The 71,641-nt window shown below is 46.7% G+C and overlaps 2 protein-coding genes across 3 annotated transcripts in view; both read right to left on the bottom strand.

Moving 5' to 3' along the window:
* Window positions 1-45,080: 45,080 nt before the first annotated feature.
* Window positions 45,081-53,148, bottom strand: AREG (amphiregulin). Its single transcript, XM_049815402.1, has 6 exons — window positions 52,898-53,148; window positions 52,593-52,775; window positions 49,766-49,949; window positions 49,158-49,316; window positions 47,296-47,398; window positions 45,081-46,345 (listed from the first exon to the last, which is right to left on the bottom strand). Exons 1-5 carry the CDS (start codon window positions 53,052-53,054, stop codon window positions 47,311-47,313), a joined length of 771 nt encoding a protein of 256 aa, XP_049671359.1. The 5' UTR covers window positions 53,055-53,148; the 3' UTR covers window positions 45,081-46,345; window positions 47,296-47,310.
* Window positions 53,149-70,663: 17,515 nt separating this feature from the next.
* EREG (epiregulin) overlaps window positions 70,664-71,641 on the bottom strand; it is an 11,161-nt gene continuing 10,183 nt past the window's right edge. For both annotated transcript variants that reach the window (XM_049814881.1, XM_049814880.1), the window contains exon 5: window positions 70,664-70,879. In XM_049814881.1, the coding sequence (XP_049670838.1) occupies window positions 70,819-70,879 (61 nt within the window). In that variant the 3' untranslated portion in view covers window positions 70,664-70,818. The remainder of the gene's footprint in view (window positions 70,880-71,641) is intronic.

Here is a 71,641-nt window from a genome sequence, read left to right as displayed (position 1 = left end):
GAGCGAAGGGAGATCTAGGTCCAATGATGTGACTAGCTATTCAGAGGGAGTCTCCAAAGCCACACAAGCAGTGACACCGAAGTTAGGCAGCTGCGCAGCCACTCGCTTACGTTAGCCCTGGCAACGAGCGTAAGCAGAACTACGCTAGCAAAATGGAAATCTCAACCTTTACAAAAATTGCTAAAGCCTGGTGTGTTGCACACAAGTGCAGAATGAATTTCTTTCATATTCCGCAGATTTGGTCAGTTCTCATGACAGCGCAGCTGTCTCGTCCTGCTGGCTTGCTAAGAGAACATTAACTATGCCCTCTTCAAGGCCCTGTTTCTCTTCTTTTGACATAGCCTCATTCAAATGCCCCTTAATTGTCTTTCGATAAACAAGCTTTGGACCATATTTAAAATATAAGGCCAGCTGTACCCTAGGGCCATCAGATAACATCCAATGGAGCTCTGTATGTACGAGCTAGACTGAGCTCTTAGTTTCTATGTTGCACTGAAGAGCAAACAGATCTCTACTGCCAGCTCCCTGCCAGGAAAAGTGTGCAGGGTAATTCCCTCAGGAGACGTTTCTCCATGTCCTGACCCTTCAGCTGCCAGCACTCAAACTGACCCTTGCAATTCAGCGACAGGCACCCAAAGAGTTTTCAGCTTTGCTTTCCTTTAAGTCCCACTTTATGCTCTGTCAGATCCCTTGGCTTCCGCTAAAGTACCAGGAAAAAAAGCGTAAAAAGGGAAGCCATCAAGCGAAGAAAAAGGGCAGAATTCTTCATTATGTTTTTCTGAGCTATGTCCATGTGCCTTCTGGCAGCTGTTCTCACTCTGGGCTTTGCTGCTCCAACAGCCAAGGACTGCCACACTGCCAGTAAGGGTGGAGCTTCTGTGTGACCAGCTCTCACTCTGGGGAGTGAGTTTTCCTCCCTGGAGAGTGAGCTGATTTGCTCCAGGTGAAAGCCAAAGTGCCAGCCAGCTTGTAAACAGTACAGATGATGAAGAAGTGAGATGTAGCCTTCAGACACCGATGCGGTGCAGACAAAGCCAGAGCAACTCCACGTGATGCAGCAACAACACAGACAACGGACTTGGCTGTTCAAGGCTGCTCCTAACCTTCTCCCTGTTTGGGCCAGTTTGGGGGGCTTCTGATGCTGCTGTAGTGCCCGGGAGAGATGTGCAGCTCATTCTGCCCTCTGTCTCCGGCCCTGCGGCAGTCCTTGACAGGGGATTCCCCCACACGTGTACCCAGAGAGGTCAGGGCTCAGCAGGAAGGCAGCTCCCTGGCTCGCCAATCTTTCCTGTGTGCTCTGCCCACTTGCTCACCATGATGCAGTCTTTTGCTCTAGACGCCAGAGTTTTGCCCAGAGCCACAGAAAGTAGTGTTTAACTGTGTTGAAAGTTACTCCCTCCCAACACCTGTGCCTGCTGCAGTGTCGCTTCCATTTGGGAACGCGTCCTGCTTGTAGCTGAGTGAAATGAATGATGGGGCTCAATTACAAAGACACGGGGCTGTGGGAGGATGAAGAGTGCTGCTGCAACTTTGAAACAATGGAAAATATTAAATAAATCCTAATTCCCTGCTGGCACATATATGAACTATAAATAAACATTATAACCACGTAAATAGCACCCAGGTCCTAGGAGCTGGATCACCTTCTGAAATAGCAGGCAGAGGAGTCTGCTACTGTACAATACAGGGATCATGTATGGCTAAATTATACAATTCATTTAAATGCATGCTGTACAGTGACATAATTTTTGGAAACCATATTGTTTGGCCCTCCTGAGTGATTCCCAGAAGTAATTCCTGCGAGGAGCACACACCCAACCAAGCCAGTCAGAATTTCTGGAATGACATTCCAGTTGCTCAACACCTGGTTATGCAGATAGAAGAGAAAACAGCGACGCCTTAGCCAGTATAATAGATAAGGGTGTGAGAATTCAACTCGCTGGCTAGCACATGAAAGTGTGAATGACCTCGCCCCACGTCCAAGATTGCTCAAGCCATAGGAGATGTCGGTATCAATACACACATCTTCGTTTATAGTCACAGGACAGCTCTCTTCTCAGTGTTTGCTTCTGCCCTCAGATCCTAACCCCAGAACGTAGAGAAAGCACGACGCTTGTTGAACAACACACTTACAAAGTTGTCTGCTTCTGCAAACTGACTGCAGAAAAGGATTAATTAAATTCTCTCTTCTATTATTCCATGTAGTGGAAGACCTTCCACCTCTTCAGATAAACTCACACGCAATTAGAGGGAGGTCAAAGTAACGGGTTCCCTGTTTTCTTCTGAGACAAGTGGCTCCACTATATTGTCTCCTATATAATGGCTGGGTGACCATCCCTGCATTAAATAGAAAGAGGCTCCTCTGGGTCATAAAATCACTGAGTGTATTCAACTTCCTTTTTATAAAGCAACAAACAGCTTGACGCAAATGCCATTTTGCATCTGCGTCCTCAGTATCTATCAGGAATGTGCCAAGAATTCTTACCGTGCATCCATAACCAGAAGAAAAGATGTGTATCAACAGTAGTCATCTAATTCACTGACTAACAGATTTTGGCAGTTGCAGCCCAAACTCATGGGTTAAGTAGGAGGGGTAAGGGAGTGAGGGGAGTTGCTTGATGTGAATTCCTCCTTGTCCCAGCTGAGGTGCAGAGACCATTTTGCAAGAGCGAGATGCAAGAAAATAGATATTGGGTAGAAGTTCAGGATAAGTGCTAGGTGAAGGGGCCACTTAAATCCTCATGCCAGTGACACCTGGGGAAGTTCTGGAAGAAGTATGAAACCGAACGGTCTGGTACTAATACAACAGCCCCAGCACAAGTCCTGCAAAACCCTGAGTGTAAGGACCACAGTTAAATGGTTGCAGGGTGCGTGTTCACATTTCAAGTAAATCTTTTCCCCTGAGAGGGAGACCTTCAGCAGCAGTCTTCTGTTACAACTAGGTTCCTAACCCAGCTACAACATTGATTGAAGTGATTAATCTAACCCTGTAAAGACAGCTTTGGTAAACAAAGACCTGTGAGTATGAGTAGGCAGGATTAGATGAGAGAAAAACGTGGCAAGCGGTGCCTCTCCCATAGGAAGGGAAGATGCTTGCAACAGATGCTAGTCCCTGTCCCAAAAGCACTAAGGAGTCCCTCAATTGGTAAGCTGGCTTGCAACTCCTGGCTTTCTTTATTAGCAATGAATCAAACCCTCCATTCCCAACCCAGGAAATTCCTAAGGCACATGTTTTTCTACTGACTTCTCTGTGCTCCAAGGAAGAGACAGTAAAGGTGAGGAATTACAAAAGGAGTCTTCTACTCCTCCTTCCGTTTTTTATTTTGGTTTTTTTTTTTAGCCTTTCTAACAGCTCCACAATAACTGACACACAAAAAGTACATGGGAGCCTCCTGTGACTTGAGACATAAGGTTATATTAGAACATGTCTGGGTATCTCCAAATTGTGGGAGAAGGGCCAGATCCTCTGTGGTGGGTTGACCCTGGCTGGGTGCCAGGTGCCCACCAAAGCCACTCTATCACTCCCCCTCCTCAGCTGGTGATAAGACCCTTAATTCTTGGTGGAAGAACAGGATCTTCAAGTATCTGGACCTGGCTGTCTAATGTCCTCATCCTAAATATATCTGTAACTTGTCACCCAGTAAGTGATACATGCCAAGTCTCTTGGTTTCTCACTAAATTCAGCAGGGTTCAGATTCACCCAGTATAGACTAGCAAATGGTTCTCTGGAAACGCTTGCCTCAAGCCCCAGTGAGACGACACATGCGCAGTTCCCTCTCCCACCTTGCTCTGCAGTATTATGGAGGTTGTCAAGCCAAGCACTCAGAATTCATTATGAACCTTCATTCTGCCTGCTCACATATGTGCTCCACATAAGGCCTTGAAGTATGGGCTAAGTGAGACCAGGTCCAGAATACTTCTCTCATGAATTTGCTCCGATTGAAGCCAATGACCCAAGCTGTTTCTCTGAAGGAAGCCCTGTCTGTTCAGCAGGTAAACATCGATGAAGTCCACAAAGCTGTTCAGCGAGAGGGCATTTGAGTATGCAAGAAGGTCTGTATTGGTGCGTACAACTATTACTGGATAAAAAAGGGAAAAGGAGATGGGAAAAAACACTTCTGGTTCCTTTAAAATACCATCTATCAATTAGCCATGCTCATGAGTGAGTAAAGCAATGATCTAAGACATTATGACTATGATGGCTAAATAATGACAGCGTGGAGGAAGGTGTTAATTGTAAGTATGGCCGTAGTATGGGCAGGGAGTCCCAACATACTCAATTAGAGAGATCCTTAAGCATAGCGGATCCAGCAAACAAACTCTCCACCTACTCCGGGGACAGTGTCATCATTAATCACTGTACACAGAAATAGTGCAAAGACGGGATTTGGCCTTCACCTGAAATTATCCGTCTTCTCTTTGAAGAAATAAGCCAGACTTAAAACAGAATTTAGCTGCTGAAAGATGCCAGACCTCTGGCCAGAGGCATTCACAGGTGCACAGAGATGGATTTCCACCAGTTAATGATGTAGTCCACAGAATATTGGGCTGAGAACAGACTCACACCAGCTCATCTGCTGTGAAACTCTGACCTTCCTTTTTACATTGCAACCACACCTGTCATACATATGTAATATGGCTACGGCTCTGGCTTGTGCCAGAGTGACACCTGCCTTGCCTATCTCACACAGACTGAATCCCTTTTATCAGCACTTCTAACTAAGATAATTTCATACCTGCTAGCAAAGGGGGTTCACAGAGTTTCTCACACCTTCCACAACACACATGACTGCAATGCAGTTGACATCTAGTTACGGCTGACAGCTTATCTCTGGAGTATCCACTTCCAACCAACCCCCTTCTTTTGAAGTCCCACCATAGCCAGCAAGCTGTACTGGGACAATCCCTTACTTATAGAAGTGTCACAGAGGCTACTAGAGCGTAGGTCTGGGTAACAATGACTCAGAGGTTTGTTTCAAGACAAACACTACTCTTATTTCAGACAGATGCAGATGGGTGCCTGCTCATTTGGGCTGAGCGCTCAGGGACAGTTGGAGATAGCCACCTCACACTCATGTGTGCTCCTGGCCCAATGTGGTAAGACCATCCAGGCATGAAGTTGTTCAGGTCTCTCTCTTAGGAAGAGGCTATGGGCCACTGGAAACCCACGCTTTTCTGCTTATTGTTATCCATGGGAATTAAACTTGTTCCACCTCAGTTTAGCCATGTTAGAAGAAACAATCTTCATTGGTCTGGGCACCAACCCCAACCTGTGGGCTGCCTTCCTGCCCGACCTCAGACCTGCCTGATCACTATGGACTTGTCCAGTGATCCGGACTCTGGGCTGACCCTGGCTGTACCACAACAGAAAGATGTGAGAACTCAACAGCTAAGGAAACCCCCTTGGCCAGGACTAAAAAGCCCACCTGTAGCTTTTTAATGCTTGTTAGCCAGCTCTCCACCCAGAAGGCAGAGCATGGGACAAGCAACCAAGGGTATCCACTTTATCAGACAAACCTATTTCACTGAGAACAGAAATTTAAAAAATTCCTTCCATTTAAAATTTAATAAAAGATATGAAGTCAGTAAAAAGGTTTGGGTTTATCTCAAAACATTGCTCTACTTATTAGCTGAATGACCGTGCAAGGGAAGCTTCACTTCAGTATCGCTTTGGTTATATATGCTTTCTGGGAACGGCAACAGTTTCTAGGCCATTAAATATTTGTCTGCATGACCGATATGTTCTCCCTCCTGCTCACCTGCACTGCTGACGTACTTTCCCCAGGAGATGGAATGTTTGCCGTACCAAAATAGCAACTCAATAAATGAAAGTTCAAGCAGAGCTATAAATAGAAAGGGCACCAGGTTTTCACAGTGCGTATATAAGCTACTTCATACCCACTTCCTTTTGTCTGTCATTAACTCTGAGATCTTAAGTGAAATAAACTTTCTGCACTTTGGAAGAACAAACAGCAAAACAATAAAGAGACCAAACTGTTATGAGGAAGCCACTGAAGTGCTGTGTAGAAAAGATAGATAGACTATTTTATATATATATATGTATTGCTGTGTCCCACAGCTGCAGTTGCCAAGCAGTAATACCGAGTTTGAATTTTAGCAATACTCACATGGGAATTGGAGGATGGCTGAATAAAAACGCCTTGGGAGGAATTTCACTCTGCCCATTCTTCTTTCACAGTCCCTCTAACGCGTGATGTGGAGCAGAGCCAGCCGCTCAGTCTATGGGTGATGCGCAGTGGCACCTCCTGGTGGAAATGAGCTTCCAGGGCTGTGGGCTGCAAAACAGGGAGAAAAACTATGATGAGAAGTAAAGTAAGAAAGAAGAGCTAAAAAAAAAAAAAAAGAAACAACTGTTTTTTGAAGGACGAAACCCTCCTGCTTTTCATACCAAAGACCAAGCACAGTGGCACTATCCCAATGTTGCTTTTCCATGCAAACAAATGCCTTTTCATGTTGCCACAAGGTGTGTTTAGGACAACTATGGGTGGAAGGAAGGGGGTTACAAAGGCAAATGGGGTGGGAAGGTGCTCTAGGAGGCAATCTCCGCTGCAAGACTCATTCCCCATTAACAAAGCTCACAAACCCACACGCTACACTGTAGTTTCCCATGTTTCCCCCGGACTGGCACTGTCTAGAAGTTCTCTTGTGGAAGGCTGTTAATGTTCAATAATTGACACTGAGATAAAAAAAAAATTAACCTGGAAGAAAGTAGATGAGTCAGACTAGACTAGGTTACATGGTAATTCACTATTTTTAGTTTTAGCTGTTGGAAATGGATACCAAACAAAATCTCACTAAAAAGAAACTTCTGCCCAAAATGTAGGCTCATAAAAATGTAATGAGTTCACAGGTTGGGTTTATTGTTGTTTCAGTGTGTGCGTATGAGATCGGCATGAATAAAGGGATGCCCTGTTCTCTGTTTATGGAGGTTCTCTGGAGGTTGGCATGTGTAACACTTGGCCTGTTGGGAGTTTCATGCTGTTTCTAGGTGCAAATGCGATAATGAGTAATAGAAGAAAGTATCACAACATGTTTCAATGTGTCTCGTCTTCTGATGAGAACTCCAGACCTTTTCTGCACAGCTGTCTGAACAGAGCTCCTATCTGATCCTTATCGTTTCACTCCTAGCAATGGAGGTGGCTCTATTTTTATTTTCTTTTAACTTTAAAAATGTTGAGGAAACTAGATGGAAATGCTGACAAAACAATTTACTGCCTTTTCTTCTGAGCAACTGGACAGGCTAGGTATTTGCTCTGCCATCTCATTTACCTCAGTGTGTATTGTGCTGGGGGCTGGGTGGAAAGGTGACCGCAGCTCACAACGCAGTGAATGGGTCGTTCCTGCAATCCCCTGCTGAATCGCTACTTGTTAATCCTGAGACTAGATTTACTGAGTCAGATGGTCACTGCCACTGTTTTCTTTCTCATCCATCCCAAAACACCCCCAAAGGGAAGCAACCTGGATGAGAAAGGAACTCTAGTTGTGTTTTATAAAAGTGCTACAGTGCAAAGCTGCTTATCCCAGGACTTGCACGACTGTACACAGTGTGAGCAAGGAAATAATCTGTCTGGGAAGATGCTGCCGTACATGAAAGCATCTGCCTGCAGCTAGATTCCATCAAAGAGCAGATCTGCGGATTGATTTTCCCAGTATGACATCTTCCATCTGCAGAGCATTAAAAGGTTCTTTTATTAGCCCCGCTGTTGTTCGTGATTCAAGCAAGATGATGAAACAGCTCATGAAAAGGCACTCGGCTCCACAAACACTGTGCCATAAGCAATACAGAAAGTCCCAAGATGGGGTGGTGGCAGAAGCAGAGCCGCGGTAACAGGGCTAAGGGAGGAGCACAGACAATGTGAGCGGTGATGTCGAGCGCTGGCAACGGCATTTCTCAATCTGTCTTTTAATGGAAGCCCACCTCATTTTCTGGGGACAAAGCCCAAGAACCAGCTTGTGCCAGCGCAGCTCACATGAGCAAACAGTACCAGGAACGTTGCGACTGCTGTCAGTGAAAACTTGCCCATTCATTTACTATTTCCGTCTCTCCACTTTGGTTCTGTGCATGCGTGGGCATGTTTTTATGCATTTTTATTTTATTTGCAATGATGTCACAGGCAACCTTTTGATGACTTATGACCCACAACAGGCTGAGTACCACTGGCTTATGAAACAATGAAGAGAGAAGAAAGTCAGGAAGAAAGCCGGAATAACATTAATTAAATAAACTCAGCAACCAAACGGACAGAAATGGCACATAATTTCCACAGTGACCTGCCACAGATATTTCGGGAGGAGTCAGTGAGTAAGGGAGGCTTTCAGAGTACCTAAGAGATTTGGACACAGCAGAATATGTTCCCTAGGGCTGAGCACCTGAAGCCTGAATAGCCACATCAAACATTTTTGGGGCATAGCACATAGCATGTCAATTTGCTGGGGACTGGGCTCTGCCACAGGATATGCTAATACTATACAAGAGGTCTGAAAGCATCCTTGGAGCAACCACACAAATTTGCATATCCTTCTTCAGAAATGGATTTTATTAGATGGCCTGAACAATTTATTAGCACAAGCGTGCTTTTATGTCCTCAACCTATTAGAAAGCTCTACTAGACCATTATGCTGTTGAAATATAGTCTCTTACATGTTGGAGGGAAGCTACTCCTGAACCATTCCCTGCACTTTTAATTGATGGGAGAGGAATATGTTGTTCCCCAAGAGCATTTCCTACTGATTCACCTCTCTTTATCATCCAATTTACAGGTCTGATCTTGACGGTTTACCACACCCAGATCTCCCATTGACTTCAAGGAACAGGGCTCTGTGGGGGCAGTGTGAAAGTCACCCAATAAAGGTTTTCAAAAGGAAGCTGCTGAATTCATCAACACCAGAATTTACATAGATCTAAAAGGTGCTAACAGGTTTGCTATGGCAACTATGATGAGCCCTGTCAACTGAAGTGGCATGATGTAATGAAGAAGGACGGTGCAGAACAGCCCACATATTTGCAGTGACAATCCTTTCCACCCCTTGGCAGAGTGTGGCATGCCCACTGCGTGCACTGCCCGAATTAGGGCAGACCCCCGCTCTTCCACTCCCAGGATGTGAAGGAGCTCTAATATACATTATTTGTGGCTTATGAGGGACTGCAATGTGTACAGATTCACTATAATTTCCTACCACCCACTCCAAAAAGATACCAGAAGCCGTCGTCTCTAAGAGAAGCTGGAACACATTGTGATTAATTTGCTTCCTCCATGAAGAAGTTGCCACAGACACTTAGGTAATCTCCAGCTCAAATTAGAGACTTCTTGTGTTAGATGCTCCATAATCACATACAGCACAAGCTACCTTCAGAGCTGGACAAAAACTAGGACAGTTATAAAGGGCTACGATGCAGTACAGAAAACCACATGCAATGTTGCAGCAAGGGAAAGCCTGATCCAGCCCCCCTCTCCAGGTCATCTCTGAAGTGGTCTTGGAGAGACACTGGGACACAGCGAGGCTTTGCCAGCTGCATCCTTAGTACATGGTACGTCCGCAGCAGAGTGATCTTGTGTCTGTATAAACCTCATACTGCAGTGATTAATTATAAACACTACTTCTGTAAGATTTGGAGGGGAAGAAATCTTTTCCTTCTGCTGAGGAAAAAGGGAAATGATACCCTTGAACAACATCATTTGTATAAACAATTGTGCTTTTTACCCACGGCTCATCTGCCAAGTTCTCTTGTTTGGGAGGAGCCTGTGTGCGTTTTGATGTGTAAAGCAGGATAATGGATTATCATTATTAAAGGGCTTACAAATTGGGCAGGCAAGCCCCAGGTGAGAGGTCACTCTGACTGTACAAAAAAGGGTTGAGCTGAGTGAGGAAGCTTGGGTCTGACTGAGAGGACAGGGAAAAAGGTTTTGTTCTGCAAGACTGCAGGTCTGTCCGTCTGTCTGAACAGAGACTTGTTCACAGGCTTTTTTTTTTGTTCCAAGTTTCTCAATCTGCCCATTTGTAGAGTGTGTTGAGCAGGTGTGATAACAACAGAATTCATTCCACCCCATGCTTTTAATAAATCCGGCTGCTGCAGAGAAGAACTGAAAACAGGCTCTTCATATTGTGGGGCTGGGGAGGTGTAAGAAGTAGGAGGAAAGCTGTCTGAATGACGAGGAAAGTTTCAGCTGTGCTTCCCAGAGGGTGAAGTCTGGGATGGAGATGGAGCCACAGTTTCATTTATTCCAGAGAAGGAGCCCTAAACAGTCTGATGGTTGCCCTGGGTATTTGGCTGAAGGGTCATATCATAATGACAGCGATGATACTTGTTTAAAGTATGTCCAGTGTTGCAGCTTAAAGGGATGCCGGGTCCTCGGGAAAAAAATACATCATTGCTGACAGAGAAGATAGTCAGAGCTAATGAATACAGACTGAAGCACTGTATAATGGGATGTTAGCTTACCAGCTTGGAGCCTACTGCTGCTCCCCCTGATCTCAGGTTGACATTGTCATCAGTTTCAGGGGTGGCAAAGAGAGGCTTCAACCACAAAAGAGAAGTCTTGTGAAACAAAACTGGAAAGAGGAATCAACAAGTTGGGTTTCCCAGAAGGCTGAAGAGAGGCCTCATCCAGCACTTACCAGAAAATAATCTGTAGTATCACCAGCTATGGTGACAGCACTCTTAATCTCAGAGCAATCTTTCCCTTTTACAGCTGCAACTGCTGCAATTGCATGAGACTCCCACCTTTGATTTTAAAAGAAAGGAAGGAAAAGGAACTACCTTTCTAGCCCACAGCGTTACAGGTATTAAAATGCTTGACCCCTGAATCCTCAAAGATGAATGCCATTCAAAATACATAGGCTAAAACACCGTGTCTCATCAAGTTTACACCAACCTTAAGAGTTTTTTGTGGGCTCTACTTGTAATTTCTGAGTATGAGGGTTTCTCCGTGCTGTATAACAGCAGCCAAGAGTGCCGTGTTTGTTGTCCTAGCAATTCCCTATCAAACATACTTCATTTACAAGCAAAGAAATGTAACTTGCGATTTGAGATTCCTGACTGCATCTGTCCCCTTTGTGCACTCTGTAATGCAGACTAATCAGAAACTGCCTTCACTTATCTGCATGTAATAGCACGGACTTTAATTACTGACTTTCAGGAGGCATTTGCACAAGGGCAGTTTAATAGAAACTTGGTGGGGGAAGGAAAAGAAGCTCTTAACAGGAAGGGAGCCGCACCTTTTTCTCTTAGCTCTCCAAGATATAGGCCAAAAGAAATTCAGCACATTCAAAGTAATGGCAGTCCTTATTGTGAAAGCAGCACAGCAGCAGCTACTCTTCTCAGGCTGCCCATTTCAGAAGACAGCACTGCTCTGAAAAGAGCATCTCAAAGACACTCCAGGCTTGGACAGAAAAGGTGGTCATGACAATTTACTTAAGCTTACCTAATCCTCTAGCAATGGAAATATCCGGCTTCACATATTTTAAGCGCTTGGAAAAAATGTTTGCACTGACCTCCCTGCAAAGAGCTGCATCAAGTGGCATGAGAAGGATCGTCTTCTCCGTGTTTCTAAAGCTGCAGGAAAGGAGACAGCATGTACGTGTCAGGTCCCTCCAGGACATGCCACAGTGCGGATCCAACAACTAGAGATATGCTGGCAGTCCCAGATCCCACAGTGCTCTTTGGCCCAAGCCATGCTCTGGCAGCAGTAATCTAGACAGGACAATTTGGGACAGCAGCTTTACGTAAGGACGAGCCTGAGGTACACTCAATCTTTTGATTCATATTCAGTCTCATTGTGTTCATCCTCACCTTAGCCCAAACCAAAGAGCTTTGTTTAGTTTCTAACTCCTTCCCTTCGTGAACCTCCCTCAGATGTCTTCCTGGAGCAGAATTCTCTCCACCTCTAGACATCGCTGCTCTCCAAGCCACCAAAAGCTCTGCCTATTCTTTTTTTTGTCTAAGCAGCAGCAAAGCTCAAAGACCTTCCTAAAATTGTCCAGGCTGAATGCAGCATGAGTCTTCCTCCTCCTACACAGTGCCCTGCACAGGCCAAAAAAGCCCAGAGGATATTAGAAGGTGTTAAGAAAATACAGTTGTGCCACAGTCTACTTCAACAATGTGGTAACATCTTGAATCCACTCGTAGTCTTAGCCATTCCATTGCTATGACCTCTTTTTTCTTCAGAACTAAGAAAGTCTAAGGTGACACTGTTGATGAGGGACTTAAAATGGTTGCAGCAGCAGAAGAGAAAAAACAGATAAGGCTTCTCTCACTTCAAAGGAGAAGACTGAAAGGGAACATGTCAGAGCTCTGGAGTGAAGCAGAGAATGCGAACAGGGAATGGTTTTTCACTTCTTCCTCTAACACAAGAAATAGGCAAAAATAACTGTAATTATTAGACTGCAGTTGTGAAATAGAAGAGCTTTTCCACACAGTGATTTGCTCCAGTGCTGCTGCCTGAATGGACTCACTGGGGCCATCACGCTTATTCACTTTTTTTGTGCATTGTTTACCTGTGGAACTCACTGCCACAGCCTGAAGTGAAAGTCAAAAGTATAAACAGGTTCAAAAATTAACCTAAAAGATTTTGAAGAGGGATTATCAAAGTCTACTGAACATAATGGTGTGAAGGTTATGTTATTGTTTATATTTTCTATTTCTTCCCCTCATTCTTTTCCTGCCTTTACCTTTCTTCAACGTGTAACCCATTTGCTGTGACACGTAAGTTTTCAGTGTTACTTATGGGCTTGAAGAGATGGTTTCTTTTGTTTGCCTTTCAGCCATAGGGCACAATTATGTTTCACAATAGTTCAGATCCAACAATGAGGTGTTAGAATGTGATGAGATGTTCTTCTCCAGAAAGTAGATTTCAAGTTACCAGAAAGTTTGGCAGAACCATGCATTGTCAGCAAGTAGAGGGAATACATTGTCCTGAAAAGATAGGCTCAGCTCCAGAAGTCTTTTCTGGGTGTTGCAAGTTTTCGCTCATTAGATCCTTCTTTATTTTTCAACTTAGTGCGTCACAGTAACTTGGATTTCAAGTACTGCTGATCACTAGGAAGGCATGTGACCACGTCACCGTAACATGTTTGGTCCTGGACTCATAAACTAATAAACATTTGACCACTGCCTCTGCACTGACGTGGTGATTACCAAAAATGGTCCAGGATACAAAACACCAGTGTCCAGCCCAGGGGAGAGCTGCTGTCTATTGTGTGGTGACATGGCTTCCAGTGGGGAAGAGGACTCTCATATACCTACCAAAACCAACAATGATGGTCTGTGAAGTTACTCAGATTCATTTATCTCTATTTCCAGCACCCACAGAGAGGTTTATAGTTTGTTAAGTACTAAACAAACACTCAAATACGCTGTGGTTTTACATCAGTGACATTAACTCTTCTCTGTCCCTTGCTCCCCATCACTGTCCCATGGGTTTGCAGAGAGAGGAGTAGCTTTAGTGACAAGAGAGTGAGGAGAGGGCACAGGGAGATTGCTTGCCCCAGGGCAAAAGTCTAAATCCTCCAGACAGGAAAAGGAAGTAGCATACCAGAAAACAAGAAAACTTTTTAAGACCCTCAGGTGTTTTGTCTGAGGCAGTGTTGGAAACTAATGTTGCTCTTTCCCACAGCAGAATGAGAAATCGGGGTGGGGGGAAGAGCTCTCCACCACAAATCAGATGCACGTGATTTGCGAAGGAGCAGTCACAGTGCCTTAATAATATACTTGCCTGTTCTGCCTGAATAGCTCGATGTAGCGGACAAGCCTCATCAGTGAGATGAATGCACTCGATGCAGTTTCACTTAGATGCTGAAGGACAAGTCTACATTCTGCGCATTTGCAAGAGGTTTCTGCTGGGGCCGTAAGGGTGACTGAGGGTGACTGCAGCCCTGCAGCATTAAGGACAGTTTTCTTCTGTGGCAAGGCGGTCCTACCATATGAAGAGAAAACATTAAGATGTGTTTTTACCCAGGAAGCAGGTGCTTCGTGGCAGGCCAGAAGGATGAAAAGCAGGGGATGCAGTACCAGGCTGGCTGTGCTGGGGCGCTGCTTCCCAGCACAAATCCAAACGGTCCTCGCAAAAGGCAGCGATCCCTCTTCAAGAGTCAATGGAGAAGGTAAGCCAGCAGAGAGGTGCAACCTTCCTGCCAAGACCTCATGCCTCTGAACAGAGGGTGAGCCTGTTTAGCCAGAATGATGGGAGGGGATTAGAGAGTGCTTGTACTTTGCATGTTATGAACAACCAAATAAACCAACAAACCCTAAAATTATTCATTTCTCCACAGAATGTGAGCACTCGGGTCTGCAGACACAAGAAACTGCTTCTTTTTCACTGGAAGGCCATAGAGGATTTTCCACAAACAAGCATACAGTAAGTAATGCCAGAATACAAACTGATCTCTTGTTCTCTTTATTTCTAAATCATAGCTGAGATCATGGTGGCTATCTAGGAAGTTTCACAGATAGAATCTGAGTACTGTGCATCCAATACCAGTGGCTCGACATCTAATTTATTCTGCATTTTCAATGCAAAACTTATACATTGAGCTGACAGATAACTTGGTTTTGGGTTGCTATGTGTGTCAATATATTTTGTTTATGCTCTGCCAGACTTCCTAAATGGTTACAGACCTGTGTGCATCACCAGTAATAAAACACAGAGAATACAGAGACTGCTGAACAGGTTAGACATTTCTGACAAAGAAGGTAGCTCTGAAGCATCTCATTTGACTTGAGAGTCCCAATACAGAGCTCAAAATTTAACTTGTTCTGTCTCATTGACGGAGATGCCTTTGCTTCTGGTGGCAAGATGGTGTGTCTGCATAAAACCAAAACTAAACACAGCCCTCTGACAGCCCTTTCCAGCAGCCCAAACATAAAAGTTTCAGAGCCCTTCCACACTGCCCAGCAATTGCTCCCTAGTGAGAAAGAGCCACTTCCCATGACTTGTAACACAAACAGGACTTACTTTCTGTGTAATGTGATGGTGGAATTTATGCTTGGAACTGACTGAAGTCATTGTCAATTCAAAGCTGTACTACAGTTAAGGTTGGATTAGCAACAACAAACTCAGAGGGTCTAAATGATTTGGGGCTTGAGACAATTTCCTGGCATCGAGGTCCAGGCCTTATCTCCCTGCTCTTCAGCAGAAAAGATTTCTGGGCAACACTGGTACAAATGGATGGTTAACAAATAATTACACAGCGTCATTGGCTGCAACTTGTGAAATCCCGGCTTGGAGAGTATATGAACAACAGACAGTTCATATTCCAATTGGTTTCAAACAGCAAAATCTCTTCAACTTGTGCATGTTAAAGCACTTCCAGGAGCAACAGAGAGAAACTGGCCCTTGAGATATGCCTGTAGGATAAAGGCTACAACAGCAAATTTCAGCTCACTTTGTCCCACTTTTCCAGCTTGTAAGACCAACTCACAGAGCTGTGCCTAGGTCAAGAGAAGTAGCAACCAAGAAATCCTTCTTCCTATCCCATCCAGAGGAATAAGCTCTACTAGTGGGGGGCTTGTGTAGCTTGTGGGACGTAGGAAGGTTGATGCTGCTCTGCGGGCTGCTGGCCTGCTTTTTCGCATTCCTTTTGGCCCAACATCCTGACCAATGCACCAGGCACTTAGGCTACCTCTTTCATCCTCTTTAGCTACAGCAAAGAGAGTAAGAGATGTTGCTAGCAGAAGTCTAAAGAAGGATGGGGATTAAAGTTCATAGTTCTGTTTCCTCTCATGCCCAAGCAAAGACTACAAATCTTTGTTTAATCATTCCCCAGGTGAAAACACGCTGCAGCAATTATCCCTCTCAGTGCACTGTTGGAGGGCTTCTCCCTCACTGTCAGGACAAAGAGAAATACCTGCTTTTGCTGCCTCGACTCCCTACAGGTGCTTAGAGTTGCAACACATCTCAGAAGCCAGCACTGAAGCCCTCGCTCCCCTGATGGTATCATTGCACCAAACAGGAGAGCTGGAGGAGATATGGAGGAAGGGGGACCACAACCTAGGAGGTCAGCAGCTCCATCACTCTGAGAAATGGCTCTGGGAGAAATGAATCATTTGAGATCCAAAACCAGCAGAACAGGACTCAAAGCAGTGCTTTATCTCAGGCAGGTGCCTAGACCAACAGAGCTTTTTCTCTCTCCCTCAGACTTTTCTGCTGGAGCTGCCCTTCACCATTACATGCTTAGTGGTCTTATTTTACCTTCCTGACTCCACAGTCTAACAGAGCTGTTGGGAGCTAGACTGCCATAACAGCCAGCACAGTCCTTGCTCACTAGAAGATAGGAACAACCCGCTTCTTTTACAAATGTGGCACTCTTATAGTAGTATCTTCTGATCTAATTGTTCCTCTCCACTAACATCAAGAAGTTGAACTGAAGGTAAGAATTCAGATGCGTGTGGCCCTGGTTTGAGGGAACGTGGTGCAGCTATTACCCTAGGGAGTGACCCTGAGCATCTCTCAGATCTTACAAAGAGCCGATGAAACCAAAGTAGAAGCACTTCAACGGGAGAATAAGAGACGTAGAAGTGGCTCCCTCTGGGTTAAAAACCTGCCGATAAACATCTTCTCAGCATGAATGAGAGGTAGTTCAAGCCTTAGTCTGCACCTCACTATGAACATTTTCTTGAAGGCTGCCCGGCAATCCTTGCAGCTGCCAGCTGTTCCCTAGAGTGTGCTGTTCCCTTTCAGCTCTACCATATCAGCATACTTGCTAGTGCAAATGGAGACCAGTTATAATAGAATTTAAAAAGTGAGAGTAACTGCTCTGGACGCACCAGAAGCAGCACACTGGCAGAAGTGTAGGCCACCAGTACTATTGGTTGCAAAGGTCTTTAGATATACAGAACCTGCATCTCCTACGTCTGTAACAACCTCAGTTATCACAAAAACATATACATGTGGGATAAGTGCATTTTTTTCATGTTCTCTTGTTGCAGGTCTCCTGGCCTGGCCTAACTCCTCACACTCTAAAGACAAAGCACATCTAACTTTGTAGCATTGAAGCGGGCCACTGGTCTTTCAATTGTTTGGGATGCTGAGGTCCAAGACTGAACTCTAGGACCAGCCTGCACTGTACAGCAAAGTGGGCTCAGCTGTAGGGCAGAACCCAGAGGAAAATCCTCTGCTACAGCTGCTACGATCCAGGCACACAAACTAGATTTAAGAACGAGTGGTTTGGAAGAAGCCTCTTCCAGGACCAACCAAGCTGAGCCAACAGACCTTTTGACTACTGCCCAGGCCTTTTTCAGTTCTGACCCTCTCCTTTCCCCCTGGGACAAGTCACAGCACTGCTATACAAAGGTGCTGAAGTGTGACTACTTGAGGAATGGCTCAACAGTCCGAGACAACCACCCTCATCCACAATACTCACTCCTGAGCTGTACAGACTGCCAAGCAGCAGGATTCACCCCAGAGCTGGTTAGGTCACAAATCTGTCCAAATAGGGCCATTATAAAGGAAGTAGGAAGCTTCATTTATTTGGGTACCTTTGGAAACAGCATGTCTGCACAACCCTCATTTGGCTGTCTTGTGTGTATGCATTATGAAACAGCCTCATTACACACACAGGTAATATTTTATTTTTGCCTTCTTTCCTACACAGGACAGGGCCTGCTCTAAGGATGAATCAGAGGAGAAGGCTATTGTCTGTAGCATCCCAGCTTAACATCTGCTGAATTTGGACAATAACGTGCAAGTGAAGCAGGGAACTGCAGGAAGAGAAAGGATAAGGGCAGCCAACTGCTGCCCTGAGGACCTGGCAACTATCCTGCCCATGCTGAGCAAAGTAATGAACCGAAATTTTTCAGGGTTGCTCACTAAGTATGCATGCACGCACCCCTTTGCTGAATGCTCATCTGTACAGCCTTGCACTACTCCTGCAGAAATGTAGGAAACTTGATCGCCGAAAGGAAAGAACATTCTTTTTTTAAGCTTAGTGTTTACCACCCTCAGTTTAGTGTGTACAACAAGGACCAACGTCTCCAGGTTTTTCAACAAGAGACTGGTGAAATACACAGGTATCAGAGAGATGAAGGGCACAGAAAAGCTCAAGGGGAATATAATTGGTTTGGTCTGCAAGGTACAATTTGAATAGTGGATTGAAGCAAGGCCTAGAGATACGCTCACATGCAAAATGAGAGAACTTACACCGAATGCTGGCTCATAGCACCCTTCTTCCACTACTGCTGTGTCTCTCGCACTAGAGAATGAGAAGCTGCTTCTGGGATCTGGCACAGCGGTGTATAAAAACCACCCATGCTTTAATCTAGCATTCTTCCATCAGGACATCTCAAAGCACTCTGCAAAGGAGATACCTGTTATCCCCGCTTTACTGATCTGGAAACTAGGGCACAGGGAGGTGAAAGTCAATTAACAAAATGCAAAATTGGCATCCAATACATCTGGATGGTCTCCATTATATTCCAGGCACTGGGCACTGATGCCCCCTTCTCTCAAAGGTGGCTGCAGGGTTTCCAGCTCTTGCAACACATCTTTCCTTTGCTATTTCACCCCGCAGTCTATATTACCACACCCTCTTTCAGCTCTGTTGTTCCCAGTCACTTTTGTCTCTGTTCAATTTTACCAGGCTTCTCCAGAAGAGCCCATTTCTCTGTGGCTGGCTGTTCCCAGATAAACTAATTGGGAAACTTTCTGCCTCCAGAACTTGTATTCTGGCCGATCCACTCTTGCACAGAAACAATGTTGAGCAGATAGCTGGGAAGACAATCATCTTTTTAAGGCAGATCTCTGAGCCCAAGCAGAGTCACTGAAGCATTGCAGATGTATAGGACAGCCAGAACCATCTGTAATTTAGGTCGCTACAATAGCTGAGGAAGGGAGTGTTTTGTTTAGCTGTAGCTATGGTTACAGTAGCCTGTAACTGCACGCATTTCCGTTTTGGAGCATTCGTGGGGTAATATAAATTTCCTTGATGCCACAGGCCTGTTAAAATGCAATACAGTTATGTAGTGCATGAGTGACATACTGCTCTTTGGCATGACAGGCTGTATGTGGGCTAGTGTGCAAAGTGAAGTGTCACCAAAGGTTTATGGGAGGAAGGATTCCTTCTGCTCGCCTACTTAGGAAGGGAATTAGGTAAGAGGTGCTTGACTCTTCAGTTGCCTGAGCACGAGGAGACCTACTTTCTTAACACACTGAAACAACCAGCCCTGAGAGAGACTGTGTAAAAGCCCTGCAGAGTTAAGGGTGAACCACCCAGTGCCTACAGCGCAAAAGCGCAAAGCTAAGCTTCTGTTTTAAATGGGTTTCTGAATTTTTTTTTTTAGTTTGGGATCTTAAGCTGGAATTAACCTGAAGCCTTAAAAAACACAAGAAAATGACCAGCCTGGTTTGTGGCTTCTGCCTTTACTCTCTGCATGTCTAAGCTTGCTGCAGAGTTACACTGAGGTAAACTGCAAAAGCGCAGGGGGGAAGGATACAGTAAGTAGAATATAACAACTTTATTACATTAATAATACACCCAGGCAATGAAATTGATGCAAGAGGTTAGTACTTCTCAGTATCTTTAAAGGCCAAGTCCTTGAGCAGGTGCAAGACAGTGGGCGTAGTCTTTGCCCCACTGATGTCAGTGTGAATGCCCAGTGCCTTTTGAGGCAGCTCCTATGTGGAGATGCTCTTCTGCTCCCCTCCTGGGAGCGTGTGAATTCTCAAGAATCTGAGCTACCTTTTAGCTGCAGAGGTGACTGATTTACACAAAACCGAATAGTAAGAACTTCCTGAGATGACCCTGTTTTGTGAAGAGATTCTAATCTCATGACAAGTTTGTCTAGCCAGATAATGACAGTAATTAGCCAGGAGGCAAGAAGGTGGATCTAGGTATTCTATTTCATGAGTAAGAAGGATGTTTTATGGCAGTGGAATTAGGAGGAGGATGGAAACTGCTAATATCCTTCAAAACGGAGTTGGAACAAACAGCACAGCACAGAGAGGAGACTCCCCAGCCTGCTCTCCTCGCAAAGTGGAGAGGCTCAGAAAGAAAGAGGTCCTCTTCCAGAAAAAGCCAGTACTAAGCCAGTACCGGCATTTAACAGTAGCAGCATCACCCTTACCATTCCTCCTGCTACATAACCCTGTTTGTCTGAAACATGGAGCGGGGGACAAAGATGACTAGTGCAATAAATAAATAATTATCAGCGTTTCAGATATCCAAATGAAATCTGCAGTGGATGAATGAGTAAATAGAAGAGGCAGGCTTTCAGTAAAGACCATACTCATTCTAGGATACGATAAGCTGAAAAATATCCTTGCAGTCACTGTGCAGCTTAGTAGGGGCATGCCTGCTGCAGCACTAGCAGATTATCACCTGTCCTTATCTCTAGTAATTTCCAGTCAAATATTTGCAAAATGCTTACATACTGGGTAGATAACAACCCGCAGGAATGGAGAGAACAGAATACTTAATTCAAAAGTGCATGGATTCCCCCACACACACACCGCCCGGAGAAAAAGGTCTTTATAAACCAAAGGTGAGACATTCCTTGCAAACAGGTAGCTCTGGTGGTATCAAGTGATGCAGTTTTGTCTTTCTGGGGTGCTGCCAGACACCCTGAAATGATAGTGTGGAGAGGAATGTGAGATTTCCCTCTTTCATCATAATGGTTACTTTGAAGCCTAATTACAGCCATTTAAACACCAGCCTATTAGCCATGCTACTGCTGATCACTGCACCAAAATGCACAGCCTGACAGGGAAGTTCTCTCCCAGAGCTGGCTGGGCAGCTCAGGCATTACACCGGAGTTTGGAAAGGGCATGGAGCAGCGGCGGGCGTCCTGGGCCTGGTGGCCTCCGCCATGCCTGCTCTAGTGCTATGCGGAGGACGGGAGCGCTATGGGACATGCGGCGTCGTGACCCACTGTGTGGCGATACTTCACGTGCCACAAAGGCTAGTGCCAGGCAGGTACACCAGAGAGTTTGGCCGCTTCACCTCAGAAACTCTGCAGTTCAGGATTGTGTCAAAAAACGACTACAACAGTAAATATAACCAAGAGGCAGCACATCACCTATGGCTCCTCTTGAAAGACAAGCACCAAGAGCCACTGCTGGTCCCTAGCTGCTGCAAGATACTCTCTGTAGCCTGATCCCCACCACTTCTCGTAGCTGTGATGAACACATGGCCTGATCACATTTGGTGCCGCTTTTCTGTTGCAAGACTTGTCCCCTCCATTACTCTTCATATTTTTGTCTCTGTGCACTCCAAAAACCAGGCAGCTAGGCTTAAATCTCGAGTGTCCAAGCACTTTGCCTTTTCCCAAGAGAACTTTAACTGGTAACCCATCTCTAAAATAAAGGCCTAGCACAATGGTGTCCCTTCAACAGTGGAGAAGGAGCAGAGAGCTGAGAATGCTGACTCTTTTACAATCTCATCGTCTATTATGAGTTACACCAACTAATTTCTGCATGGTTCCTAGTGCTGCTTCTCACAGGTGGGCCACCCAGCACAAGCCAGATATTCACCTGGTATAACTGGAATGGCTGTGTCTACTTGATGTCTTGGGGGGATATTCATGAGCTGAAGATCTGACACTAATGAAGTTCTCGTGCATCTCGTCACATTGTAAAGTAGGTGAAACCAGCGTGGCTTTACTTTAACTTGTTTGGTTATAAACTGTGGCAGTTCAGCTGCTTCATGACCAACTGAGACACCCCTGCAGCGGAGGCGGTATCCTCTGAGGGCTGGAGCAGAGAGCTCGGGCAGGAATAACAACAGCTGTCCCAATACAAAGTGTTCCCACTTGTGAATCAAAGCCCTTACTAAGATGGTGTCATGTCTGGACATGTTTGGTACTTATTCTTGCAGACATAGTATGAAGGCAAGGAACCATCCTTTTTCCAGTGCATCTTTTTTGTTGTTGTTGTTTCTTCTGCAATGGGAGAGGAACACAAACTGAAGCATGCACTTGCTGAAAGGCTGGAAACAGGAAATTCTATTTAATTTGCACATTCCCTGCTTCTGATGAAAAATAGGAAATATCAATCACAGCCTTTTAGTTCATATTTGGCATAAAAATTTGCCTTCAAGGTAATGTCAAATAACAAACTTCACACTGCTTGGAATTAGGCTGATGATATTCAGTGAGAAGTACAATGCAAAGGCTCAGTTCTGGGAGTGTTTAATTTTGTTACGTTTCCCCATTCAAATCTCATCTTTGAGAAACCCACAAAAATAGCAGCAGCAGCAAGATAATAAATAATAGCTATTTTACATGATTTTTACCTTTAAAATGCATCTCCCCTCTTTCTGCCTCACATCTTCTAAGTGCTGGGGAAAAGCCCCTAGTTGGAATATTTTTACAGAAAGAAAATCAACTTTTTTTTTTCAATTATCATTTTCCTGTCTTTTGCTTTCCTCCCCTTATGTAATTTGCCCTTGTTTTTAATCTTTTCTGGTCTCCTACTATTTCCACCTAGGAACACTTCTGGTTATACTGGAAATTCAGCCAAAGACATTCAGCAATCCAGAAAAAGTGTTAAGTGAGTTTATATTTTGAATCTGAAAGGACAAAAGCAACTTTGGACTATCCAGTGGAACTATAATGAGTCTTCTAACAAACTCATTTGGCCCTGTGTCAGGTGTACACTTAAAAGTTTTCCAGAAAAAAAGTATTTTCTTAGAACTTTTTTTTTACCTTATCTTTTTTACAAAAGTTATTGTGGACGAAACTGCATCTCATTTATCTGACTTATGCACAGACACAGAGAGGTAAAGAAAGGATCCTACAGCAGAACGACAGTTTCCACATCTAATGGGAGGAAAAGAGACTACACTGTCTTACCAGAGAAATTAAAGGCTACAAGCTTGTACGCAATGACCACCTAGATGCCTCCTCATTCACACTGGGATCACAAATAAAATTTTACTTCACTCTGGCCTTGAGATAAGGCAGAGGAGAGGTTGTGCGCAAGCAGCATCAGCATCTGAGTATAAATGCGTCTGTTGCTCCTACAGGAGGACGTGGTGACCTTTAGTCACTTTGTGAGCAGTGCTCTTTCCAGAGTGGACTGCTCCTGCCATCTGAAGTTAAATCTCTGCTTTATTCCCTGCAGACACAGACTGATGTTTGTGAAATGACAATGAGTAATTGGGCTTCACATAAAAACTTCATGAAATAACTCCAAGCATGTGACGCTGGCATTCAAAAGCAAGTACTTCACATTACTTCTCTTTAGCTTCCACTTCATGACCGTAACTGTGTTGCGTATTTATTTGGGAACCTGTAGTGTTGCAGAAAGGGAAGAAGCCTAGAGACCTGATCGCCTGCTGTCACGGCAATGGTCATGAACGACTTCATGGTCTTGAGATAAGAAACTGGTCTGCAGGGCGATATGCACCTCCTTGGAGGAGCTGCAAACTATCGGCAAGCCTTACCCAATAAAATTAGTCTCTTATTCTACATGAACTGCCATATTCTGGCTATTCTACCCACATTCAAAGGTGTCTCACTTCAGCTGGTCTGCCCATGCAGTGGTCACAGCTACTCTATGCAGGCGTGGACCTCACTAAAGGCATGGTTACATGCAGTCTCCTCAGTGGGGAAGGCAGAATGCAGATGTCACCATCCCGTAACTCAACTGCTCTGTGCCCTCTTTCTCAGTCATGACAGCCATTTCAGGAAACAGGTTTGCAGCATGCCTTTGTGAATACCTGCAACTTCCAAACTGAAAAAGAGGAATATCTGACTTAATCTTAAGGGACGTGGCCTATACAAGTTCTGTCTAACTACTAACAGCACTTAGGATCAGCAGTTTCTAAACTCAAAATTGTGGTTTTGTATGGCTGCACCATTCTAAAGAACAGACTAGTAGTTCTTCCTGATCTCCCCCCTCTAATCCCTCTGAGCATAACACTTGTAAGAAAGTGCCTCCTCCGTGAATCAGCTCAGGAATTTTGATCTGATTTGGCTTTTCAAAACTTAACAAACACGTAAGTGAAAACCTGTTTTGGAAGGTAAATGCAAATGTCCCTGTCCAGCAAGCTGAAATAGAATGATTCCCATGATTTAAGTAAAACATTATCACAATCACCATATAATTGCAGGAAAGTTTGGGCCCACTGAAAAAACATTTCTTGAGGTTAATTCCAAACAAGCTGTTCTTTGAGCAGTGGAATTAATGAGTCCTAGTTCACCAGGTACCTCTGTCCTTTGTCCCTTTGTCTGCCCACCACAAAAACCTCTACCCCTGTGTCAAATGTAGATGAAATTAGTCAATGACTTCAAAAGTTATTAAGAGGAGACTGACAAATGAGACAGATGATATACTCGTGCAGGCTCACCTCCTCCAGAATCCAAGCTGAAAAGGACCCATACAGCTTCTGCCCAGCCCAGTAATTATCATTGCTCACAGTAAATAGCAACACAATATAAACAACGTAAATTAATTTGTATGCAAATATCACATCGGTGTTCCACGCACAAGTATAATTCATGTTGTTGGAGCTATAATAATTCCATGGTTGATTTTAATAACTGTTCCTCTTAGTGATACAGGATCTGTGAATACCTGCATTGTTAAGCCTAATAAAGGAGATTACAGACAAAGGGGAAACAGTGACACAAGTTTTAGAATTAAACAACAGAAGAGTTCCTGTCATCTGTAAAGAACACAATGAAATTCTTGTCACAAGCAGGTGGTGGGTCTTCCCTTGTCTCATACCTAGGCATTGTATGAACAGCTAAGTGAGAAGGAGTCCCATGGCAGTCTCACCCACAAATTGTTCCCTCAGTGAAACTCCTACTAGAAAATGAGATTTTTCCTGAGGAATTTGCCCAACTCGTGTGCAGGAAACATCTAGATCATAAGCGCTGCAATACAAGTATGTTGGTAGGGAGCAACTGTAACGATCTGGACTGGCAGACCCACGAAAGACTGAATAGATCTGAAAAAGTTTGCTTCTATGTTAAGATTCCACCTCCTGAATGGGAAACCACCCTTTTGCATTTCTTTCCTACTGGTGGTTGCTCAGAGGGCTTGTTTCACAGGATTTGTTTTTAAAACCCTGTGTGTTCATACTCTTCCCTTTCAACATGAATCTATTAACTCTCATTTATGCATTGCTATGCTATGGAAATGGTTGTCACAACCAGAGAATCGTGACTTCAAGAAGGCAATATGTATGAGCAGATGGCCACCAGACTGTGCTTTCCTGTAATCATTACACCAGCACATTTCTAAGATTTTTGCCATGGTTTGAGAGTTCTGGACCAAGTTTCTACAGCTGAAGTTGCTGAATGCTCCATTTATCAAGAGGTTGATTTAAAAGCACATTCCTAGCTCCAGGCTCCTGAGCTAAGGAAAATGTCCCCTTCTGCATATATTCCATATAAAGACCCTGCGTTTTTGTTCTACTCGACTCTAGCCACAAAGGCTGGTATCGCTAATCATCTCCCTGCTGCTCACGTTAGCAGAAACTTCTGCCCAAGTACAAGCACAGGCAAATCTTGGGGCTGTGCACAGTGCAGTTGTCCTTGTCCCCTCCTGCTCTAAGCCCCTGCCACATGCTGCAATCAGGCCTAAGACAAAGCCCTTCAATTAAAATAGGGCTTCCCGAGGCTTGCCTTAGGTGTGTGTGTCCTCCACCTGCCAAAGAGAAGGCAAAGGAAATTCGATTCCCGGTACCAAGTAATGCTGCCCTAACACAGATCAGCCTGTGTGCATTCAGAATTGAAACAAGTCAGGCCATTTGTCCTCCTCCAACCCTCATTTGTTAGCTTAGGTGTTGTATTTCCCTTTCCACGTCACCCATACAAGTTTTTAGTCTGATGGCTTAAGTAAAGGCATGCCAGAATAAAGGAACCGTTTATATGAACAGCTCACAGTGCCCAGATGGGAAGAGCCCCGAGTGCTTGAGAGGATGAAGGTAAAGAAATATTAAGGTTTATCAAAAGAAGGAGCACAAAGTGAGGAATGCTGATGTGGACCATTTTCCCCTGTGCAAGCACTTACCTATGTTTACAGAGGGGGACACAGTCTTTCCAGTGCAGGTGAGCAAAAAGGGCAGCTCTAAGGGTAAGAAATTCAGCTACAGATCAGAAACTAACATTTGGAAGCACAGGTAATCTGCTTCTATTTCTCAGTACAGCGTCTGTGAGTAACAGCCTCCTTGGCATACAGGCATCAGGAACACAGATGTGTTCCTCTAGCACCTACGCCTCTCTCCACTCTCATCCTTTTCCTCTTCCAGGAAAGAGCTTACAGGACAAAGATTATTAATCTTATTTTACAGATGGGGAAACTGAGGCAGCAGACGAGGAAGCTGAAAGGAAACCTGCAGCCCTGAGTAGCAATCCCTATGCCAGCCGCTGGGCCTGGCAGTCTCATTTCCTCTCCTCCAGAAGGGTTCTGTGCACGGAAAATCACGAGCACAAACAAGAAGCACTCCTTGCAAGTCCCAGGAGAGAGGATGCTTGCATTTTTCACTCCTAGATGATGGTGCAGCCTGAAGACACACAGCCAGAGAGACCCAGCAATCTTTGGAAGAAGCCTAACGAAGTTAATGAAGCCAGCTACATCTGTGATCCTTATCTGAGTCCCTCTGATCTCCCCACACAGCTGCAGGGCCAAGACAGCCCTGTCTGCGGGGATGCTGTGTGCCTCCACCATGTCCTGTGGGGCGAGCCCCCACCTGCCCACCAGCGGAGGGCAGGGAGCAGGAAAGCGGGCAGGTGTGTATCACGCCCTGCCACGGCGGCCTCAGCACAGCTGGCCTCACTCCCTGCTTCAGAACAAAGGGAGAGAGCCCAAATCAAACACCAAACCGTGCTGGACTTGCAGTCATTACAAATGGAAACATGCACGTCACTAGGTCAGACTACATGCTGACACCAAGGCAAGAGGTCTGTAAAGTTCGGCTTCTCTCTGTTTCCCTTCTTACCCTTTGTTCAAAAATTCTTAGTGGTTATACATCTAAAATCCTAAATTTCTTGCAGTTGCTGTTGTAAATGCAGGTTCTGCAGATTCACAAGTTTCCACTTTTCCAAGCAAAACACAAGCCAATTTGTTCAGGACAGCAAAGAGATTTTTTTCCCTTCTGATCTTTTAACCAACAGAGCAAAATACACCACTGGATTTCCCTGCTGGACTTTGGTTTAACTGAATAACAGATCAGGTCCTCATTCCCCTCTTTGAACTCCATCAGCTGTAATAGACCCTTGAGGGCAATGTCCCCCACTGCACACTGCTGACTCTCTCTGTGAGGTATAGCACAGGAACACATGATTTTGGGCACCTTATGACTGATGTGGTCACGTGGCTTGGTGCAGAGAGGATAATAAGAAGGCATGCAATGCTCATAAAGCATACACCTCTGTGGGAAAATCCAGCTTAATGTTGATCTGACAGGCACGGAAGTACTTCAGGTTGGTGTAAGCAAGACGGAGTCGCATTCCCGCATCCTCCTCATGCTATGGTTTGTGGGAAATTCATGTTAAATAAATAAAGAGCAGCTCTTAGACTTGATTTGGGACAAGAAAAATGCAATTATTTTTTGAGGGAGAAAGACTTGCTTATCAGAGTCCTCCCCATTTCACACCTCCACAGGCCCAAGTGGTCCAGGGCAGCCCCATCGGTTTGCTTCAGCTCAGGATGGGGTGTTAAGGCTCTGGAAGCCTGAACAGGGCTGGACTGAGACAGGTGCTGACAAAAATTGCTGCACCTTTTTTTCCCTCAAGGGGCCAGACACCCATGTTTACCCTGACCTCCTCTGTTAAGGTAGCTGGCCTGCAGAGTCCTTTGAGGGCACAGCTGCAGATCACATCTTGCTCACATCATTTTGATAGTCTCCAATTTCTGAGTCTCCAGTTCACATTACACCCCAGGTACGATACTTGACTTGATCCTACAATAAATTCCCTGCAGACAGACCCTCTGAGCTTTTGCAGTATCACACACTAAGTTTACAGGGCTCCAACTTGCCAGAGAACCCAGAGCAGGACTGTGAATACATGCTAGAGAGGCCATGCAGCTGAGAGATAATAACTTGCCTCCAAAAGGTGCATCTGTATGAAACAAGTGGGTTCGTACAACAGGTGCCCCTGATCCCAAATGGGGCTTCAAGAGATGATCATAATAAAAACTTGAGATAGCACCTAACAGCTAGAAATACAAACAAACATGCAAGCCCTTATGTAGGGATGCAAGAGCCGATGGAAAAAATCAAAATGGAAAAATGCGGTTTCTTCAGGCTGAAGTGAAAGAGAAGCAGCTCTTGTCTTTCCTGTGCTAACAGTGCTGAGTTGTACCTTACAGCATGTCCCAGCTGAGGATCCACAGAGCAGCTCAGCCAGCATGCTTAACCAGATTTTCCACCACACCTTTGGGCTGCAGCACACTGTCATTATATCATGCATGCCTGAAATATCTCAGTTAAAGCTGGGATAAAGGAACCAAGGGACCTGCTTCTGACTTTGCTGGCTCAAGCTAGCAACAGCTCTGCGTGGTTTCTGGGGCGGCCATTCTGGAGGGGTGAGGCCAGCCAGTCCCAAGCATGCAGGAAGACTGGCATCCTGGGGGGGTAGCATCTCCCTGCTATCTCTCTCTGTCAGCAAGCCCGAGCATCTCTGAAGAAGAACTGAACCATTACAGGGCAAGAAAGTGTCCAGGTCATTATGGTGCACACAGGGCCTTTCCTTAACTGGGTTCAGCCTGTGACACAGACGAGTCATGTCGGCATACATGTGTGGGGGAATGCACACAAGCATACCGAGATACACATGTACTACTGCTTAATTCCCTTGCAGACAGATTTCAGATTCAGAAGGAGAAAAAAACCCAAAACCCGGACAAATGGAGAGTCCTTGGCCAGTGCAAAATCCTCAGGGCTCAGGGAAGTAAAAACACAACAAAAAATGTATGGTGACTTGTGTGCAACTTGAGAGTTAGCGTTCAGAAGAGATGGGTACTCTGCATGCCTTGGGTAAGTTCCAGTGAGGCAAAGCCCACCTCCTGTACACGTGCCTGCATTAAAACAAGAACACATGGCCTGCCCGCTCCGTCACCCACTCTCTGAATGGTCCCTCACTTCACAACACTTCTCAATTGTTTCTGAAAAATTTCGGGTTCTTCCCATTCATGGAGAAAGGGGCTGGGGATTTCAGAGCTCATTCTTTGCCCACTCCAAGGCATGATTATTAACTTGTCTCATTCTCCCAAGACCCACACAACCACCTTGATGGGAGCACATGAGTCTTTCTACAGGATAGGCCCTGTCACTTATATCAGAAGATAATGTCTTGCACCTTCCTCATTCCTTTCTCCTGAGTAATACCTTCTCCTGTAAATAGACGAGGGAAGGAGGGAAAAAAAGAAGCCAAGCAATTCCTTCACTGCCTCACAAAACGTTAAAATTCCCAGAACATTTTTTGGGGGGGGGGGGGGGTCTAGTTTGAGACAAATCGAATGGTTTCGCTTGACGAGGACCAAAACCTTATTCAGCCTGCAGCTGGGCTGTCACAGTGCCTTTTGGTCTCCTTTTTGCAGGACATTCACACCTCTGGTAGCTGTCTGGCTGCAGCACTGTAACAAGCATGCCCTGGCTGCATAGCTTGCCCCTTAGAGCAGAGGAATGTCAGGCAGCACCACAGCAACAGTGCTACATCCAGATTAGTCCGGCATAAACCAAATGCTTTAGCATTTCCAAGTGGAACTTGCTGGTGTACAAAGCACCATTCTCCTCTCGTTTCTCCAAGTTTAAGGCAGCACAAAAGCACAACTTACGGGACCGAAATCATCTGCTCTCAGCACTAGAGCAGCCTTGTGCTGATGTGCAGAGGTATCATTCTTGACTCTGCCCATCTTTTTGGTCTCCACCTCTCCCCTATCATATTCCTTTTCTGTGGGCTGGCCTTACAGTGCTTGTTATTGCTCCACCTCACATGTACTTGTCAGGTGGCTTCACCAAGACCCTACCAACTCTATTCCTGCTTTCCCTGCTTTTCAGTGCCATCCCGCCCTGGCTCAGAGTCTTGACATATTTCCTCCACACCCAGACTCAAGGCAGTTCCTCACTGTCTCCTACTGAAACTCAGAGCCCATTTGTATTCTGCTTCTGTCCTCCCAGCAGGGCTTGCTCCTCTCGCTCGCTTCATTCCTGGAGTACACCTTAAGAAAACCCCAGAGATTTGCACACAGACACAGTCACAGGGGAAACAAAGAACAAAGGAACATCAGGACTCAGTACACTGCAAACTGCCCAAGTAAACCCAAACTACTCCAACATGAGCACCATTATCTACCTGTACTTTCCTGCCTCCCCAAAAGAGAAAAAGAACTGCGTAAAACTTTGACAATACTTGCTATTAAGAGCTTTGGTCTCTTCAGCAATTATGCTGTGCATTTAGTTACTAACCGGTATCTGTTAAGCACTTACGCTGGAGATGAGTAGAGCTGCCAGACCTTGCTGTGTCTTACAGCTGCGAAACATTATTGAGTTGGCAAGAGGCGACGAGACCAGATCCGCAATTGTAGAGAAGCATTTTCAAACGTCTTCAGCATAGGCCCAACTCTGCCCTGTTGAGGTCAGTGGGAAAACAACACAGTTAGCGACTTCAGGGTGTGCTCCAGGCTTTTGAAAATTAACCATAGATTTCACTAGGACTTCTTCTGTCATCCAAGAAACTTGGACCAAACGATGTGGTTACACTGCACCTCTATTTTGTCTTAAAGGATCCCAAACTATTTATAGTCACTTGCTTTTTACTTCTAGGTGTGTTTGGGTGGATGAGCAGCAAGGACAAAGCCATACACCTAGGTCACCCTCCTGTAAACAAAGGTATCTTCAAATCATGTGCAGTACCGAGTGAATGAGTGGGGTAGGTAACTGCGCGTACCTATTTTGTGTTCTGTCCCCGTTGGGCAGCCCAGAGAACTCTCACCTCACAGTGAATATTCCCCTGTGTTCTCATCCAAATGAAAACACACCCAAAGACAAAAGTCCAGGTGAAACAAAATGTCGTCTTCTACTCTGAACAAAGCACTCTGTTTCTTTGAGTGATTTCTTCATTTTAGGAGAAATGAAAAAAAAAACCCAAAACTTTTGGTAAAAACTGAATGATAATTTTTGGAATAAATTAAAAAATCTTTGGATTGAAAAGGGTGAAATTAGACCTTTCTGCATCATTTCTTTCTTCCTGAACCAATTTCACGGACCCACTAGACAGGCATTCTGATGAGAAGAAAGAAAAGCAATATGCTCCCTGGAATACCTCCCACCTGTGATCATGGTCAGAGATCAGCAGCTAGGCACTTTACCAATAACCCTGTTTGCTGATCCTAGGGCAGAATTTCCCCTGCAGAGTGTCCCCATGTGAGATTATATGCTAATCAAAGGAGAGCACTTGAAGTATTAAACTGTGTGTCTTTACCTCTAAAACAAACACACAAGCCTTCAGATCACACCCATTGTTTCGCATACCTGAACCTTCTCACGTGAACTTTAGTATCTCCTGCAGCTGCACGTGTTAATGGCAGGGAGGTCATTCAGGGTCCTCGCTCCTAACCCGTGCGCTGCACATCACATTGGCTGTACTCAGTACAGGCCTCAGGGCAGGCAGGTAAGGAAGGCCAACAAAGACCAAAGCAACGCATCCCTTTGTTGACAGGGATGGTTGCCATTTTGCAAACTTTTAAGGAGAGCCGTCACTCTGGGAAGTTCCCTCCATCTAAAGGCAGAGGTCAATGAAAAAGGAACGGCAATAACCACATACAGTTTATGCATTCAAGAACAAGTTCCTGATCGCACAGTCTCAGTCAGGCTACCGTTCCTCACTGCCCAGCCAGAAGCTGGTAAGTGCCACATAAGACTAAACTTCCTAATTATGCTCCATGTCCCACCAATTAGAAAAGGAAAGAAATCCAAAACGGTACCTCTAACATTGTACAGCAAAGGAAAAACCAAACAAGAAGGCCCCAAGCCATTCCCTCTCCACCACAGGCTTTCCGGAGTGGTTCTCAGCCAATTCTTGGATCCTTCTACTTTCAACATCCAAACAGCTGCTCTTAAAGCAAAATCCATTCCAAAAGGTGCCCTGAATCTCAGACATACTGCAATATGATAGTGGAGAGAGAGGTTTTGTGTTGCTATTTACACTAAAAGACTACGAAAAACCAGAAGGGCAAAGTCACTTCTATGTCTGTTAACTTAGGCAAAGTGACAGCCAGAGCAGCAGGCAGGTCAGATCTGTGTGCAAGACACAGTAGGTCCCACATATTACCAGGGTTTCCCTAGTTTGCTCCTCCTTTTCTGCCGGGAAATAGCATCCAGGTGAAATGTGCGGCCTCTGGATATTTGCCCAGGATTTCTAGATGTCCTACAGATGAGTCAGGGCATTAGATCTCCAGAAATCACAGCCACGTCTGCAATGCATGTACAAACCACTGGCCAGACTATCCATTTCTGAGTCACGGTGAGAGACAGTATCTGTTTTATTTATTTGGCTCTCATTTGGGTGCTACGCTCTTTGAAAAAGGCAGACTGCTCAGAGGACTGGCTAGTTTTTGCCAAAAGAAGTTTTGCTTTTCCTGTGGGGCAGAGGGATTGTGCAGTTTACTGCAATCCAGAGCCACTGAGTTGGCAGAAAGCAAGCCCCTGAAAGGACAGAAGGTGTCTGTGCGTAGAGGGGAGGTGTTATTGCCAATAACAGCTCTTACTTTCAACCTGCCCTTTGTACTTTTGGTTCCACTCAAGAAGTTAATTATTCTAGTTTACGTTCTAATATAACCAGCTTTGGACTTTTAAAGCCTTGTTGGTCGTCTTTGGAGAGCTGGTGATACAGAGAAGGCCTAGGCAGAGCCGCCTCAAAGATCTGGTTAACTTGGGATCCTGCCGCAGTTGCAGAAAGTCTATGTACGCCTCCACAGAACATTTGGAGATGTCTTGCTTTTGCTGCACTGCACAAAGCCAGGGTATCCCAGAGGTACACGCTGAGGCCATCACTTCCTGTGCCTGTACGGTATGCTATAAACACGGGAGTTGGTGTCAAACCGGCAGCTTCAAGTGTTTTGAAATCTCTGTTCTTCCTCTGAAGATGTACTTCAGGCAAATATGGGCTCCCAGGCTTTGGACCATCTGCTCCAGAGCTGGGCAGGTGATGGAGGGAGCAGGAAGAAAGGCACCGGAGTGCCAGGCACAGAGGGGCAGCAGGGGGAAGTGGAGCTTGCCGGAGTTGGCTTTTAACAGCTGTGTTGAGAAGGGCTTGGGATGGGAATGGCTGTTTGACCCAACTACCTCCAGCACCGCCCTGACTAATGGCATTGCACTTCAGCAATGCATGCGGTGGCATTCCTTTCCACACAGACAGTATTTACATAGTAATAACAATTCAACAGCCTCAGCTGTGACTGTTGCTGGATCCATACAGGTAGCTGACCCCTTCCAGCCATCACCCACAGGTAACAGGATATGTCACTGCCTTTCCAAGGCAAGCCTCTTCTCCTAGAGAAAGAAAGAAACTTTTGCAGCACTCCTCTCAGACTCTTTCCTGCCTTGAGTAAGGTGGGCTTTAGAAAGACTGCAGCCGTTATAACACAACATGTGTTGGCAAATGTCCTGTTGCCCCCACCAGAATTAGCCAACCTGTGAAACATACTTGACACCCAAGGACAATAATTTGCTTACAATGATCTGAGCATTGCAAATCATTTGATAGCAGCGCTGGCCACTGTTCCTGCATGATTTAATTTTCTAAGGAGCTTGGGATGCAAAAGGAGTTAGGCACTATCTTCCCTTCAGTGCCAGCAACTCAGCAGGTATCAGGTGACTGAACCTTTCACAGAAGAAAAGCCCAGGATCCTGCCTCTAACAGTGCCTGCAAGAAAGGGGAGTGGGACAGAGCGGGTACAGAGCACTGGGCCAAAGACCCTACTCCGTTCAGTTTCTGCCATTGTTTGGTTTCTGCCATCGTGTGTCTCGGGGTCAGCCTCAGAGGGAGGCTCTACTTCTATCTTTGAAGTCAGCACCTTTCACTGGCTCTTTGATTTTAAAGCCATTTATATTCCAAGCCAATCCGTACTAAAAATAGGATTCCTTACTAAGAATGGCACTGGCATTACTCACTTTCTGCTACATTCTCATCTCATGCTGCTACGTTGCCACACCTCCGGCTGGAGGAGTGTGCTGCAGTAATCATCCACAACTATATGCTTCTGTGAGCAGGTTTTGAACCTTTGCCATCCTTTGGAAGCTCCCACTGTTTTTTCTTTCATGTGCTAATACATTTCAGTGGCTTATCTCCTTTCGCATCCTTGGGGCACACCTCTTCGAAGACTGTATACTGACAACCCAACCAAGTGGGAAAAACACATAGGAGAAACAGCCATCCCCCTTCCACCCCCTTGCAATTCAGGCCAATCTGCAGTTCTCAGCTGAAAGTGATGCTGTTCTTACTTGCATTCAGGAAGAAACAATTTGCTCTCCCTGGAAGCTACTGCATCCCCTGGCTTTGACTGCCAGCTGCTCCATTCAAACGGCTCATCAATTACTAGCAAGGAAGCTTTGGGGCTTTCCTAGTGGGAGATACACTTTTCCAGCTCAGTTTTGCCAGACCCTAAGCATTTCTGCAGGGTATCGCTCCTCCTCAAAGTGCCTGGAAACCAAAGAATGTGGGAGGTGGGACATACGTCTGGCCAGGTCTAGCTGCACAGTTAAATGAATCCTATATGGGCTTTTTTTTTCTTTTTCAGCCTTCTTTCAAGTTTGGCACACCACTTTCAAGCACAGGAACGTGTTTCCTCCTGCCATCCATGTCAGAGGCGCAGCCAGTGCCAGAGCTGACTGTCATTTATTTGCTCTGATAAGGGGTTAAATATGCACCGGTAAACCTGGGCGTATGTTCATAATGCAGGTGGCAGTGATACTTTAAAGGAGGCACTTTTCTTTGTTCCCTTAATGATTCATTCATTGGGAGTGTGGGAATTAACCTATATAAATTTTTGCTACTAAGTAGATACACCTAGATCCTGAAATAGTGGATGGGTGAGAACCAGTTATAGAGACTCTACACATTGTCCTGGTAGCACAGAAAGAAAGAAACCCACAACGGTAGGTTGGGAATAAATGACTGCATGGCATTTCTCACGGCAAATTCTCTTTACCTCCTGTTTTCCGGTGACTCACCAAAAGTCCTACAGGGCTGCAGCAGACATGGCTGAGAAAGGCCTGACTTGACTGAGGCCTTCAACCGGGCCCTCTCTTCTGGGGGCTAAACTCTGACAGCTGGAACTGTGCATGGGTGTAACTGGTATGGCTTAGACCCAGCAGTGAGCACAGGCAGCCACACTTTGGTTGCACCAGCACTGGGAGGCAGGTGTGAGATTGCATCAGGAAGCCAATATAAAAAGGGAGGCTGGCTTTCCAAGCCTGGCTCTGTGCCCCCTTCATAAGCTGTAGCTTACACCTCATCAGCTGGGAGGTGGAGAAGAAACAGACTTGTATTTAGGGCACCTCACTAACGGAGAACTTGTCTCCCTCCCACCTAGCTAGAGGAGGAAAGAAACCTTTCTGGGAGGCTGCACAGAGTGGGCTGGAACTCCAAACTAACTCTTGTGCTCCCAGTATTTTCTGATTTTGTTGGAAGAACCTCTAAGGCTCACTGAACACGACTCAACAGTCTAAGATTCTTTACAGAGGACAGATCAATCCTGGTTTATCCACTGGAAGTTATAAATTACATTAGCATCTGAGGAGCTGTGTGGGCTGACAGAAGCATGAGGCAATGGTCAATGCCCTGTTGCTGGTTTCCTACAGCTTCGAAAGGAGGTCACATAGCGCTATTCTTGCCAGTGCGATGAGGTCCCAGTTGCTTAATCTCTTCAAGGTAGGCTCCATAGGGTGAGGTAACATCCCGGACACTGCAAAACCTGCCTGCACCTTGCCAGCACCACCAGCCAACCTTCCCCTTCCTAGCAACAGCCTAGAGCACACTGGTTTGGACAAAATGTGGGAAAGAGCTTAGAGAGCAGAAGCCTGAAGGAGATAGCAAAGAGGTCCAGGAGAGGCATCACCATCATACTGCCGTTGGGCCAGAACATCAGAGTGGTGCTATTACACTAAGGGGACCCTTAATGGTCACAAGTGAATCACAAAAGTTAGAAATGCACACACAGACCTGAGTCCTACAGGAGATCCTGCAACTGTCAAGTCTTTGTCTATGCCAGGGATGAATTCCCCACTTAGCTGTGCTGATTCTCTAAGAAGGCATAGTACATTTCACAGATCTGACAAAGGATGGTGAGAAAAGGATGCTTAAAGGTGTGAAGCACCACCAATCTCAGCTTCTTAAGGAAAGGAAAGCAGAGGGTTGGGGTTCTTGGGGAAACACTGCAACTCACAGCTCAGAAGGGCACATGTATTGGGTGAACAGCTATTCACACGCACAGTGGTACCACACTCCCTACAGGACAGAGACTACAGCAAGGAGGAACAAGAGGTACCAGGAGGCTATACTCCAGGCAGGATGAACCCTTCCTGGCAGAAGAGTGCAGAGAAAAAAAAACACCTCCAGTGGCTCTCTCCTGCCTGGCGCCTTGTCATTGTGGCCCCAATCCCATCGGCCAGGCCTCTGAGCTGCAATCAGTCACGTGAGCCACAGCAGTATCTGTGGGCTATGAGTGAGTGTCCTCTGGGAGGCCAGGCAGACACGCCACACCAGGTCACGGCAGAAGGCAAGTGGGCACAGCAACCCAATGCAAAGCACTGTCTAGTATGGCATATCCTGTTTCTCCCCAAGACATGTACAAGGTCGCCGGCTTAGCCGCGCTCGTGTGTGATACCATCTGTTTAATCAATGTTCTCTGTGCTACGAAGTCATCCCCGATGCTTTGCATTGGAGACAGCTTTTCCAATAGTCATTAGCAAGGTAAGGGGGTGAAGAAGCAATTGTCAGGCTATTTTTTTTGCATAGATCATAGCATTAGTAGCAAACTGCCTCCCCCCAACCCCTGCTTCTTCCTCCCCTGGTAACTGTGAGCCTCCCTACACTTCACTTTGGGAGCTACTGCAAAGGAATATTTCATAAACAGGCCTGAGGGTTTGTCTGCTGCCTGTCCTACTTCCTTCAGAGCACCTGATATCAGCTGGGCTGGAATGTCTGCCCATACCACGCTCCTGTGCTGCCTGGATGGGAGATTGAAACTTACCTGCTGAGGTCGAAGATGGTTTCTCACTTGTGGTCTCGGGCTCCCAGCTTAAGCCATGTCACAGTTGGCAGGTGGGCCTCCCAAGTCAAGACGCTGACTCTAAAAATCAGGAGAGGAAGTAAAGTAAGTCTCGGTATTTTGAGAAGTCTTTAGGGTAACATTTAGGTCATACACTGAACTTTATCCTTTCTGGTCCTAGGGGCCATAAATGTCCTTGCTCAAAGGTTTTCAGGCCATGCCACCATGCCAGGAGCCAGTCCTTTGTGCAACACACCATTAAGCACCTCCAGGGACTGCGCCCCTGAAGGGACTGCCTCATCTAGTCCTCCACAGTACCAGGCAATTGCAGATGCTTAGATTTGAGGTACATGTGTACAAATACAAGTACAAAATACTTCAAGTTCCTCCAAAGCTTCATACTGAAACACTGTTAATATAAAAGACCAAAAACTACAACCGTTTCCTCCTTGAAGCACCACTGCTGATGGAAAGGTTCACAGTGAACTCACAAGCATTGATAACCCTGCACAAAGCAGTCAGTCCGAGACATCCTTTCTGAAAGGCTAGAGTGCTCTCCATAAAGTTATCTGTATCATCAGCTGTTAATCAGCACAGACCAATTGATTTTATCTTCCACTAAACAAGGGCCTGGCTCATCCTTGTTTTGGTAGATGTTCATCTGTGATAGCTCTGTAGCCATGACTGTGAAAGACAGTATGGCTTGGTAGCATTTTGGGGGCTGTTCCACTTATCATGTCACTCTGTCACCAGGCTTGGAGTCCAGGGAAGGGTTAATCCCTTCCCTGCTTTTGCCAGGTAACAGCTGTTCTACTTTCAGGATCCCTGGATCACCCAGGTTTTGGTGAGGTAAGTGGATGTCCTTGCAGGAGCTCCCTCTGGGAGGAGCTTTGGGAAAACCAGTCAGGACTGGTCCCGCCAGCCCTGGGAGCATTCCTGCTCCCATGCTGATGCAACTGGATCCAATCTCCTGGCAGACCAGCTGGCTGTTTTCCAAAGAGCTCCCTCCAGACTGGCTCACACGCTGAGCCCAGACCGGGGATGGCTGTGACGAAATTTGAGCAAGGGGACGAAAGGCTTTTGGCCTTCCTTAAAGCTGGGAACATTTGATGAAGATAATGCTTGTTATTAATTTGCTCCTCCCAAGAAAACACGAGCTGCCTTGTTTTGCTGCAAGTTTACCATTCTGTGGAGCATCTCCCCAGCACCAGTGAGACCATGGATGTTGAATCATAATGTTGAACTGTAGCGCAATCACTTGGGATGTTATGAGTGGGATTCATTTAGAGACTGTTGTGCAACATCAGTGTGAGACAGTAAAGCACAGAGTTATTTCAGTGGCAACACTCATCCTACTCCCACTCAGGATTCAGTGTGTAACAGCTTTGCGTGACACACTCTGCAGCAGAGTGTGGACTTAAACGCATCCTGGAGATGAAATAGCTGAACAGTGAGCATGGCTTAAGCACACTCCTGAACCAGGTAAAACGAGAAACAGGGTTGTAACAGAGAAAAAGATGCAAATTCAAACCATGTGTTCAAACTATATTCCAGATGCACCAGGAAGGCCCCAGTTACCCATGTATGTCTTCTGAACCAAAGCAGCTATTAGCACAAGCCAAGATAATCTTGACAAAAATAATTATGAAATGCTTTAATCATGTCTTAAAGCAGAATTTTTCAGACCCCAGCAAAAGGATGGGATCTTGTGAACTACTGTTTTTCTTGAGCTCCCACTAAATCAATGACGAAACTCACGCTGATGCTACTGGGACCAACACTAGACAGAGCTAATAGCTAACAAGCTCCACACTGCCACCGTTCACCACCCCTTCCCAACTTTTCTTGCGATATTTTTGCTAACAGACACACGTTGTTGAGTCTTGCACTGCTTGCTCATTAGCATTGCAGTAAGTGATTTCTTATGTAAATTGTGCCAGCCCACAGAAAAACCAGTTCAATTCCAGTCTGCACTGCTGAGATGGACATAGAACAGAGAAGTGCTAACAATCTTTTTTTTTTTTTCTCTTGTTTTTAAATAGAAGAACAAGGACCAGGCATAAAAGTAGTCATCGCATATCTTCCACTGCAAGCAGAATTACCGTCACATCTGCAGAGAGACTTACTCCAAATACAAAATTCCCCTGGCTATCTATTTGCAAGTGCCATCACCAAGCTCGTATGTACAACAGCAGTTTCTGTGCCCCTAATTAGAGGCTTGAAACTGATGAGCATTTCTGTCTGTGGGCCTCATGTCTTCTTTCAAATCTTATCTTTTAAAGGCATGGCTATGTAGCTAATGGCAACATATCTTTTCTATGTGGTGTCTCATCAACTTAAAGACCATAAACGTGACCAAGAAAAGTAAGTGTGCAGCCATGCTAAGGGCATCCTTTTCTTCGTATTGCTGCTGCTAATAGAAGCTTCTCAAAGGCCTGGAAATGGTTTGTTTTTATCCACGTCACAGCATGCATCACTGCATCAGTATTCCATCGAGCCTCTCACCCACTGCAGACAGGTAAGAAGTGCTTACTGCTGAGCCTACAAAAGGCACTGAAATACTGGTACTACAGTGTGCACTTACATAGCGCAGGGACCAATCCTTAATGTGCCTTACTATGCCTTAATATTCCTTGCTATGCCTTTTCTTAATATTTGTAGTGGTATGAGAGAGGTATTGGTCGAATTCAGCACTTTAAGAGCTCCTTCACAGGTGATAACAGAGCTCACGGGAATTACCCTAGGTAAGTCTTTAAAACTGAAAGGGAAGTTACTATTTTTCCATGGCAGGGGTATTTGTTGGGGAGTCATAACGCAAAATCCTGTACTGACCCTGGCCCATTTTGTTCTGCTCTGCTACTCTATCCTTCCACCTCACTCCCCCTTCCAGCTGAAATCCCAACTGCTGCTGTCTTCTTCAGGCAATACACTAGCGCTTGCATAGAACATCTCAACAGGATTAAGACACATAGCTACTGTTCACATTCTTGAAAAGCTTTCATCATAAATGAGAGGAACTAAGACCTGACAGGACATTTGTTGCCCTAAGCCCTGGTTTGGTTTTGCTCTCTTCTGCTCCACCCAAGAGGTGTCTGCCTTTCATCCCTGACAGTAATCATCTCCAGGCATAAGTCAGGAAAAGTGCCTTTTAAATGGAAGGAGCCAGACCCACAAGAGGCAGATACGGTATGAAAGCAATGCAGACAGATATCAACAGGAGCCACACTAACTGTGCCCATGGAAATTACATTTGAAAGTTTCATTTGCAACTCTTTCTACCTGCATTTTCTGTGTGCACCTTTAATCATTTCTAAACATAAATCACACTGCTTAGAAATGTCAGGGCAAAGGATTTAAGTCTTGTGGCTAAAACTTGGGACAGCTAACAGGTTCGGCTCTTGTTTGACTGCCAACGATTCACCTTACCATCCCGGCACTGAAATAAGGAGTGGAATGCAGGTCTGACAGCACATGATACGATCTGGATTGTTTTGAGGTGCTCAGACCCTACGCTGACAGAAGCTGTGGATGCTCTAATAGAGACATTTTAAAATATATTCATTGCTTTAGACACCTGAAAGTCATTTTTGTCTCCACTGTTTTTTAACTAGTTACCTGCAGTGCTGAAGAGATTTCCATTCCTAAGCAAAAAGAACGTAACTGATGCTAAAACACGTACTTCCTTATTTTCTGGAAAACTAGGAGGTTTCAAGCACCACCCACAAACTAATTCAGTCTGTAAGTGACTGCTGTCTGATACCCAAATACAAATTCACTGCCAGCTGCGTAAGGAAAACCACTCAAAGGAGGAAGCTATTTTCCAATGTCTGGACAAAGGCGTCAAATAGGCAAGAATCCAAAGGCAGTTAGAAGTAACGATGGTGTTATCTAACTTAGCTTGCATGGCATTGGAATAAGGGTATGATATCTAGGTTAAGACATATTGGAAATGCTGGATTAGATCAGACTCTCACACTATTTAGCTTTGCTTTTTGTCCCAAAAATGCAAAGAGAATAGGCTGCATTATTTCAGTCAAAAAATGTTGAGCTGAAAAGTAGCTTTTTTCTGAATTTTATGCAAAAAGGTATGTCTTTCTCACACAAAAAGTGTATGAACGAAAATATGGTTTTTCCTCAAGAAAAACTGCTATTCTCCTTATTAGGAAAATGCATTCTGGAAGCATTTCTTTACCTTGGATTTAAGATGTCCCACCTCACAGGTCGCCTTTGGTTGAAAAAGGCACAAATCCTGCTTCCTTGGCTTTGGGCTTAGATCCGCAGCAAGCAAACAATAGCTGTTTCCCTCTGACATTCACAGGCGTAGCTGTCTCAACCGAGCAAACTCACAAGTCATAGGCAAAGCCAGACCTGCAGTAAACAAGGATTACTCGCTCAAGGAAGGTGTAACCAGCAGAGGAACGATAGGTATGTACAGCTTTGTTCACAAAATGAGAAGGAATCAAGGTTTGCTTATTAAAGGCTGTCCGACCCTTCTGTCCACTGATGTATCTCGTGAGAACAGACTCCAACGCTGACACTGACAACTGGCCCTTGCTCCTTGAGCACACTCACTCACTGCATTCAGCTGTCACCAAGATCACGAAGCCATCACTTCCTATGAAAGATAACGCCTCAAGAGCCAACTGATTGCAGGATTGTTCACTGAAGCGAGACATACCGTTACCGCATCAAGAAAAGCTCTTCAAAAAGAGGCAAGCATTTGTCCCAGTTAACAACCTTGCTTTCAGATCTGTTTGCTCAGGTAGTTTATTGAAGTATTTGTAGCGCTAACAGGCTAGGTAAGTATATTGATATAAAAACGCCCAAGGCTATTTTAAGAACTCGAAACTTTATACCTGTTACTGGAAACGGCATCAAACAACTCAAAGGTGGATTTCGGCAAACCACTGCACAACATCTACTTGTGGCAACTACCAGTACAAACAACCTCACAGATGTCTGCGTATACCTGGATTTACTGAGGAAAAGAAAACATCTTAAACTCATACTTTTTCATTGCCACACAGAACTGGCCTTCCTGTAATATGCAGCAGGCCAAAATTAAAAGGAACATCTGCTACTGCTCTGAGGGAAGAGGGGCATACCAGGAGGGCAGGAGGAGGGAAGCAAAGTCCAGAAGTAGGCAGGAAGCTACTCTGGCCATAGACAACTGCAAAACACTCACAAGCTTCATAAATACACAACAGAGAAAAACACAGTGCCGAGCTATCACTTTTTTCTACAAAATGCAATAATCATGGAGAACAAAACACCGGGGAAAGAGGGAAGAATTGTGCAAGCATACATGACCTTCACATTACCAGAATTCCTGGATACTGATCTGGCTATCGAAAATACCTTGCAAAATCAGCCATGTGCGCAGAAAATTGTGCAAAAACATCAGGCTACTCTTCCAGGTCTCATCAGAGGCAACTACAAGTGACCAAGGACAGAGAAGCTCTCCTGACAAAGTAACATTACCACTGGAAGGTCAAGAAAAATCTGGAGGTGTAACTTACTGCTAAGATGTGGGACCAGAAACCCAGGCATGCTTAGTGGAACTAAGGTAACTGCATGGTAGGGAGAGCAAGTTAAAAGCCAGATGATGTATATATCCTGAAGAGCAGATCTGGCTGTGCAGGATCAACAATAAAAATTGTCTCTGGCCTTGCCCTGCAACAGATCACATTTGCTTGTCACACAAGTGTAGCATCCTTGGACAGCAAGAGACTTCCAGGCATATAGTTCCACCCATCAGTTATGGTGATGGTTTTTTAAGCAAGCAACCCACTGGACACTATAAATCTTGATGGTGCTTGTGCATCAGATTTACATTAGGAAGATGGTACCAAGCTGTAACACATCAGGACCATAGCTCAAGCAGAAAAAAACATTACTGCTTGCTAGAAGTTATAACAGATTAAAAACATAATTAAGGAAATTTTTTTTTTTAAATGCAAAGCTGTATATCAGTTCTGAATTTACCGTTATGTATGTCATTCCCAGACAGGGAGATTTGCCCTTAACTCCCTGCACTAAATTTCTCAAAAAAGAATTCCCTCAGCATACACAGAAAACACTTTGCAGCACTCAGCAAGCCACCGCAAGGAACAGGGGAAGTTCCCTGCCTAGCACAGGACAGCCGTCATCTCTCAGGTACAGAAAAGCTCTGCTCTGCTAGCAAGCACTATAGCAATGCTGGATGCAACTGACCCACAGCAAAAGCCTTCTCTACGAGGGAGTTGCTGGCTGCCCTACCTCTCAGAAAATCTGGCTGTAAACTAAAACCCTAGGGAGGAACAAGTCTTCTATGAAGCCTGCCCCCCGCTGTTCACAAACTTTCAGCTAAGGAGACTCAGCAACAATTTTCCTTCCTGATTATTGATACAAGTTCCAAATCCAAGCCAGGACAACAGCAGCTGACACTCAAATTTTCAAGAGTCCAGCCTCCTAGAAATAGCTCAATTGGGCCTAACTGCCTATTTTTGGAAAACACCCTCTGGTCCACTCAGTAATCAGAGTATGAAAAATATAAAACAGCTGAAATTTACAAATTAAACTATAGTAGCTTCACTCCTGTTAGGCTTTCAAGCTGGGGAGGGAAAAGGGAAAACAGCTGTTTTCTATGCTAGCATTGGTTTAGCCTATCAAGTCGAAAAGCTGATAGTAACTCCAGGAAGAAGACTAGAGAAATAAGCGTTTCTGGAAGAAGCCTCTCACAACTTTCCAATGGGAGTTGTAATCCATCCCCCATCTCACTAAGCTATAGCTTGGTTACCACTGAGATTGGGCTTGTTTACTCCAAAGCAAAAAGCTTGGCATGACTGACAGAAACAGCTTTTCTTGCCAGAGTTCTAATAGCAAATGTCTGTGGAAAAGCCGCTTGGAGAAGTGCTGTTTACTCTGGTAATGAAGCAAGTTCCCTGGAATGAAGTCTTGCAATCTTCCCAAGAGATGTTGCAATACATTTACCTGTACCTCAGTTACATACCATACAAGCTGCTTTCAAAGTCTCAGAACTACTTGCGAAGTCAGGAGGCCAAGGCAAATTCATCTCAGCTACTCTGGAGAGGACTACACTCTACTACACCAGGTGCACAACTTGGGTCCTAATTAAAACTGGTTGTGCATTTTTGTGGTTTTTTTTTTTTTCCTCCCCTGCTTCAAGGTAAGCCACAGCCAGTGACACCTCTTGAATATGCTTTTGCAAAAAGGGCCTCAACACAAGGTTCTCAATCATTTGCTTTATAACTGTGGGTTTACAGCCAAACACCACCTTGACGCTCATTTTTTCAGGCAACTCTCAACTTAGACCCCAGCTCACTGCTAGACATGTTTAGAGGGAACATCAGCACACAGTTCAACTAATAACTACCTGGGGAGGAAAAGGAATTCAAGGTAGACTGTGGAGGCCAAGGCTCCCTTTCTGTTTTAGGGAGTCACTGACCTGAGGCTATTTTGCTTTTCCTCATTTATTTAAGAGCAAGTTTCAAGCCGCTGTCCAACTCCTCTCTGACCACACAGAGATTAAAGGCTCTCCCCTCTCCAATAGTCCCTGCTCTTTAGTCCAGTCCAAAGGGCCACTCATTTGCTCAAACTTCAGTTTAAGATTTTGCTTCCAACCAGGTGGCTTACTTAGCCCTTCCCTAATCCAGTAACTGAAAGATTCCTTTGTAGTTGAATTAAGTGGACTTCCTACAGAAACAAGTACTTGCATTTGCACATTTTGTTTACAAACAACTTACACTCTTGTGAGAGCACCAAGCTCATACTTGACACATGGCTATAGTTCTTCACAGCCGTACTTTGTGCTCTGAAGTGTTGAAATTCCTGCTTTGAGGAGAAACCAAGCTCTAATTTCATGTGTTTACATGTACTCCCAAGAGCAAGAAAAAAATCTTACCATGATTAGGTTATGTAAAAAGTTTAATTATAAAATAAATAAGTTTGTTATGGAAACATTAAATATTAAATACAGTAATAAATATTTACACATTTACAGATATGACTTGACAATTAATGGTGTTTCTCTGCTACCAGAAGAATTCTTCTCTGTTTATACAGAACACATTCACTCTTCCAAGAAGAAACTGAACTCAAATAATACTCTGTGCTCAAGACAGCATGGACAGTTCAAGAAACCAAGGACACTTGGGTCAGAAAATGTTGAGGTAAGTTGAGTTCTTTGCACCGAAGGTAGAGCACAAGAGACCACTGCTTGCAGAGTGTCAGTGCGTGAATTTAATTCTTCACGGGAACAGGTTCTCAGTCAAGTTCAACTGACTGGATCTCATGTGAAGCATTTTATACTTTTAAGTGCTGCTTAAAGCAGCATCAAGTATCTGGGTAACAGAAGTAGCTTTGTGTTTATAACAGATGGGTCCAGGCTTATAAGCTTGTTTGAGTATGGATCTTTTCCTTCAGATACAGAGCTTCAGATCTTGCATTTACTGTCTCAGCATCCTGAGGAGACTAATTCTAACTCAGGCTAGCGCACACGCAAATGGATAGCTCCACTCACACAACAAGTCCTACTGAATTCAGAGGGATTACTTTCCACACATACAGTAACAGAACCCAGGTGTGGCTGACAAAGATCTGTCACCAACACCCTACAAGTCAGAACTAGAGATGAAGTTCTTTGAAGCCGATATCAACAGTGAGCACAGTGACAGCAGAATTAGGTTTTTCATCCACTGAGGTCTAGGGAGGGAAGACATCCAGAGCTCTTCCCTTTTTCACTTTGGGAGAGAGAACGGAATTTTCTCCCCTGCATCCATTCCAGAAAGCTACAACAAGCTCTGTCCCTTAGAGTCACAGAGCTGCCAAAGGAGACTTGCTAACAGAATGAAGTCCATCCACACAACAGCAGAGACTGGAGCTCCAGGACTGATAGAGAGGGCTCAGTAGCAGTAGTCTCTAGCAGGTCTTGATAGCAGGTCCTCTACCTCACAGCAGCAGCTCCTTCCATATCACTGTGCCAAGATGTAGTGGTAACTGTCCTCCCCAGCAAGCAATTCAGCAGCAAGTAGCATATTGACATCTCCTTGCAGCAGCCTCTGTCTTGATGAATCAGGGCTTAGTGGCAACAGCTCCAGCCCACAGTGTCCAGGTGGATGTGTCAGGTAGCCAGAGGTACCCTGCAGCTTGGCAGTGGCCACATGAGAATTGTTCTGTAAGGGGCAGACCAGGGACATTAATCACCACCCAAGGCAGGAGCACTCTGCGCTAGAACCACATCAAACCTACATCTGAGGCAGGCAGGTTAAGGATGTCCAAACACCTGAGGACACTCTGCTAGACACTCTTCAGCTTCAAGTAAGCTTTGGGCAAAACACTCCAGTTGTCACTGGACAAAGCTGGACAAGGTCTATAGCTGACACGAGACAAAGCAAAAATCCTGAGTTCTGCCAGAACTTCTCAGGACTATCCTTTATGGTTTCCTCCTTCAGCTCGCAGTATAACTCCTATTCAGTAAGGGTCCTCAAGTCTGCTGTTAGGTACACTTTCGCTCAGAAGAAACCAACTTGCTTGCTCATTAAAATCCACTAGGTTTCTCCCAGGCATGATTCACCTAGGCCAAGGAGCTTTAGCACTCAGTTGCTATGACAGTATGAAACTTGACTGCAAGGCTAACCATGGCACTCACAGAATTGGCAGCTTGGTCTTGGTTTACAGCCTCTAAGCACCAGAAACTTCCTGATGCCTTGCAGAGAAGACATGAAAATGCTCAGTACTTCTCTTACGAGGGGTGATGATTCACTTGGCTGCTGTACCATCTTCCATGATGGAAGTCTACCATGCCTTCTTGCACTAAACCTGCCTCTGCCCAGGTATTCAGGATCTTTTCCTCACAAGTCCACTTATCTCGGTACAGCTTCCTACCCTCACTTCTTATTTAAGACAGCAGCCAGAAAGTTAACAGAGCTGTCAAAGAACTAGCACAAGTCGGGTGGTTTTGGGAAAGCAGAAAACCAAGCCAGTCATTCACATGTAACCTATGTGTTTCAATGCACTCCAAGTGTTAAAAGCAAACACTAGCTTCACAAAACATACATGCAACTCTCACATGGGTAACTCCAGCCTGGAAGGACTGGAAGGCATTTCAAGTCAGCTTTCATACCTGCTTTCTCCCCATTTACACACCAACATGGCCATTTCTGTTTTCTTGTCGAAGTTTTTTCCTTTCTTCTTTCTCTTCATACTGAGGACACTTTTTCCTGACCCTGTGGAATTACAGCATGTTAGAGGTCATTCTGAACCTTGACATGCATCCTGTTGTTTCCAGCCCCCACATCCTCTGCAACATTTAGACTTGAGTCCTTTGAATCCTCAGGCAATTCCTCAGCAGCAGGAAGTTTCAAGCAAGGCAGTTTTTAAGCATTCAGCATCAAGCAGTATCTGACAACACAGTCAAGGAGCCCCTGAGTTAGGCACTGCCAGTTTTGCCTCACAGAGCCAGGGCTTCTTGGTTTAAGCCCATTTGGGTAGCAAGATGAAGAGGGTTTATGGATGGAACTGCGCAAAGCGCCAGGAGGCTTCCTGGGGGACAGACTTCCTGGTGACTTTAGCAAATGGCTGCAGGGACCAGACTGCTTTCCTCCTCCCCACAGCAGAGCCCTGCAGACTTCAAGTATCTGAAGTTCCCGTCCCCTTGATGTGTCCCTTGAATACATCGTAAGCAAGCCACTTACTGATTTTCCCCCACTTTCTCCAGTCTTTTCTAGTGACTGTTCCACACTGACCATCTACCTTGTCTGGATTAAAGTACAGATTCTTGAACCTCAAGCTCATGAGAGTTCAGAGCACAAAACAAGTACAATCCTATTCCATGGCTCACTCCAGAAACTAACAAAGATCAGTTACTCTTGCAGCACTACAGAACTGGTTATCTCTCCTAGCAGCAAGGAATGAGGCAGTGTTCAGAGAACAAGTGTTAATCCCAGCATTCCTCAAGTTCAGATCTAAATATGAAGCAACTGTGAAATGACAAATGCACACCTTGTTTCCTGAATTGCAGGAAAGAGTACAGCACGTACCCAATTCAGTTGATGTACTGCATCAGGACCTAAAATTAGACTGAACTTTTCAGTTTCACCTACAATATCTCAAGCCCTAATGTGGTGGAGCTGCAGTGTCAGAACTGGAGGACTGCTCCAATACTCAGGAAACGCTGGAGTCTGGCTTCCTGTGCTGATCACCTAACCTGAGCACAAACTCCCAGCAAATACATAAGGCAAGAAGCAAAGGCACAGGCAAGCACAAGCTGCTGCATACTGCTTTTTAGCAGGTGCAAATACTTAGACATATGGCTTGAAACACATATCCAGAAAAGCTCTTCTAGTTTATTCACAAGACCCCAGATTCTGATTACCCACCACACTAAACTGCCAGCAGCTGGTTAGGCTGGAATGGTTGTTCCCTCCATCTTAACAGCAAGTAGCACAGTACTTGGGACTGACAGCATTGACTTCCCCACCTGCTTCCCTCCCCAGTGTTAAGTATTTAAGCCCAGCAACGTCCATTAATAAACAGACAGTTGGAGCACCTTTTCCTCCCCTCCAGCTGTGTACCCAGTTGTTGGATAATAACCAAGCGTGAGGCTGTTACATTACTGCTTGCAGGCTTCTCCACAAGGATTAGGGCAGGATCTGCTGTGTCAGCATTAATGCTCCTCCTCCACTTTCTGCTGATGTTCTGCACCACTCTATCCTGGTTGTAGCAAGAGCAGAAAGGCTCTTTTTTTCCAAATGTAAGGGTCACAGGCTGCCCACAGCCAATAGCGAGACAGGGTAAGTAAACTTAAGTCACTTAGGAACTCCTCAGACCTTGCTTCTACCCTCAAAACATATCCAAGCTGGGATAAGAAATCAGCCCTTTTGGGTGCCTTCCACACAGGTAATTCAGATGACCCATGCACATTCTGGGTCTACTGGACACAAGCCCCGCTTACGCTAGACAGACACCAAAAAGTATAATACTTACTGCACTATCACAATGATAAGTACAGTAATGAAGCTGATGCTTGAGAGCAGGACAGCTACCACTACCAACACAGTCTTCGAGTAGTCTGCCACATCATTCTTCCTTTGAGTCTTCATGAACTGTTCACCACAGCGCTCACCAAAAAAATCCTGATGACACCTGCAAGTAAACATGAACACAAGTTCTTATCAGCTCCGGTGCTGTCTGGAGCCATGGACACCCACACACATTCAAACCTGACTTAGACATCTTCAGAGTTTCCCATGAATCTCAAGATGCTCGCTTCAGAGCGTGTTCATGAAATGCAGTCACTGCTCTAGCACAAGGTTTGTCAGCATTTCAACAAGTCGAGATTAGTTTGGGCGTGATGTTCCAGGAAGACACGCCTTTTCATTCTTTTGGTTTGAGTTTATGACCAACTGATGAGTTCAGTGGCTTGTTATGCATCTCAGATTCCATCATCACTTAATTTACATGGCAGAAAGATTCTCAGTCAAAATATGGCAGGAGATGGATCTATGCCAAGTTGACACTGATTTTTCTCTGAGCCCTCATACGCCACTGGCTCATGCCAATCACACCTAACTCACAAGGTTCAAGTAACTTACTTGCAGGTCACCATCTGGAGATGTTCTAGGTATATGCATTCACCATGGATGCAAAAGTTTTTGTATTCCAATTCACAAGGAGTCCCTTTCTTTTTGTTTTTCCCTTTGTTTTTCTTCCTTCTTGATTTGCCAGCATTCTTCTCACCCCCCCTCTTTGTTGGCTTGGGTTTAACCACAGGTTCAACTGAAAAAAGGACAAGATGACTCAGTCTAGCAATGCTAAAAAGCTAGATTCTGCAAAAATTGAATTATAGAATTTGGTGAGGGGTAAGGGGATGGTCACTGCAGGAGAATCTGTGACCAGGAAGCATAGGATGCAAGTGAGCATGCAGCTGGGCATGTCACACCCAGCACAAAGGCAGCAAGCTTAGAAGTTCATGAAGCACAACTCTGCCACCATTAAGTCCTGTGCAATGCAGGACAAAAGCAGTACGAGCAGATGAGCTGAGAGCCACCAGAGATGAAGAACAGCAGAGCTGAAGGACTGCAGCATTTCAGAGCTTAAGATACTTGAGTGAAATTGTTCAGGCCCAAGCATAGACCTGTAAAGAACACCGAGTTCATGCTGAGCCAAGCCATCCAGCAGTTACATTGAGTCAGATAAAAGGTGAACAGCCTCCATGGCTCTAAACTCTCCATTTGCATCCGTGATGAAAGGCATTATAACTCGCTAGATAGTCCTGGGCACTTGCAGAGGCAAGACGGCTTGCTATCCCAGTTAGCATACTTGTTTCTCCCAAATAACCTGCAGTGCTGTCTTCAGCAGAAGATAGTTCATTTCCAGTTCTCCTACTTTGAGAGAAATGCCGAATGCACCGGAGGAGCGAAGGCAGGATAGTTTGCAAGAGTCGGGTTATTTGTTCTGCCGCTTACTGTTGCCCCTCATTATCTCAATTAAGACAAACCTCTAGAAGAGTGTGGTTTAAAATGCTGGTGACTTAGTAGCCTTTGGATTTAAGCAAGGGCAATCATCTTCCTTTCACTGGGGAGAACAAGATGAAGCCAGTCACTGACTAAGGGTCATAAGCTCCATGGCCGCTCCACGCAGGTGTCAAAGCTCGATAGCATGGTTCTAGAGCAAGTTGGTTAAAACACCAGTTCTCTGAAAAAGCCATCCCTTTACCACTAGCCATAAAGCAAGTCTTCTCAGTGCAACACTATGCTATTCAGGAGTAACTGTTAACTAGGTGAGTTTGAACAGGTTTTAAGAACAGCAGAGCTATTTACAATACTCTACAATTTCTCTAGTGTGCTCTGCAGACCCAATGAACATTTTTTTGGAGTATTAATATTTTACCCAGAGCACTATGCATATAGGCGATCACCACAACAGGACACAACTGGATTTGACTACTTCATAACCCTGTATTTCTAGTGACAAGGTAAGAGCCTGCACAAAGAAACAAGGTGTAGTTCACTGTTGTCTAGACAGCTGATTGTTTTAACTTCTAGAGCAACAAGCCTGGCTTGAAGTTACTTAAAAGCAAAAATGCCTTCAGCAACCAGAACTCCGATTCAAATGGTATAAACTATATTAATATGTAAACGAGGAACACTGTTCCTGCAGCAAGGTTTCCTGTCCCTAGAAGTGTGAGCCTACTGCCGACAGCCGAGGCCCCTATTCTGTCCAGTTTGACTTGATATTTAGGTCCACACTTTCATAATTGAGGCCATTTCCATTCTTCCCTCTTCAAGGCTCAGCGTGTCAGTTTGATCTCCGTGTCCCTGTCTGCAAGCTGCATAGCCAGGAAAGCCATCCGCAGTTGAATCATAACAGCTTGAAGGCTCCACCGATAAACCTCATGCCAAGTAGAAGAGCTGGTCTACAAACCAACCACGTCTGGTAACAATTCTGGTTTCTGTGCAGTTATACAACACTGAAGTCACCAAGCCAGTAGTTTTACAGGACTAACTGCTCAGTAAAACTCTGACATTCCTGTTTACCCTGGGGGTCTTCAGCTGACAAAAAACTTCAACAAGGGTCTGTAAGTTCCCTAGAGTGAACATCTGGAGCATAGTGCCCCTTCACCTAAGAGGTCCTTTAGTCTCATTCAAGTCTCAGGGTGTTTCCACAGGAAGAAAAATAGTAGCCAGATCCACCCTAGGAGGCAACAACACCAGCCTACTAATATCTACAGAGGTTCAAATCATTCACCGGTACCTGGCTTGTATTACAACTGCACTTAGGCCAGAACCAACAAAATCCTCCCATCCCCACTGTCAGATGGGCTATTCAGATCTCCTCACAGCTTAACAAGTGGACAAATAACAAAAAAAAAAATCACACAACAGCTATTGACAATGAAGTATTGCCTGAAAGGTGCTTAACAAACCTTCCTTCAGCCACTTAAGGGAGTTTAAGTGTCCGCTTTCCCATAAAAGGTTAGTCAATTCCAACCCAAAGAAGCCATCATGAGAAAACACCCAGAAAATCCTTGGAGCAAGAGAGGCAAGGTGTCACCTTTAGGGCCAAACAGCACCCATAAACCCCACTGATACTTCCATGCTAAGCAGGTGGCAGCTACCCCATCACAGCCCTCCTGTCAGGTTTATCGGGAGGAGAGCAGTACAGCAGGCAGTCAGCTCACCTGCAGCTTCCACACACCCCCGTCGCACTCACCTCAAGTTTTCAACCCCGTCAGCCTATTTTAAATGCAACAGTTTCGAGCAGAAGCACGCTTTTGCTCCGCACTCTACCAGCTGAGCGCAGCAGCCTTATGAGAGAGAGAAGTCAGAGAGAAGTCGGTGCCCGCCACCGGAGAGCCCCCGGCCCCGCCGAGCTGAGGAGCCCACCTCACACCCGGCCCCTGCCGGCTAGCCGACTCACCTCGGATCAAGTCGTCCACGATGTACTGGTGGACGGGCAGCGCCTCCTCGTACTCCTCATCCTCCTCATAATCGGGACCCGACACGGCCTCACCCTCACGGGCCTCGGGCTCCCGCTGGCCGGGGTCCCCGCGCCGCTCCGGCTCCGTAATGTTGGGCGAAGACCCGGCGACAAGGCGGCACGCTGTGAGACAAAATGGCGCCGTGGGCCAGGGGGCAAAGCGACCGCCGGCGCGCGACCCACCCCCCCCCCCCCTTCCCGCCACCTCACCTCACCTCACCGTCCCCACGCACACGCACACACACCTGCCAGCGCGGCCAGCGCCGCGATCACCGCCACAGCGCGCATTGGCGGTCCCGGGGCAGGCGGCTGTTGAGAGGGGAAAAAAAATAAAAAAAGAGAGAGACGGTTGTCGCGGCGGGAGAGCGGGGAAGACAGCGGCGGCGATGCGCTGCGCTCCATGAGGATCCGCCCGCCGCCGCCGCCCTCTTTATAGGCGGCCGCCGCTCGCCCGCCGGGACGTGGAGCGGCGTCAGCGGGGCGGGGCGGGGCGGCAGGTGAGGGCGGGCGGGCGGCGCAGGCGCCGGTTGCTGCTCTGCCGCTGCGGCCCCGGGGCCGGTGTGGAGAGAGGAGGGAGGTTGTGGCGGAGGCGGGCCGCGCTTTGCTCTGCCTTCCCCTCCCCGGCCCCGCCGAGAGGAAGCAGGCCGGATAACGGCAGATATATTTTTCGGCCATAAACGTGGCGATGGCCCTTCGCCTCGCTCCACGCGTGTCTGCTTGAGCGGCGCAATGAGTAACGACTGAGTAACTCCCGCAGAGGGTGGTGGGCGTGCGTCCAGGCAGAGGCGAATGTGCTCCTTGGGGGGCACTTCGGCTCGGCAACGCCACGGTAGCCCTGAGTGGAGGGCGTCTCACCATCGCCTTGCATAAGACCTACTTTTAGGGGACAAAAACCGGGGCGGCGGGTTGTAACGCCGTGGTGTGTGTGTGAGGAAACCCATAAAAGCCCTACAGGGGGGCAAGGATGAAGGAATGGGTACCCCTCCGCTCCCCGAAAAGGTTCAGCAAGGCGAGGCGGGAGGGCAGCGGGCGGCGATGCCGCCGGGCGTTGGGAAAGGAGGATCTGGGCGACCTTCTCTTCTGACCGAGAGAGGGGCTGGAACGCTACTCACAGCTCGGGAAGCTGACGGAGCCTTCGCTCGAGGTGGCTGGGATCCAAGTTGCTCAGTCATTAAACCTTCTCCCCTCTTCCACGCACGAGGATATGCGTCTCCCGGTGCCATCTTTGCCGGGTCACGCCAATCCCAAGAAGCGATGCCCGAGAGCTCTGAAAAAAGAAGTTGCCAAATCGGTCACTGGGACGTTAACCTGCGACAGACAGCCCCGGCAACCCTCCGTCAGCTCCTTTGTGCATAGGGCAATTAAAACTGACTGTCATGAGCTGACAGTTTTACTGTCGGGCTTTTTTATTGTTGTGTTTCCCATGCCTTTTCTCATAGTGTCTACAGCAGAGAAAAAACAAATCCTTCTCGGCTGCCGCAGCCCTGGGATGGAGAGCGCTCAGTTCAGCTGCAGCACTGGTACGCAGTCGATGAGCAGCTCCCGGGCTACAGCTCGGTCATCATCTGGGGGGCAGCCAGGGGCTCCACAGGGCCCCTTCTTTCCCCCTCGGACCAGAGTTCCCTTCCCACAAGACCCCTGTAAGTCTCCCAGGGCCTGGTGTTAGCAGAGACCGAGTGCGTGTGAGTAGAGTTTGCCCAAAGCCAGAGACTTTGGGGTTTGGGGTCTCTTCCGTCGAAACGTGGGGTTGCTTGTGTGAGAACGGCAAAAGGGAGGTTTGTAAACTGGGAGTTTTCCTTCCACCCCACCTGCTGCGCTCAAAGCATGCTTCCTCGGCGAAGCAGTGCAGCTTCCCTCCTGAATTTTCTTTTTTGCAGCTGTTAAAATGAAGTATTTCTCACAGTTTTTTATCAGAGATCAACTGGAAACATTTTCAATTAATTTTTTTTAAGTTTAGTCTGACGCATATACTGAGCACTGAAAATTTCAGCCCTGTGCACTACACTTGGCAAACTACTAAGCAACTGAAAGGAGAAGCTTAGCAGGGGAAAGGTTGAATGACCTGAGTGCAATTGCCCGTGTTACCTGCACTGTTTAGAGACCAAACACTGCATATCCAGCGCCTGACTCACTACGTTCCCTCTCTCCTCCAATCTCCAGCCGATGGCTCCGTCTCACAGACTGACAGCAGCGAGGAATTTGGCTCAGCATGCTTCGAATTTGTCAGGCATTTCACCGACTTCCTCCTGCCGCTCCTGCTTTCTTGAAGAAGGGGCAGCCTGGCATCAACCATCGACTGCTCCATGGCATGCAGAAAACGCAGCAAGGTGGTGATGGCCACCGATTGTTCACGGAGGGGTTCAGGTGGGACATCAGGGGAGCTCTTGCCAAATGGCAGGGCCCTGGTAAAGGCCCGCTTGGCTGCTCCTCCAAGAGGGCACCTTCCAGAGGCCACATGTTTCAGGACATTCACGGATCCTGCCACAAGCCCCAGCTCTGCTGTGTGCTCTCGGGGAGGAGGCATTAAGCTTGGCCGTGGCCTTCTTCAAGGGCTGGAAGGATGCTTGGACTCTGCCCCCAGGCTGAGCTCCCAGAGGATGTCCCCAGGAGTGGTGAAAGGAGGAGAAGACTTGAGGGGGCTGCAAGGCTCACCCCCATGGGCTGCTCCACGGCGGCTGGGCCAGTGGGGCAGGTTGCTGGGCCGGCAAGGGCAGGGCTCACCTTTGGGAAGGTGCTGGTTCCCCGTGGATGCAGACTGCCACCTACTGAGCCACCGCTCCTGGCAGCACCTGGGGTTTTTCCGCCAGGACACCCAGGCTGGGGCTGCTGCTCAACGTGCCCTTGCCCACTCCGGCTGGTCCATGCTGTCGGTCCCAAAGGACAGGGAGCTTCCCCAAAGGCTGGTGACCTCAGTAGGGTCCACCTTAGAGATCAGCAGGGAGCCTGTGCATGGAGCTGCATGCACAGGCACAGCCAGAGTCTTTCCTTGGCGTCCGCCCTGAGCCAGACCTTGTTTTCCATGGGCTGGCGGCACAGTGGGAGGACATGGGCCGGTGGTACGCTGCTCCGTTCTTGCCGGTAGAAATGAACACCTTGGGAGCCAGCCTGGTCCTTCTCGTGCCTTGATCATCTTTTTGCTATCCCTGAGAACGTTCCACGCAGCCCGAGCTCAGAGAACACCCACAGCACCCAGCGCAGGTGATGTTGGTGCCAACTTTTTTCCCCTCCGGTCTCCATCTGCATCTGTGGAACACAGCACAGCAGCCAGCTCGGAGGGGAGGTTTCTCTCCATTGGTCTGCCTCTCTTCTCCCAGGCTCATCTCCAGAAAACATCCCAGGGATAAAGACTGTGGCTATGCTTCCTGCTGTGGAGCAGCGTGTCATCTGGCTACCTGCAGTCCCAGGGCCACAAGACCATCCTGGCCAAGGACCTGATGTCCTCAGGCAGCGGTTCAGCATCTCCCGCTCTGTGGTGAATCCCAGCAAATTTTTTTTGTCCTCCTCACTGACCATGGCCTCTCACCTTGAGATGACTAAAAAGAAAGGATGTGCCCAGGATGTGAAATTGCACACTGTCAGCTCTGGTTTGTGCCGGGAGCCCCCGGCTTGGCAGAGTATTTGAATTCTATTTCCTTCTGCTCTGACCCCGGGGACCAGGGTGAAAAGCCACCCTGCTCTCACCCTGGACGGGCTGGGCAGCACGTAGCCTGTCCCTTCCCCAGCCGTGCCGTGGCAATCAATCAGGGGCGTAGGCAGAGATTCGCAGAGACGAAGCAACATCGATGCCAACAGCTGCCTGGCCTTGGCGGAGCGTGCTTGGGCATCGTGTCATCCAGAAGAGTCCTGGGTGCCAACTGCGATCTTGTTATTCACTCTCTTTACTTTTGATAAAACCCCCAAGAAATGGGTGAAGGGAAAGGAAATATCTGAAATACCTGCCCATTAATTTTCTTCATTGACATCAAATGTTTATTTTGCAAGGGCGGGCACAGCGGACCTGGGTGTTTGAACATGATTTATCCTTTCTCATCCGTCCAGTTGAGAACAGGTGGAAAAGGGTAATGACTCAAATCGGAGTAGTGTCAGTCTGGGCAGCTCACCAGACTTTCACTTGTGATCTGCAGACGCCAGTATCTTCTGCTATCAGCAGCTCCCTCATAGGCAGGGAGGGAGCTTTGAAGTGAGGCATGTGTGACTCCGTTTCCTGCTGATGTAAATCAAGATTGCCATAATAAAGAGGACGTAGATGTGTAGCTGGGGTGGTGGGGAGGACGGAAGGGGAAGGGCCTGGATACTGCCTGTCTGGAAATTGGTACAGATTTTGCTAGCCGCTGAGATAATGTGGGTGTTTGCGTGGCCGTGCATCCCTGCCGTGAAAGCCTTCAGCAGACAATTTTCTTCTAAGATGGTGACGTTCTCCCTGTGCTCCATTCCTTTACCCAAGACTTAGGCTGAAGCAGGGATTGCATTAGTGAAACCTGTCCAGAAAGGGAATAATTTATGCACTTGTACTGCATCAGCTGTTCACCCTGGGGCAGTGTGCCTGGTGGCATGTGTTTTCAGTCACTCCACATTTCACTGCAAAATCTTTCTGAGCATATCTAAAGAGAAAAAGGACAGAATCTGCTGCCCCCATGATGACAACATATGGATTTTTTTCTCATTTATTTAAATACAAATAAAAAAGTCCCCCTGAAAATCTAAGGGGTACCTTCTCAGCCAACATAAAGTCCAGCAACCCTGAGCATCCCTGCTTAAACATGCAGTGGTGCTAAGGAGTTTAATGCTACCGAATTGCAGCGGTGGGATTTTACACTTGCTTTCCACAGGTTTTCATGAATGGCAGGCAATGGGGAACAAGGCCTGACAATTTGCAAAATATTGTGGACCATGTAATGGCTCCTGTTGTTGCCTGCTCACTGGCACTAGATACAGCCGAGCAGGACGTGCCGGGCTCAGTTTTGCTTCAGTGGTGGGGAACATGTTGCAAGCCTGTCCAGGACAGCAGTCCTGCCACGTGCTAGGAGGTTTTTTGGGAAGCTGACTGCTGTTAGCATGCTGCCCTAGGCTTCGACTGCTCTATTTTCCCCACAGCATGCACCAAGCAGCTCTCGTTTGACCAAACACATCCTCCAGCGCTCACCCACTCATTTTTGTGCAACAGCTCAATTTGCAAATGCTCAGGGGCAGATCCTGACCCCAGCTATAATTGTAAGGGCCTGAAGCCGGGAGCTGGGTGAAGCAATACTGGATTTACACTAGAATGGGGAGCTGTCCCTCAGCTAACAATCTCCTTCTCTAATACCACGTCCTGCCATGCTGGAGAGCACTCAGCATTGCTGCCCTTTCTTCCACTTCCTCGTGCAATTCACAGAAACTTCCCCCAGGACTCTCCGGTGAGGGTGGGCTCATGGCCCTACCCACGTCCTCCCCAGAGGCAGGCTCCCCACGGTACCCCAATGCAAAGCCACCCTCCTGACAATGCTTGCCTGGCCCCACGGGACAGAAAGGGGTAGGTGGTTTAGATAGGAATCCCTAAAGAAACGGAGGCCAGAGCTCAGCTGTTGTAGTCAGTGCCATTACACTGATTTACCCAGCAACATTACTGTGGCCCTTTACCCTCAATACGATAGTGTTTCACCTTCACTCCACATTATTTTATATATTCAGCATACCACATCATTGGTAGATGGGCAAAATCATCACATCATCTCTCTCCTCTACAACATTTCCAGGATTGCAGCCCAGCATGGTCCATACAGAGGAGAACACCCAGCTCCTCGCTTTCCAAAGGTGTACATAGCTACTCGTTCATTCTGCAAGTGCTCCAAAAGCACTCATTCTAAAAATAAGGGAGAAAAAAATGTTTAAATGTGGAGCTGTACTCAAGGTAGCAAAAGCTGCTGTTCATTAAGTTTTGGTGGTCTCCTAGCTCAATCACAGAATGCACTTGACTTTGATAATGTGTGCAATTATGTGCGCAGTGTGGCTGCTGGAAAAATGATGTCTATACTTGGGAAAATACAGGCTTTTTTACCTCTAGTGTCTTAGAGATTGAACTGAAAAAGAGCGAGAGCAGGAATCTTCATATTAAAAAAAGCCTCCACAAACCAAAATGCCACTGCATGGTGGTTTTAAAAGCTAAAACATGGTTACCTCTAATACCTGGAATGTTAGCTACAAATCTTCTGTTTTCTTCATTCCATGCAACTACTGGACAACCAGTTTTTTGCTTACTATAATAAAGTGACTTTCTGTAGGCAGAGGTGATTTTTAATTGCTGACTGCAGCCTTCTTTTTAAGGAGCACTGCATACTACAATCAGGGCAAATAGAACAGCTAGTTTTAGTGGAGGAACAATCTTTTATAGTCACAAGGCAAGGCAAACTTCCTTGAGATGGTCTCATACAGATGGAGGGGCAACAATTTGGGGTTACCTTTAAGGATCCCCTAACAGTATCTTGGCCATGAAAGTCTGGCTGACCTAAAGTGTGTTGGCGCCAATGAAAGTTGCAGTGGGTAGTTTGACTAGCTGAGTTTGTTATGTATCCCTTTCCTCACCTTAGCGGCTTGGGTGTCAAGTCACTTTGGAGATGCGTATCACAACTCATTTGAAAGCACATAGCATGTGAGTAAATTATATGGTACTGCACGTTTTGAGGGATTGCAGCTTCACACGAGGACAGGGAGCATGTGACAGAAATAGCGTGATACTTTCCTTCTGTGGTGCATGTTATTTCCAAAAGTTTCCAGAGTAATAGAGAAATAAAGGACATGTGAGAACTGTTTGGGAATTTTCTCCTGGAAGTGGAGCTGAAGTCTTAGCTTTTTACTTTATAACCTTCCTTGCACAATGTTTTTTTTCAATGGTTCCCAAGCTGATGAGGCAGGTAAACACACACAGATCAACAGAGCATGGATGGATTTAATCTCAGCAGGAAAATGCTGTGAGCTGCCTGAATCCATCCCCTGCAGGAACCTGGGGAAATCCCCTTGGCCAAGAAGGGTCTTCTCCCATCCAAACTGAATGTTTTTTGTCTCAGCATCTTTACAAAGACACGTACAGTCCACGGTGGGAAAGAGGAGCTGCCATGTTGTCGCTGAATGCCTGTTTCTCCTCTCATGCTGCATTCATCGGTTTGTTGGTGCTCAAGTCCTATCATCTGATGTGAGAAACAAACACAAGTTTTAGAAATTGACACATGCCCCTGTTCTCATGTCCACCGCAATCATTGGGGGTCACACACTCTGTCCCTCTCCTGCCTGACGGCAAGTGGATCCAGAGCCCCTGACTCTCTCTGATATTAGATTAACAGGGGCAGGATGAGGCAACGGTCAAATTCAGGCCCGATAGGGGCAAACTGAGCAGAAATGGTGCACAAAGAAGTTCTTGATTTCTCTCTGAGCCAATACGATTTTTGTCTGGGGCTGATCACCTGCTCGCCATGAAAAGCCCTTTGCCTGGCTGTTGGAGGCACCCTTTACTGTCCGTCCAAGTTGCACGCAGGTTTGCGTTACTGAGCTCCCTGCAGCTGCAGCAGAGCAAAGGGTCTTTGGCATAAGCAAGACTCGCAAGATTTCCCCTGATGTGAATAGTTTTCTTTCTGATTCACCACACCGTCAGGAAGAGGAGGGCATCTGTTTACCGCCCTACCACAGCTGAGTTTTTGCCTAGTGCCTTCCCATCGGTGCATCAGGTGGTAAATTTTCTTTACCTATTTGAAGTCATTTCATATGTGAAGAAACAATGAATCACAAAGAGAAGCCTACAGCAATTAGAAATTCCTTTCCTCTCACCTTTGCCAAAGCTAGATTTTTTCCCTAGAACAAAGCCCAGGCAAGCCTTCCTACGCACAACAATGATTACGTAGATCGCTCTGGATTTTGGTTTTTTCACAGGCCATGAGCAAGCAAAGAAGCTCAGGAGAACACTCTATTTCATGGGCATGTTTGTTATGCTTCCTTGGAAATCCCATTGTTTGCTGGTAGTGCCTGCTTTTGGCTATGAGTGCTGTGCCCTCGTGACGTTGGCTGCCTTTAATTGTGCCAGGGTGCTAACAAACAAGCATGAAATTTGGCAAACTAGAAAGGTACTGCTGGAATAAGTCAGTCCTGGCACTTTGGGCATTCATTTCAATGTGCTGAAGTGGGATTGGTGAGCGGGTGCTTTGCGAGGCTGCTTCCAGTCACACAAGTCCATCCGTCAGCGAAACCTGTGCAGGCAGCGCACCTTGTGTCCCCTCTTCCTTGCGTGTTGCGTGTGTCCCCGGCAGGCTGGAGCGTGGGGCCAATGCTTTCCCAGGAGAGGACTGCTGAGACACACCATATGAGTAAGGTCTCGTTTGCATAAAGATTGCACACTCATGCTGTGAAGGAGGTTTCCTAGGCACAGACTCATTTCCTTCTGCAGGTATGTTTGCCTTCATGCAGGAAAAACCCTATTCTTGAAGTCCTTGGACAGAAACCAGTTTACATTGGCACGCCACAATGCCATCCTGGCATGTTTGGGTCTGCCCAAGTCTGACTGCATGGAGGCACACTCTGGCCCTCTGAAGCAAAAGTGAATCTCTGCTTTGAGTTGGATTCAGGTAATCAACTCACATGAGCTGTGCTTTGCCGACGCAAGGTCTCATTCCGATCCTGAAAAGCTTTTCAACGTCACCGATGCACCAGCGTCTGCACGGCTCCTCCCCTCCTTGTGGGCTTCACCCAGGAGGTTTCAGTGGGAGCAGAGGTCTGCTTCGAATGGGGAGGGAGGAACCTGGAGGTGGCGAATGCAGGCTGAGTGCTTCGGTCTCCACCACCCAAAGCTTTCCTCGAAGTGTAGATCTCAGCTCTGTTCCCTTGTCACGGTGAAAGGTAACAGCTACAGCAGGTAAAGTAAACTGCTTTTGGACTAGTGCAGGAGCCAGTGCCGGAGAGCAGATGCTGAGAGGAGATCCTGGTAGCGAGAGGGATTTGTATCAAAACCAGCTGCCTGGTAGGGAAAGAGATCGTTGTCTCTATTCCCTCTCACCTGGGTGATGTGGATCTGAGTTACAGAAGGGCAGGATGGATTTATCTGCCCCAGGGACCCCTTTAATGTACAAGCTTTTGGTAACAGGATCTGTGCCCCTCCGCCCCCACCCAGTGTCTTCTGAAGTCTTTGCTCAAGATTTACCTGCCTTGCTGATAATGAATGATCTCATTTATTCTTGACTCCAGAAAGTTATTCCCAAGCTTGCCCAAGGTGCCTGGGACTAATGTGTTTCTATGTAAAAAAGAGAGAGAAAATTCAATGGCATTTGACTATACTTACATTATTTTAGGATTTAAAGACATACTGGCTTAACATGCATGGAACAGGTCACTAAGCATTGCAGCCAGAAAGCCAGTTTTCCCCCACATTAGCAGAGTGGTGGCAAATAAAATAAAAAACATTTAAAAGAAGGAGCTGAGCTGAAAAAAATGCACAAGACTTTGTATAAAAGTTCACAAATGGCCGTACAGTGCCAATTCAAGAGTCACGTTTCAAGTATCCTGACCCCTGTGAATGCCAAATTCTTCACTTCACAGGTGTTAAGTGCTCCAAATTAAGCAACACAGTAAGTAACTGAAAGGAGGAGAGCCAAGGCTGCTCAGGGCCCTACTGACCTACAGCAACAAGTGGCCTCACACTCAACTTTAGAAATGCCTCCGCAAAAGCAATTTTCACACAGGCTCTGTCCCATCCCCACTGCTAAATGCAGAGTCAATATTTTCCCGGCGTGCACCCACAGAGGCAGAGCCATCATGCCTGTGCCCTTAGCCCTGATGGGGTGGTAGCTCTCATCCCCAGAGCCCTTCCCCAAAGTCCGACCCCAGGTCTCTGCGAGGTTTTTCAGACTGATTGGACTTTGCCTGTCAGTCCGCTGCCTGTGGCTGCCAGGTACCACATACCCATCTTGCCGTCCGTCCCTGTGCTCCGCGGCGCTGCCGAACCAGCTGTTCCTCACCTGGCAATCCCAGGAGCCAGAACTTCCGTGCCATGAGTGGGGCGTAAAGGCAGCCTCTCCACAATCCGTGAGCTCTGGTGCTGGAAACGGCAACTCCCTGCTGCACCACAGGCGAAAATCTGCAAGGAAGACTGACAGGTAAAGCATCACTTCGTCAGTAAAGAGAGGGGAGTCCAAGGGACAGCTTTCTCTGACGCAGCTCTGCACCACACGTTAGGAGAGCCACAAACCGCATGCACACCATTTCCTTGCCACCCATGACTGCCAAATTACTGCCGCAGCAATGGGAGATCTTGCCAACCTGGGTGTCTGTCGGTGGGCTAAATGCGTCAGGGCTGAGGTCATTGCCAAATCCCTGGGAGGACATGGTGACTCTTGCATTCTCAGACCATGAGCTTGAGCAGCTCATTTTGAAGTTGATGAATTTGCAGGAAGGGCGGCTGTGGGGTGAGTACAGTCCATCATATCACTTGGCATCGCTTCCAGCCTCCACCAAAGGCAGGCTGAGGTTCTCAGTACCCGCAGCGGCAAGGGACAAGGCTGACAAAATGCTCTCAGTGGCTGCATAGCTCTTGAGCAGCTGATGCTAGCCTTTGGTTTGGAAAGAAAGGAAGACTTTGCTGGTAAACATTGGGAAACTGAGCCTTGCAGTAATGATTAATCACTACGAAGATAGCATGCACAAGGAACGGTGAGAGCCTTCTAGAGATGCCATGCATTTCAGATCAGGACTGGCCAAAGCCACGTGTCTGCCCCTTTGGGGAAGTCCGGCTTTCCAGTTTCCATTTCTATTCCAAAACAGGGCATTACACCAAAAACGTCACCACTATTTTTTCCATGTTGGGGTTGGCAATGCTCCAAATTTTGCATTAAGAAAATGTGGAAAGCCTTAGTTTCCACTTTTTTTGATGCATACAAAAATATCAGCTTTTGTAAGCTCAGGATGTTCTCTGCTGTTTTGAGGATGAGCACAAAACTCTGCTTTTCCACAGGAAATTTCCAAGCTAACTCCCCATGACAGGACATGGCAGGGCAGCTGCGCTCCCACCCTCCTCTCTCCCTGCTGCACCGAGTCTGATATGTGAGCCCCACGCACGCCAGCGTGGAATGACGCTAATGCCCCACGCAAAGAAATGGGGATCTGGAAGGGGTGTAGTCTTCGAGGTGACCACTAGGTGGGAATGAAAACAGTTCTAGAAATGTCATGGGGCACTGAACTATTCAGGAATACCGACTGATGAACGGGTTTTTTTCCCATCTGCTTGATTTGAGCTCATCGGAAAAAAACAGCTTGGGTGAGTTGGAAAAAACCAACAAGTTTTGACTAGCGATGAACTGGCTGAAACGAAATATCCCGGTTCAGTTATCCCAGAGAAAAGGAAACCTAACTAAATAAGTGAATACCTCTGGAGAAAAAACAATCCTATGTCAGATTACTTGTCTGTTTCAGGACCTGTATTTTCCACCAGAAAAATCCTTTGGGTGGAAAAATTCCCAGAGAAAATTTGCTGCAGAAAGAGCGCCCTGCACCTCCACGAGTGGAGCGGCTGATTTGCCCGGCTGTGTCAGGTTATCTGCAGGGGGATGTCATTGTGGAGGCAACGGCTGAGGAGGAATGACGTGAGACACGACTAAGGAGCAGTAACCGCAGCATTGCCTGGGACAGGGGCACTGCTCGGAGTGGTGGGAGGCTGGCCGGGGAAGACAGCAGCGGTGACCGGGCTCTGGTAGCCCTGACAGCAACCTTTCCCCCGTGGGGCCTTTGCAGCCACTGAGGGTGGGGTTGGGAATACCCTTTCCTGGGGGTTCTTCCCATTTCCAAGACAAACATGTTACTAGTGAAAAGAAAAGGAGCTGGTCAGAAATCAGGCTGCCTGAAAATGACAGCTTAGACTCACTCTGCTGGGTTTTCCAGCTGTTGTAAATCCAGTCTCATTTCTGGTATTTGACCTTCATCATTTAAATGCTCCTGTCCTCCTGGTGAGCTTTCTACAGGGGCTAAAATTTGCTGTGCCTCGGTCTGCTCTCTCAGTGATGCTTGTTCTTGGCATGGGTGGGCTGAGCAGGCGGACCTCCTGAATGAGCTCCAAATGTTTGGGAGGTCACAGGTGCACTGATTTTGTGAGGTCCTGCGTTCTCCTGTTGCCTCCTGACTTCAATACTGTCTCTTTTTTACAGTCTAAAATCTCACCATCTTTTCTTGCCCTCATCTAAGCCCTATTCTTCCCTGATTTTCCGTCCCCTTATTACAACACTTCGGTCTGGTTTCCATCGCCCCCCTCTCAGCAGTGACCTGAAGGCTTATTGCCCTGTTGTGTGTGTCCAGATGGATATTCACCTCCCATCAGCTAGTCTTCTCTCCTGAAATTAACCCCTATTTTCCCGCCTCTACCGCCTAAATGACAGCAGTTCTGGGAGAGGCAGCTAAACTGGCTCCTCTTCCTCATTCGCGTGGCTTGTACAACTGCCTCGGCTTCCCGTTATAATGAAGGGCATCGACAACCAGCCTGACAAACCGCAATAGAAAGAGCCACCATCACAGGACCACTACCAAACGTGCATGGACAAATGGTGGTTCCCAGCTGGGGCTGGTCCCTGTTCACTACTGCATCTCGTCTGCTAAATTCCTACTGGGTTTTCCTATGAAGAGGCTGATGCCCTCTTGTGACTGGGTTGGAAGGATCAGACTGGCATCCACCAGGGTAGGGCAGAGAGATTTCTCAATATTTTTTGATCAGTTGTTTTAATCTCCCAGTTTGCTGGGAAAGCTTTTAATCATACAGGATGGAATTATATAATGGGAGTGTTGGAGTAATTTAGGTTTGGCACCAGCTTGATTAAAATAATGATGACTATTTGTGCAAGACCAAACTTCTACATTTACTGGTGGAACACCTTCCATCTGTCCTTCCTTCCATCCATCCTTTCTTCCCTCCTTCCATCTGTTCCATCCATCCATCCAACCATCCTTTCTTTATCATAAACAAAAAGGAGTACTGCTACTCCAGATTCGCAACGAGTGCGTGATTTGTAAGACTTTCCAGCCCATTTAACCTCCTCTCTCTCCTCCCTGTGCTCCACACCTGCCCTTCTCATGAGCAGCCCCGAGATGAGGTGCCAGATGCACTGTGCAATCCAAGGCTTGCCTCAGCGGGGACTAGGACCAGTTGTCCAAACGTCCTCCGCCTCTGTGATGTAACCTAAGACGGTCATGGAGGCTTCCTCCAGCTCTCGGCAAACTTGTGACATGACCGGCTGACGCACTGCAAGGAAACCCACTGAGGGGGACACATGACTCACAAAGGCTTGAGATTTCCAAAGCACCTCTAAGTGACATTACCACGAAGCAAGCAACAGGCAAGACGGCATCCAGAGAGAGAAAGGTCAGCCTCCCAAGTTAAATGCATTGCCATGTCATCTGTTGCATGGGCCACGGATGAAGAGTGTGTACTAAAGGAGGTTTGGTTTTAACCCCTGCGGTAGCCACGGACATTGTAGTAATGGCAATTCCCGGGTTGGTAACAGTGGGCACACCACAGAGGCTGAAAAAAGTTTCTCTCTCGAGAAGTGATAAGGTGAGGGATGGCTTAAGTTTCTGTGACCACTCCCATTCTGATCTCTGCAGTTTTGTGGCAGGCTGATGCTTTTGGAAAGATTTTTCTTCTAACACTCTCTTAAAAAAAGTCAGATATGTTGCGACCAGGGGAAATATTAACACCAGCAACATTTGCACAGATGCATAGCATTTCAGAGAGTTTACAGTAAGCCTTACTTCAAAAAAGCACCGTCCTTCTACAGAGCACCAAGGGAGGAGTTGTTGCCATTGCTTTCTAGGTCAGACAGCCCAAGGCTTGAAAGCAATCATCAGTTGTCCTTTGCCTGAATCCCAAGAGGCTGGAATGGGTTTCGGATAAAATAAACAGATGTGTGGGCAAGAACCCCACAGCAGCGTTACCGACGGGGCAGGTCTGGGATGGGGTAAGTTTTAAAATGATAGGGAGATGTCATATGGAGCACCACTGCAGCTGATGGGAGCTGTGGCTGCCCAGTCCTCCAGAGAGCTGCCAGCAAAAGCATCCCAGGTGGAAAAACTGCACAGCGATACGCTGGTGGCCCCGAGGATACGTACATGGCCGCGGTATCAGGTGGTTCTCTCTAGTACCAGTGTCTAGCGCCTGTCCCCCCCGTTTCACGTGCCTACTCTGCCGTGATGCAGTCTGACACCGGCATGGGAAAACTGCCCTGGCAGGAGCCTGTAACACTTGTGCAGGAGGCGAAGCCGTTCGGTAAGGAAGGCTTAGGCAGGGCAACCTGGGAGGCACACTGCAGGCGCTCTCGCCAGCAGAAAAAGAGTTGCAGCCAAAGGTGACTCTGACGGTGGGCGGTGCGGGTGAGGAAGAGCTGCACCAGAGGGATGGAGGTGGTACCAGCAGAAACCATGGAAAGAATGAGGGAGGTTCACTCTCCGAGACAAATTATTTGGGGTGTGTCATCAGGACCCAGCTGCGTGGTTGCCGGACTGGCAATCTACGTCCAGCCGGCACAAGCTGTTGAGGTGGCAGGCTGGTATGTGGCCCCAAGCTTTTCAGTTGCTCAATCATGTGCAGGAGTGAGAAAAACACAGGGTCTGGAAGGGCTGTTATGGGCTGGGAGTAAGATGAGCAACAGGATAGGTGGAGAAAGCCCAAGCCAAATCAAGACAGTCAGCTAAAATATTAAGACAGATATTTAAAAAAACAAACAAATCCTGCACAGGCCTGAAAGCAGACTATTCCTCTTAGATTTGCCTGACCCAAATAGCAAAAGGCATGATGAACCCCAGGCTGTTGCTGCTACTGCAGTTTAAAACTTCTGCAAGTGCTGCAGTGGAAAGATGCATCTTAAACTACTGTGGCTGCTCAGGTGCAGAGGGGCTGGCAGCAAGCCAGGCAGGGGTCGAGTCTGAAGCTTTTTGGCCACTGGAGCTCTAGTAATGGGACCTCAAACACACGGGGTCGTCATTAACAAAAGGTGGGGTGAGAGGACTGAGTCCCCTTTTGTGACACTCCTGCCAGGCGGAGCGGAGGAGCGGAAAGGGCAGCGTCTGGCAGTCGGAGCAAAAGCTCGGCTGGGCTGTGCGTGCCTCTGGGCTGAGTCTCCCCAGGGATCCAGGAAAAGTTTCTGGTGAATGAACAGGGACCGGCCAGAGCAGTTCATGGACAGGCAGGGAAGCCTGAAGGGGGGAAAAAGATGTGTCACCACATATCCTAACTGGGTCACAGCAAGAATGGAAGGAGGCTCCAAGAATTGATTTTTGCCCCATCTTCCCACTGGGAAAGGCTGCACTAACGAGGCTGTGGCTGGGGTTGCCATTAGCTGTCACCAGTTACCCGGCAGAACAGGTTCCTGTGTGACAACAGGACTACAGGAGAAGAGAGGAAGCGAAAAGCTGAAGAGCAGCTAATAAGGGCCCCGTGACACAGGGTTAACCCAGTTAACCGGGAATGACCAACGATCTCCTTCTAACTCAATGCTGAAGGGAAACATGAAAGACCAGGTGGACCAGGGAAAAATTTGTACCGACCAGACCCACCTTAAACATTGACTGACCCACACCGAGGACTGAATAAGGACTGATCTGTAGCACTGCCAAAAATGCGTGCTTAAGTTATCTCAGAAGATGGCAGAAGGTAGCCACGGGCTACCTGCACAGACCCAGCACCTCATGCATAAATGCTACAGGATAACCCAGTGTTTGAAAAAGATGGGCAAGATATCCCACGGTCACATCAACACAGGCTGTTCTGCGATAGACCTCAAGTCAAAAAGCAAGATCCAGCTTGCCTGCAGCCATAAGGACATATGCAAAGGCCATCCCTTCTACCGCTACATTGCCTTACTTGATCTGGAAGATGTTTTTGTCTTTGATCAATGTCGCTTGGTCAAGCTTTCCTCCTGAGAAGCGGCGATGAGCAAAGCATCGCTTAGTTTGGCTGAGCAGGCCTGGGTCCTGACTGCCCTTCGTTTGCCTGCAGGCCTGTGGCAGGCAGAAATGACATTGCGGCTGCAGCGTTGGGAAGCTGGTGGTGTACCTGCCAGAGAAACCACGAGAGCAGTGTGTGCTAGAAGGTCTGTAGCGAACGTAGTGGAGTGAGCAGCACAGAAAGTAACTCAATTCCAGGCTGTAGCCTTGCAACCAGAGCTCACGGGCAGCAGCCTGGAGCACCTGGGCTCTGCTGCTGTGTGCTGCTGGAGCAATCTATCGTGTGTAATGTCGGTCTGCTCAGATCACACCTTTGTTTTGCTAAGTAGACATCCCTCCTCCTCATCACCTCGTGTACTCCCCATTGGGGAGGGAACTGCAATGAAAGCTGGCAGATTATGGGCAGAGCTGTTTGATCACACCCCAGGTCCGCCTGACCACACCTTTCCAGTGGTTGGTGCTTGTCAGAGGAAAGATAGCAGAGAAAGTAAGGCCAAGCCAGGAAGCAAGTATCAAGCTGGGAAAGAAGCAGAGCTATCATTTCACGAGACTCATCTTTTCCAAAGGAAGGGGTATAGGCCACACAGCCAGGCCAGAGCACTCCGGCAAGCCTTTCCCACCTTGCCTCCCAACCCCAACTACAGGGACCCTCCTCAGGTCCCATTCACAGCCCCCCTGTTCTCCAGACACACTCCAAGAGCTACATTCCCAAAGACCGCTGCTGGCCCAATGACTTGCCGCAGCCGGCCTCCTTCTGCCAGATTGCTGCGCGTTGCGTAGACGAGCTCACGTGTTCCCTTTTGTGGCATATCACAGACTGGCTTTACTCAACAGGATAATGCAAGACAGATTTAAAGTCCTGCTACCTACAAGCTCAGCTGAAATTTGTTACTGGACTACACACAGCAGAAAAGCAAGGAAAGCCACTTCTGAGAACAAGATCCCCCCTTTCATTTGCTTGATCTCAGGAGCATCTAATACAGGAAGGCAGATTAAGGAGAGAGGGAAAGAGCCAGTTTATGCCTCCACAAGGGCCTCTGGCTGACTGAAAGCTTCTGAAATAGCACTCTCACTTTGTGATTTCTCAGGTCCCACCACTCTTCCTTACAAAGATCCTATTGCACAGCTCAAGAGATCAGAGGTCTCACACCCATAAGCACCAAGCAACGCAAGCTGACGCAGCTCCTGTGGACCTCTGGCAAAGGCTGGGAATGATGTAAAGGTTCTGCTTGTTCTTTTTTCAAATCTTGTGAAAGTGTGAGAAGTGATGGGATTAACAGGGACGATTCAGATGCTGCAAGAATCCCTCCTGTTCACCAGGAGCCACACTCAGGGTGCAGCTAAACACAGTGGACTATCCTATCGTTATTTTAGACCAACAAGGTATCTACATTAAGCCCAAACTGAAAACCTCTCCTTCCCCTGCTCCCAGCTGTATGAAAGATACTATGGCAGAAACACGATGGGGAGGACTGGAGTCCTGGTACTGGTTTCTGAGGGAGCCTTCTTCCTGTAGCTACACTCACACCCTGAGCTGCCACATGTTACGACGTTCAGCTGCAGAGACTGATCAACTTCTGCTGCCACCCCCCCTGCTGTAATCCAAAATATACCCAGCACAACTTTCCTGAGGGTATGGATGAGCCGAGATCCATGCTGCTGTCATGTTGGATAGGCTGTGCTAGGAGCTGCGCTCCTTTTTCTTTTAAGTTGTCCCCCAATTACGCCAGCTAATAGCTATGTTCATTGGAACTAAGGTGCACTGATACATATTATTAGCGATACTATGGTTTCTCTCTCCAAAAACTAACAGCTGGGGCTTCAAACATTCTGCTCAGCCAAGCCATGCCAAGTTTCACTTCAATCAAACCACACAGATATTTTGACTTTGTCTAGAACTTTTATTTCAAGGAGTAGAATTGTTTTAAGCATATTCACAAGAATAAATATAAAATTACTCTTCAGAGTAAGAAGATGAGTTTTTATAAAAATATATCTCTATCCCACAGAACCACTTAGGTGGGGTTCTCGCTAGGAAATATTATTTAATAAAAAAATAAAACACTGAAAATAAAATGCTTGACCTATACTGATTGGATCACCAAACAATTGAAATTTTTAAAAGGATATAAATATTGTAAATATTGTTAACAAAAATAACATTTAAATAGATGGAAAGCCACTGAGTCCACGCAGATGAATGGAACGCTGTAGGAAGCCACCGTTTCTTCTACAAGGCACCAACTTCCTTGTATTCGCTGGCATTCGTTTGTCTCTTCTTGCTTCGGTACCTGGAAGCAGAAAAGAGAAGTGTGAGTTCTGGAAAGCCAGTTGTTCCAAATGGCTTTTGGGGGACTGAAGGGAGCGGGGGGTGAAGGAAGTAAAAAAAAATAAAAATGCTGCATGACCTCCTCACATTTGTTTTAAACCTTTAGCAGCTAGGCTCTGTCTCTGCCCATTTCCAGGTCTGAGATAACTTGCACGCAGAGTCTCATTTCTCAACTCTTCATTGAAGATTTCACATCTGCATTAAAGTCTTGCTGCTGGTACTAGGTTTGTCTTTGAGAAATCCTGCTGGATCCTTCCCTGCCACAGGGCTGAGTACTCTAACCAACTAGGCCATCTTCTGTTTGAGATGATGCACCATCGAGTCTCCAGGTAGGGAAGAGCAATTACAGTGGTTACCATTTAGCTGTCAGATCTGTGAAGCTGAGCTCTCCCTCTGGGGGTTGTGCCACCTTCTAGGCTCTCTGACAGCTGCTTAGGATTAGTTATTAGCCTGAAGAATGACTCCTGCTGCTTGTGGGTCTGTTAATGGAGAAGACTACTGTCCTCCATGGTAAAGTGGATAAGGCAATGCTCATGATATCACAGTCACCACAATAACACGGCAGATAAACAAATTAGCTAGTATTAATCCAGTTGCTTTCTGGTTTCTGATGACTGGCGCAATGGCATTACTGAGAAAAGGAACTAGAATTTTCCTACTCCCTGTCTGCTCTCTCCTTGACCTCAACAGACCTCCTAAGACAGACTTTAGCCAACCTATACAG

Source organism: Accipiter gentilis, chromosome 12, assembly GCF_929443795.1.
Source record: "Accipiter gentilis chromosome 12, bAccGen1.1, whole genome shotgun sequence".
Taxonomy (NCBI): domain Eukaryota; kingdom Metazoa; phylum Chordata; class Aves; order Accipitriformes; family Accipitridae; genus Astur; species Astur gentilis.
This window is presented reverse-complemented; position numbering and strand designations above follow the sequence as displayed.

Coding starts and splice junctions, on each gene's coding strand:
- AREG (XM_049815402.1), bottom strand. CDS start 53,054: ATGGAGCGCAGCGCATCGCCGCCGCTGTCTTCCCCGCTCTCCCGCCGC. Junction 52,776..52,897: donor GGCGCTGGCCGCGCTGGCAG/GTGTGTGTGCGT, acceptor TTTGTCTCACAG/CGTGCCGCCTTGTCGCCGGG. Junction 47,399..49,157: donor CTTATCATTGTGATAGTGCA/GTAAGTATTATA, acceptor GTAATTCCACAG/GGTCAGGAAAAAGTGTCCTC.